Below are 60,948 nucleotides of genomic sequence, written 5' to 3'. Positions count from 1 at the left end.
ATTTTGTAACAAAAGAAAATTAGGTAAAATTCACCTTCGGTGTCCGTGAATAAAGTTGTACTGGAACACAACCACACCCATCCCTTGGTGTTCTTGTTGGTGGCTCCTTGGGCCCCTAACCATGACAGAACTGCGTAGCTGAGATTGAGACAGTAGGTCCACAAAGCTTAAGCTGGTGGCTATTTGGGACACTGACCTAGATGATCACAGCACTTGCACAATGTGTAGATTTTACCTCCAACATCTAGAAGCTTTCCTTGTTGTAAAAAAAATGAACACCTCTGGGGTCAGCCGATGAATACAGGCAGCACATCCTTTGAAGGGTTTTTGACAGGGCTTTGGGTCCACAGAAGAACACACCGATGCTGCTGCTGGAGGGGTAGGAAAAGGGAGCAGTGTTACCAGGGCAAGGCCCAGACAATCGCAGAGCTCGGAGGGGCTGTGGATGTAGGCTGCTTATTCATTTACTGACCTGCATCCATCCACCTCCTTTTTCCTTAGATTCCCTCTTCCTATTTTCAGCACCTCGCTCCCTCCCAGATTCAGGGGTTCACCCAGATGGCTGTGCAGGAGGTTTTGAGAGAGAGAGAGGGTGTCACCTGGATTTTTGATCAGGTGACCTTGATTAGCCTCTTCTTGGATCCATGGCTAGAATATAAGCTTCCTGAGAGCAGAAACCTGGTCTGGTGTGATCCCAGCCCTCAGGACAGTGCCCAGCATATAAAAGACAGTCAACACATCTTTGTTGAAGAAAAAGGTGAAGTTGATTATGATCTGTATGCACTTGGGCAAGACCTAAGATGTTATTTTCCATAGATATAAAACAAAGACGACAATTCCATGATACGTTTTATTTACATTATATGTTTTATGGAAAGCAAAATGAGATAATGCATCCAAAATGGTTTTAAAAGGGTGAGTTACTACTAACATTCTGCTCAACCCTGCCTTTTTTTTTTATAGATAATAAAATTTATACTGAAGTAGTAGCAGCTTGATTTATTTCTTCTGTTGGAATTACTTTAATTTTCTAAGAAGTCCCAAACAAAGAGATGGAAGGAAAAAAGACATTACTGAAAATGTGGTCAACAAACGCAGTCCTCTACAATTACGACATCTCGGATAGCATGGCTGAGGAGATATTTTTACATATGGCGATTATCCCAGGGCGGCTCAAATCCCTTGTGACATCACAGTGCAAGCCTTCAGCTTGTCTCTGGAAGTTGTGATGTTTCTGGGTCTAGAGGGAGTTACAGAGATGATGTCTTTTTTCCCCTTGTTTTGAATGTTATCATTCCCTGTAGCATTTTTCCAGTCTTTGGCATGAGCCAAATTAGTTACTCTAGTCCAGATCAAAAATTCTCCAACTTTACCATGCTTCAAGTCATCTAGGAAGATGGTTAGAATGCAGATTCCTTGGCTCCAAGGAATGCACGGTTAATATGGAGCCTGGGTAATATTGACACACAATGTCCTGGGAGCTCCCTTTGAGGAACTGTCTTAGGAACATTCTTCAGACCCAGGACCAGTGCACTCTCTGGATGTATTCCTTCAGATCTGGCTTTTGTTGGGGAATGCCTACATAGCCTAGTTCATCTTAGCTTACACAGAAGCGGGGTTCTCTGCCGTATCAGAGCCACCTTTTAATTAATTATGTGTTCCAGAACTGTAATGACCATGGTGGAAGTCGATGGTTTAATGATATTTTAGACTAGCTTCAAAAGAACTTATCAAATGGCTTCATTTGTAAATGACAATATGTTTAAAATGTGTAAGTACGACTCTCAAAGATATCGTTCCCCACAGCTAAATTTGACAAAGTAATTTTTCAGAAAAGATTTCCTAGCCTGAAAAATATGACTTAATGAAGCAATTTACAGGGGGTTGCAGAGCGAAAGGACAATGGGTCAGGGTGCTGTTGGTTCCACCACGTGGCTGCTGGGTGACTTGGGGCATATTAATTATCTTCTCAAAGCCCCCATCACCTCATCTATACATTGAGGAGCATAAATCTAGTTCCCAGCTCCTGGAATCTCTTCTGCTCTCGGAGCATCGCTGTGAAGTCAAGGTAGGCCATGCGGGTCCAGCTTTTGGCCTCAAGTGTGGCACGTGGTGATTTCTCAGTGACTCTTGGCTTATCTTCGTCATTATGACACACTGTGTCTGCAGGACTCTGCCTACTCCACGTAGCTGAACAGGGGAGGGAGGGAGGGAGAGGGAGGGAGGGGGGAAGGGAGGGAGGGAGGCATTAACTCGGAGGCGATGATAGACTGACTTGAATCAGCACTGTGTCTTTTGAGCTCTGGAATGAAACATGTTGAGAGATGCATGAGTCAGGTAAATCCCTTTCCCGTGAGAAGTCACAGCTCTGCTTTGTGTCTGATGCCCAGAGGGACCCTTGCATCCATTTTTCAAAGATGCTGTTATGGGTGGTGATATTTTTCCATTAGTGTAGATGTCACCAAAGAGATGGCCCACTGGCCCACTCCCAACAGGCTAAGATGTCCTTTCGTTTACAGCCACAGTTACTGTTTGCAGGAGCCAATGGTGCTCTTTGATGCTCTGCCTTTAAAACTCCATTTCAAAGGCTTCTGATTGCTGGCTGCCAGGTGTACCACTGGTGTCCCCAGCGGTTCACAGCTCCCCTGCCCCTTTGAAGTGATGGCTATTACACTGCACAGCTAAGTGCATACTTTTCTGTACTCAGGGTCCATAACTGTCATGGCTATGCGATTGCCAAAAAGTCTTACAAAGGCCATTCATTATCTATCTTTGCTTTGACCAAAAGGTCAGCCCTTCACCAGCTGGCTGCACATCACTGTCCCCAAGCAAGGCATTCTGTTGCCTGCCTGCTGTTGCCCTCTTGGCATTTACAATTCCAAGTATGAAGGTTTCTTGTCACGAATGCATACCGTGCACCGTGGGGCCGAGATTCCGTGAAAAGCGGTTAAGGCGTCGATGCGGCAGTTTTTATTTTTTTCTTTTTCTTTTATGAGGCAATAGACAAATGCAACGGAACCCTAATGGGGTTGGTAAAGAAAAAAAAAAATTCTTCTATACAATTTAATGACCCACAATTGCTCAGAATTAAAAAAAAAAAAAAAGATTCTCTGCAAAAGAAGTATAAAACCACGAGACACTATTTATTCTCGGGTTTACAGCTGCAAGCCGGGGAGTTTGCACAGGCGAGAGGAGCTGGATCAGGGACAATGTTAATGGCATTGATCAGTCTGGGCTGCTGACTTTGATGAGAAAAGGACACATTTCACATGGGCTGCAAAGATGGTTAACATTCACAGCATTATTTTTAGCTCTGATAAACAGTAAGGAAAATCCTCCTTTCTCCTTCTATATTTGCTAAATAACTACTGTGCTCTTCTCTGTGGGGTTGGTGCATTTTTCAAAACAGGGCAGCGATACCATGCATGAAAGGCATCCAAAATATCACCCGCCAGGAGATTTCAGCCAGCAGATATATGGGAGTGTGGGTGCGCCTGGGAGTAATCCCACCACCTTGCTGGATTCCCAGGTTCTGCTGCCGTGAGCTCTTCTCTCTTTAAATTGTGTGTTTGTTTTTATGTGTTGGCTTTTATGCTTGGTAAGTTATAACCCTGTAGGGGCAGACCCTAAACCCCATTTTAAAAAAATCAAATTACTTTATACCCTGAGTGCATTCTGCAAATAAAATCGATAAACAGAAGGTTCCCGTGGATTTATGGAGACTTAGAAAGAAGGCACCAAGAGCTATAGACCCTGTTTCACACAATGGACACAACTTCTGGTTAATCTTTCCTAGTGAGTGTTTTTCATTAGAAAACCCTCCAAATGATTTATCACATAATTATAGTTTATACAACACCTTCTTTTTCATAAGCACAGATGATAATTGTGCTGGCCAGCTTTTTTTTTTTTTTTTTTTAACCTATCTTCCAGTCCGTTGTAGCTGCTGGCTGCATGACTTTCCTCTGTGCGTTAATTACTGGGCTGTTCGTTACTTGCTGCAGACCCACCTAACAGTGCTCTGGTGGTGTGACTCTTCTGCCCACTTCCCACTAGCTCCATCTTTGGCAGGTCGAGCCGTCTGGCTAGGACTCTGGTCCTAGCTTTCTCCTCCATCTCTCCATCCCTCCTCTTGCTCATGCTGGCCACTGCCAGGCTCTGAGGTGTATGGATAAAACTGCTGCCCTTGAGGGACTTAGGATCTTATAAGGGAGACAAATAAAAGCAGCTAACTTGGAAGCTTTGGATTTCTGAAACTGGTAGAGCCATTTTCCCCCAATCCTATTCTCCTCCTCTACCCCAACAAAGCACTGAAATATATACACTTCATGCATAAATAACCTGCTGTCACAACTCATAATTTGATAGATAACATCATCAAAGCAGCTTTGCAAAGCAATAACGAATCCACCTTCTACTTTCTTACTCTCCTCCCTAATCCCCCCAACCACACGTAGAGTAATTCTAGTAATTTTTGTTGTATTTTCACTTGGTTCTAACCAGAGAGGCAGATGCCCTCTGGTGGGAAGGTACTATTTAAATATGCTGACAATATTCGCATCCTCAGTGTACAGTGGCTTTATTTTTCTCACAAAGCTATAATTTATCATGTGTTGGATTTTCATGTAAGTCTACTTCTTTGAGTGTTCTGAATATTTTAGTCATATAATGAATGTTTAAGATATCCTGTTAGATAAAAGACCTTGTGTGCTAGCCTCTGAATGCTAATGTCTTAAAAATATCATTGAAAAACATTTTGCACATATGCACGTACAAATGAGAATTGAAGGGTGTGCACACAAGCAAATGTGGTTCCAGATGGACACATTTACTCCATTTAGTATAAAGGTATTTTTACATATCTGAAAACAATGGGTGGTCTAAAATACATTCATGCAATATGGATCCGAAGCCCCCAATCATATGGCAAGTTGACACCTCTTTTCATTGTTGGGTTGGGTCGAACTGCTTTATAAAGGGGTGTTGTATGCTTCCACGCCTTATTCTTCCAGTCAAGATAAAAGAAACACTTCTGAAGTTTCCAAAAGTGGCCAGAGCTTTAAAGTTGTTATGGTAATTAATTACATAAAGTTTACACCTAGGAGGCACGGCCAAGTTATTAGCAGATAAGTCAAAAGCAGCAAACTATAAATATTATCTGAAGCGTAAGATCAAACGCGGAAGCCCTATGGAAAAACCTCATATTCAATTAATTAAAAACAGCTGATCCAGAAATTCAGAAGGTTGAGCACATACACAAAATGTGCGTTTGACAAAGGAGTAGCTTGATGTGACAAAGCTATATTTATTTTCATTCTGTCTACCTTCTTGGCAATGATCAGTTGACTCCTGAATACTCATCTGTAGCTTGGGAACATATTGAGGGTGTTGACCAAAACAATGAAATTTAGCTTCCCCTTGGTAAAAGACCCATTTCTATAGATTAATAAGACAGATGTCAGTGCATTATTTAATTAGCCTACTATATTTTAATTAGGAGAATGATTTTCATTGTTTTTGTTTAGAGTGCTTTTTTGTGTTTGTCTAATTGAAGCAATAAACAACAATTATCACAGGCATGTGAGTTTGGTAATAGCAATAAAAGCATTATTTTATACATATACTTACTATTTGCTGATTGCCTTTGAAAGCTATTCTTTTGTTTTTGCAAATTCAGCTGATATAATTACCAATATTAATGACAAATAAAAACAATAGATATGCTTTCCTTTTTTCTATTTCCAGCCTTTGATCTATTTTTAATTTCTCTCCCCTCTTCCTTATTTGTATTCGTTTTGATGCCATCAATTTGTTTCTCTATTACTGTTATTTTTGCAATTTTCTGTTTCCTTTAGAGCTTGCCCAACTCTCTTTGATCTGCTTCCCTTCAAGCTTTATTTTTGGTGCTGTTTTTCATGTTCTATAAAAAATCCTTTTGCCCCTCTTCCCTTTATTCTTTTGATTTAACTCCTTCTCAGAACAAGAACCAACTCTAGCTTTGAGTGAACAGGTAAATGTTTTTTCAAGAGCAAGTCCTGAGAATCCTCGGCTTTGCACTGATGAATAGACATGGTGGAGAGCCTACTTCAAAGGCCCTCGAGAACAAAGGACCTTTCTGAGACCACTAGCAAATCTACCAGTTCCTTCTGAACCGTCTTTGCCAAAAGATAGGAGCTAACACAGGACAAGCCTGTCTGCAGGAGTGGCCAAGTGGGCTTAGGAACAAACATATCCTTGACATAATAAGGGGAAAACATACTGTTTATCTCTTTAATAAGCATCCTGAGGAAAATTAATGTGACTTTGTCCTTTGTGCAGAACAGTAATTGGATTGTGTGTTTCATTTCTATCTGGACAAAGGCCAGGATATTGAAATACTTTTCAATATTAGATTTTCTTGTTTAAAAATTAGATTTTATTGGCATTCTCTTTCCGAGATTTCTTCATTAAAAGCTTCATTAAACATAAATCTCCTTTTACACAGCAGAAAACAAAAATTATTGCAACGAGGTCATTTTGAACGTCTTCTAGAAGGGCGGGGACAGCTTCCTTGCTGGAGACTCCTCTCTCCCAGGGACAAAGTGACAACTGACTTTGTGGGCAAGAGTCTGATATTTGTCATATTGAGGCTTGAAACTATACAACAAGTTGCTGTGTTCTAGAGTTTTAAGCTATTCCAAATATGGTATTTTTAAAAAATCTGGTTGGATGTGGTGGAGCATACCTGTAATCCCAGTGGCTCAGGAAACTGAGGCAGGAAGACTGCAAGTTCAAAGCCAGCCTCAACAACTTAGTGAGGTCTTAAACAACTCAGTGAGACCCTGTCCCTAAATAAAATATAAAAAAAAGGTGTGTGTGTGTGTGGGGGGGTGCAGTGGTTAAGGGCCCCAAAATTCAATCCCAGTACCAAAAAAAAAAAAAAAAAAAAAAAAAAAAATTGGGCTAGGAAGTAGGCTGTAGAGGCTTGATTCAAAGACATGCAAACCTGGGGGCCTCTTCTCTCCTGAAAGATGCAAAGTCATCCGTGGGGGAGAGAGAGTTTGCAAAGCTAATGTGCTGAAAAATGCAACTGGACATCAAATACATTTCTGCCCTTCTATTCCAGCCTCTAGAAAGAAATGAACACACTCCTGACAAGGCAAGTGGGGAGAGTGACAGCCACAGTTTTCCCAGCTCAAAACTGTTTTTGCTGCTCACTCCCTGCAAAAATTGGACAGGCTCACTTCTCAGCCCTGCAAAGCATAATTTTCTGGGCAGAGTTTGTGCAAACCCAGTCTTACCCTTGGTCTCCTGACGCACCGTGTTTCTGGCTCACACTTTCTGAGGGGAGAGAGATAATGAAATGGTTTGTTTGAAAGGCCTTCCCCACTGGGCTGCAGACTAAGTGTGTAACAGAAATAAACAAATGCGCTGTGAGATGTCAGTAAGAGATGAGCCTAATAAAGAGCCGGACTCTCTGTAAGAGCTTACAAGATATATAGATCCCTGTTTAACGCCTGCAAAGTGGGAAAATTCCTTTTGTGATCATTGAAAACTGAGTACAAAACATTGGTCAAAAGTAAACTTTCACCAAAAGGTGAAAGTAGGAATAACCCACTCCCCCAACCCCCAAAACCCTAGTGATCATATATGAGCTTTGGACCTCTTAATTTCTACCTCTAAGTATTTTAAGGAAACTGTAGATGAAATTAACTTGTTTCTGCACTGGACAAGAACTGGATGGGGGTAAGGTGACACAGGTGGTGACTCTCAGGGCTCAAAGAGACTTGGGCTCCAGGATCCAGGACCAGGTGTTGAGAAAGGAGCCCAGGGGAACTGGATTCAGAGGGTCTAGAAGCTAGGATGGGTTGGCAGACCCTGCTGGAGAGAAAGTGGCGCTCCAGCCCTGGAGTCTAGGCCAGGTGTCCACAAAAGCTAAGGCTAGAGGCAAAGGGGAACAAGTGGACTCCTGGATGTGGGGCTGGAAAGAGCCTCCAAGGCCACTTGCCATAGGTTGGCCGCTCTTCTGGGGCATCTGAGGCTGAGCCCCTGGAGTAAAAGTGAGACTTTGCAATTGATTGTGCAGCTGGTCCACTTCCACCCCAACCTTGAAGCTAAAAGTTGTTGTTTTTTGTTTTTAACTTTCTTGTTGGAAATTTGTTGCTCTCAGATGACTCAAGGTCAGGAGGAAATTTCCACAGACATTCCTTCAGCCTGTTTTTTTTTACCCAGGGCTGTGGGCTCAGGAGCCTCCTCAATGAGTACTCTTGTCTTGGGTGCAAGCTTTCCCAGGCAGGCCGTCCAGGAAGCAGGGCTCAGAGAGAGCTGGGGCAGCTGAAGTCAGAGTGACTTCACACAGAAGGAGGGCACTGGAACTGTATGCCTACGAACCCTGAGGGCCTCCGGTTACTTCTTCCACGCTTCTCTCTTCACAAAGCTCCTTCAATAATGATCCAAAAAGTCTCACAATGTAGTGACAACTAATAAAGAGTAAAATGGATAGTTCTGGCACAAACTGACTACATGCAAAAAAATAAAAATGTAAGAAGGAGCTGAACTGACATCAATAATATTCACCAAAAAAATATTCTATTGAGCAGAAATAAACACTAGGAAGCTACAAAAAGGTTAATAAAGCATAACTCCTATGAAAGAAGAGCAGAGAGCAGAGATGTAAGGAAGCTGCATGGAGAAGTCACAGGTGATAGAGGTGTGGTCAGAAGAACCCTAGGATGTTTTACTTCTGATAAAGTGGACAGAAAGAAGGTTGGGCTATGGAAGACCTAAGTAGCATGGTTAATAAGGCAGATAAGAGTAAGATTTATTTAACTTTGGGACCTGCACAGGAGAAGGCTTTTCCCTACCCTCCAAATGTTGTGGGTTTTGGAACTCTTGTTGATCTCTCTCTGCTCCATTGGTCATTTCATTTGGTGTTATGGCCTCCAACCCAGCTTCTGCCCTGAAATCATGATGCGGACTCACTGCCTACTTGACGCCAGTATGTGTAACCGGAATCTTCAGCTGAACATGTCACTCCTGAGAGCCTCAGACTGACAACCAGAATGCTTACAGTGCCATCCAGGTGGAAATGGGGACTTCATCCTGGTTTGGCTCATGCGTCATATCCAACCCATCAGCAAATCAGGTCAGCTCCCTTTGCAACCTGCCCAAAATGTAAGGGCCTCTCAACACCTCCACTGCCGCGCCCCGCCTCCACCAAGCTACCTCCAGCACCCACTGCCTGCCTCTCCACTTCTGTCCAAGGCCCCACTATTCCTTAAAGTGGCCAGAGGGATCTCATGTCACTCTTGGGTTCAAACCTCTAAATGGATTCTCCTCTGTGAATAAAATTCAAAGTCTATGATGATCTGCAGCTGTCCGTTCTCCTAAATGCAACCCCCTGCTACTCTCCCTCTCATGTCCTCTGTCCCAAACTACTGGCCTCCTGGATCATGGCGTCTCCTGCCTCGGGACTTTGCTTGTTCCCAGATGCCCACTTGTTACACTCCCTCACTTCCTTCAGCTTTGCCTCAGATAGGGAAAATGTTCTGTCTTGATGACAATATTAGAAAATACTGACGTTCAAGAGCCATAGATGATGAGGGTTCACTTAGGGAGTTAGAAGAGCTACGATCACTGTTTGTATTACTGCCTTATACTTAACTGAGCTCTTTAACATACTGTATCATTTTTAAAAATATGAAGACAACACCATGAATATTATCATCTATATTTTACAGTGGGACACAAAACCTCAACCAAGCTGACTTGTCCAAGCTCATCTACCTGGAAACTTCTAGAACCAGGAAATATAGGTTTCACTCAAGTCTATACCACCAGAGCAAGTGCTCTTTCTTCTTTACATTAAAATTTATTATATAATGATAATAATAACATTAATCCTTGAATCGATAATAGTAATATCAGCAGCAGCAGCTAACTTCATGGAGCACTGTGTAGTGAGCACGATTTTAGGCACCTTACATTCATTCATTCACTCCACACCCATGTGCTTGGGCTCCAGTTCCTGAGTCCTTAACCACTACCTTAACTCCCTGCTCAGTCTTAGAACATGTTCTCTCTGCTTTTGCTAGACATGCTAGATACGCTGTACAGTTGGACATAAGTGAATTCTCCAGTTGGGTAATTAGAGATAACTGTGCTCACCAAAGTTTTCTTGAAGGCATATGTTGTTTAAGAAATATCATCTTTAAATTGAGGTTAAGTGTGAAAATTTTCAACATAATCAATAATTGTCAGAGGCTGTAAGCCAGTTAAGCAGAAGTTTGTGGTTCTCTAGGAGATGTGCAGTACCGACTTCAGATTCACTTCCCGAGTCAGCAGTAACTTGCATTTCTCCGGGGGAGGCTCCCAGCAGGCAGAGGAAAGAGAGCTCGCCTTACTCACCTGGGGTGGTTGTAGGCTATCTGCTTGAACTCGTTGTTCCAGTTGGGTCTCCCGTAGAAGGTTTTCTGCTTTAAGCCCGTAATCACATCGGTGTTCTTATCCCAATGTAAAGCTATGTGAATAGCCTAAAATAAGAATTGTGGTATCAGATGACATTTAGAACAAAAGTAGGAGCCTCCTATAAATAAAGGATGAAATCATTAAGCTCATGTGTAAATTTGATACAAAAAGCCTTTTTTACAGGACTGGAAATGTTTATCATTATTAGCAGATACCATTGCTGTTGCATTTTAGGACAGGTATCATATTTCATGTATCTTTGCATTGAACCTACTGAGACGGTACATAGTAGGTATGCAATAATATTAGCCTAAGAAGGATATTTTTCTTTGAAAGGATGAGAGCCATACAGCAAATGTGGCTAAGGGAAAGCAACACTGAATGATTTCCCTTTTTTTCTGCCAGACTTCTTAAAAATTAATCTCCACCTGCTGTCCCTTTTTGCTTCATATTAAATCCTGAGGATTTGAGAAGGGCATTGCCAGATTAACGTGCCATGAAATGTCCAGGAAGGAGATGGGTCTCACGGTCAGATCTGCCTACTGGGTTGAAATAGTTTGATGTACAGTCGTTCCTTGAAATCCATGGGGGACTGGTTCCAGGACTGCCTCTTCCCTGCAGATACCAAAGACTGAGGATGCTGAAGCCCTTTATAGAAAAAGGCACAGTATTTGCATATAACCTATGCAGATTCTCTAGTATTCTTTGCATCATCTCTTGATTACTTATATATAGTACCTACTAGGTTGAAATTTGCACTTACAGGTGTGGAACCTATGAATAGGGGAAGCTGATCTTATACTGAGAGCCTTCAAATACTGGGAGGCTGTTGAGGCTGGCAGACAGGACATGGAGGCCAGAGCACAGCAAGGGGCATGGTGGGAGCTCTGTGCCCAAGCACTTGCCTTCGAATTCAGCGAATTCACTACTGCCTCATGTCAGCCAATGAATAAGCAAGCGAATGAGCTGTATCGTTCCCTCGTGATAGTGTTTTCAGTTGCTGTCATTGTTTTAGCTCCTGCTGAATTCTGGTAGCTACCCCGTTCTTTCCTCATGGGTGTGTGACCTGCGCTACCCTTAGACCCATCACAAACCTTTGCGCTCACTTGTCTACACTTTGGTGCTTGATTTGGCTTCACCTTCTGACTCTTCCTAATCCTGAAAGTCTGGGTAACAGACAACTCATGCCCAAGTTCCCGCAGCACAGCCTTTTTCCTTGTCTGAGAAAGAGACCCGGGCCAGGGAGGTCCTGCTGGGAATAACGGAAGTGGCCCCAACAGGCCAGCAGATAATGGCAAACTGGAATCTCAGAACTCCAGGCTTCAGGAGGTTTCCATCAGGCAAGTTTGACTCCAGGTAGCAAGACTACTCATGGAGAAGAGTTTGGGGTTAGCATTCCAGGCAAACAGAGAATGGGGAACAAAATGGCAGAGGTTTCCGAGTGACCTGTCAGGGAGGGGGACCAGTAAGAACAAAAACATGGTTGTTTTGAAGCATCCGTGGCAGGATGTGCAACCACATGTTCTGCAGCCCTGGCACCGGAGGAAACGGATGGGGCTTGATGGAGCTAGGTCAGGTTGGGAAGGGCCTTCAGCACTTGCTAAGAAGTTTGGACATTATTTCATGAAGGCCTTACTAACTTCTCTTTGTAGTGCCGCCAATCACTGATGTTCAAACATTTGGAATTATATTTGTTCCATATTTCTCAGCCCAATGTTCAATTAATCTCCAAACTCTTTTGATTTGCCCTTCATAATACTTCTTCCATCTGTCCCTTCTGTTCTTGTCATTTTGCCACTTTGAGGTTGTTGAATTCAGTCTAACAATTGGCTATTTCTATAACAGCCTCTTGATGCTTGATTTACTGACAGAATGCACCAATTATTTTTTCCTTAAATGTTGAGATTAGTGATTTCTTGCCTGAAACTTGGGAGTCTAAAGGATGTCCAACATGTCATGGGAAAAATTTAAGAAAAATATCTATTTTAATTTACTTTTATTTAGGAAAAAATATATACTCTCCTCTACTCTTGGAAGTGGCAGAGATAGGAAGGAGACTGCAGGGTTGCATTGGCACCAAATTGACTTCAGATCTCAGCTGGGAGAACCCAAGTCTCATAACTCCCAAATGACAGGAGATGCCTAAGCAGACACTGGGGATCAATTTTCTTTAGAAGTAGAAGATAAGGCATGGTTTTGGAAAAGAAAAGTCAAAATCTGTCTCTATACTTCACCAAATGGATCATCAGTCAAAAATCCCACTTGAATAAGGGAAATGTTTGTTTAGAAAACATAATTAACACTATATAATTCATTAAGATGTTTTAATCTTAGTTTCCAAGAAACCCGCATTTCAAATTATCCCAGAGGATTAAATATTTAAGAAGGACTGTAAATAAGACCATAAAAATTCATAAAGCTACTGAAATCCAAGGAAAGTCTATTCATTTGCAGGACAAAGCCAAATTATAGCAATGTTCTACAAGTGTGTGTGTGTGTTTGTGAGTGTGTGTGCATGCTTGTACTGACACATACAGAGCATTCATTTATAAATTTAGTGATTAATCAAAAACTCATTGGCTCAGACTCACTTCTTTGGAGGTAAACATCAATGATAGTTGCAACTGAGATGCTGATTAGAATATACATTTTATAGCCTAGTAATCACTTTATAGTTAACTCTAATATTTGAGGAGTTGAACTGGATTCATATGTACTTGCCAACACTCAATATTATAACATTGACCTATTACTGGTGGTTCCTGTTTTGATATACGTTGTTTTTGGTAAACTCAGATTCAGTATTTCATTAATACCATGGATTGCAGAACATCTGCCTAAGCAAGATCATCTTGATATCAGGTAAACAGACACATACATACACCCACAATTTCTAAGAACACCTTAAAGAAAAGAAATCTCCAGACAAACCATGCATCCCTTGTTATTTTCTGTAGTTACTCAGATACTTTTCAATGAAAAAGGTTCAATATAAATACCTGGGAATCTTTTCTGTTTAATTCTGAACAGCTCAAAGAATGGAATTAAAGTCAATTACGAACTCAACAGATGATATAACCAATCAATACTTGCTTGATGTCACTCTTAAAGTGACAAATGCAAACTTCTTTGGGATTTCCAATCTGGATTGTCCTCTGCTGTCCAACCTGTTTATCTTCTTTTCTATTCCACGGTAAGATAACTATAGGACCTTTTATTGCTACGATTTATAGTTCTTTATAATCTGGTTTTATTTTACTCTCCTTTCCTTTTTAGGAACATAAAGATAATTCTTTCATGCTGCCAGATAACTAGATAGCTCATTACTGAAACTGTTCCTTTTGTGTTAAGCAAGCCAGGTAATGATGCTCATTCTCAAAATCTTATCGATACCTGATTTTCATCCCAGCCAGTAAGAAATATATGGTAACTCAGAAAGTGAGCTCTCCCCTGCTCGCTCATCCGTGTTTCCAGTGAGAGTAAGAGATCAGCAAACCATTCAAATGCCCTTGCATCCCGGCAAATCCAGTAGAAATACACCTGTCAGGAGAGAAGGCAGGAGAACTGAGCCATCTCTTTTTTCATAATGTGCTGATAATCACAGACTACTTTATCTCCATTAAATTATTTGAGCCCAAATGGGCACTTCTGCAAAAATAACATGCTTTTCTTTGCCAGTGAACAAACTGTCACACTGTGATTTCTTTTGAAAAAATTCACATTGTGTTTGAAAAGGCCCAGAGTGAATTCAGAGTCAGGAGCCCGTGGGCTGAGCCAGTTCCTCTGGATGAGGATCAACTCACCACATTTCTGGCTGTGTTTCTTCTGAACAAGATTAATAATCATAACTAGCTGTGCCTTTCACTGCTCCCCAAAGGGGATAAGCCGTTAGACCAACCCCCTTCATCTTTACTTATGACCTAAGCTCGGGATTTCAACTCTCTTCTCCAGAGACCCCGAAGGCTTGGGCACTAATCCACTTCACCAGCCGAGGCCTCTGGAGAATGGAGATTATGGTAATTGTGGAATCAAGCCACACAGGCCAGAAATCTCTGCTCAGTGAGACATATCAGTGTCCAGAAAGGCTGGTGCGTGGGGGCTGTGCCCGCATGTCAACTGCTGTAGTGAAATTATGTCCAGGGAGAAGACTTAAAAAAAAAAAAAAATCAACAGCTTACTGGGTTGAGCGAATGGCAAGTGACAAGAAGAGGTTTCTAAAACAAAGGCTTGGTTTTTGGGGCTGTGAGTTTCAGATAAATGCATCTAGAAGAAACCATGGGAGAGAAATCTGTTAATTCTCTGCATTTTCCTCATACTCGTACCCATTGCTGATACTACTCTTTCCTGTACCATGAGATATCCCAGGAGGTATCTCCAGGCCTTAACAACATCTGTGGGGCTGGACTCGACCCCAGGCACTGCCAGGTGTGTCTCCAAAGGCCAGTGCTCTCCCTCTGTGCCAGCCTGCCTGCAAGCTCACGATCATGCCATCAGATTTATAGATGAGATTTAACTAAGAGATCAAATACACGAGGAAAAGGAAATGGCGGAACGTGTTCAAGGCTAGACATCTCACCAATCCTCTTCAGATTTTTACAGAAATCTACAATATTAATAGGAAGAGCAAAAGCGGGCGGAGTAAGACCCTTCCTCTCAAGAATTAGAGACATGATTGTTGGACCGCTCCTGCTCAGAAGACACTTAAAATATTAATCCCAGGACAAATGATTCCTCAGTCCCTAAACACAAAGGATCCTCCTCCCTGCATCTTGCTGGGGTTAAAAAAAAGGATTGCCTCTCTCTTCCTGGCTCCCACCACTTCCTGGAGATTGAAATACACAGTTCTGCAGAACCCAGCCAATGACTCCCTCTGCGGAATGCCCTGAGAATCCCTACTAACGAGGTGTCTGTCATCCACTCGGTCACGGACTCAACAGATACATACTGAATGCTCACTAGTGTCCAGGCCATTCTATGTTCTGGAACAATCAAGATGAGCAAGAGAGAGACACACAAAATCCCTGACCTCATGGGGGAGTCTGCATGTTAGAGGGAGAAGAAAGATGACAGGTAAATATGCAAAACAGAATATGTCAGATGGTGACAAGCCCTGTGGGGACACACAGGAAGACCAGGAAGGGTTGTGACATCAAGCCCCATGGCCAAGGGAGGTCTCGCTGGAAGGGGGGCTTTGAGCAAAGATCGGAGGAGGTAAGGGAGTCAAATGGGTGATCTGAGGATGGTGGGGCAGAAGTGTAGAGGCCCTGAGACCTCTCAAGGAAGAGCCAGGGGGCTGCAGCGGAGGGCAAGCAGCAGGGGAGGAGAGAGAACAGAGGCTGTTCCATGGTTCTGGGGCCATGTTGACTTGAGTGGGCCAGGAAGGTCCTGCAGGGCCTAGCAGAGGAATGCCACCATCCCCGGCCTGTGGAAGGGTCTCCCTGGCTGCTGGGTTGAGAGCAGACTGGGGACTATGGGAAGCAGTGGGGGCAGAATGGAGGCTGTTTGGGAGTCTGATTTGATGTCCTGTTGGTGATGAAATCTGCGACCTTCATCTTCCCTCCATGAGACAGTTCATCTAAACTATTCTTGAGTACCTTTGCCCCTACTTTAACTTGCTTTGCTCTCAGGGGAAATGGAAAACCTGTTGACTGAATTGGACACCTGCTCCACCGTGCACCCCCACCCCTTCCTGATGGGTCGGTTGTCTTATCTCAGAATGAAGGGGGCATTTGGCACAGGCGAAACACCATTGATTTCTTTCCTATTATTTCCCACCCGTGAAGGGGCGTACGTAAAATGCATTCACACCTGGACAATAAGCCATTCCAACGGTCCTTACTTGAAACATTCCCACATCTTCACTTCCCCCAAACTCTAATCTTTGCCTTTTCAAATAGAAATTATTTCTGTCCTTGCTCTCTGTGGCACAGCTGTGTGTCTGTGTTCTTAGGTTTTGCCGAGCCTTTTATTCTTTTTTGCTTCCTTCTAATGGCTTTGTGTCTTTCCCCTCCATAATTGACTTATAGGTGACACTGGCAGCTTTGGTACAAGAGACTTATGAAGGAAAAATGGATAGGCCCAGAAGAAGTGCTTCGGGCACAAAGAGGGGAAAAAAAAGAGACTTTGAACGGAAGAAAAGGGGTATTTGCTTTGACTCTTTTTCATCCTTCTAATGGTAGGTGACACTTGCTGTGAAGGGACATAAGAGTTCCACCTCTGCATTTTGCCCACTAGAAAGGACCTGGTCAATAGTAGAACAAGTGTCCAAACAATGGGCTACAACTCTGTGATCTGTGCTTTCCGACCCTCACCCCACCTTAGTCTCCAAAAATAAAACTAACCCTAACATCAGTTCACTGTGTAAAGCAGGGCTTTCAGAACTCTGTCTCTGATATCGGAGACCAAAAATACGAAGATTCCTTTAAAAGATGCTACTAAACCAAAAGGCATTCTCAGTGAAGTAATGAAAGTTCTAAACTTTCAAGGTAGCCCAAGTTTCCCTCATTTCTATGGACATAGTGCTTGCCTAGGTGTTTTAGGTGGCCCCTCTGGGACTCTGCAAGGGCTCTCTGTGCATATGGCCCTGCACAGTCCTTCACTGTCGCATTATTCCCATGGACTGTTGACCTGAACCAACTCCCCCGTGTCCATCACATGTGAGCTACACCCCAAAGTGCTGAGCTCTCTCCTTCTATGTCAGTTCCGTAGCTCCCAAGCCTGGGCTTCTTTTAAAGAATTCCTTAGGAAGGTATGTGGACAAATTCCAAGTGATCTGGAGCTGGTAGGAAATGGACCTGTGCTAATTTTTGATAATCAACATCAAAAAATGAAAACAGAAGAGCTACCAATTTATCTTTGCCAGTGGAGCTCATAGATTCTCCAATCAAAGGTTGAATCTTTCAAGCTATTTCATGTCAAAAGTCCCTGCCCAAACCTGGATAGGCACCTGCAATCACAGGCAGAGCACAGCTCTGCAAATATAACTTGTAGTTCTTTAGATCCAAAATTGATTTTCTGAGGATGAATGGGAAAAAGAAGTATTTATCTATTCATTTATTTATGGCTCAGAACCACTGCAAAAAAGTAAAGTGTCCATAAGGAATGAAATAAGAATGAAATACAACACATGTCCTTAAACACTGTGAGCCCTTGGGTTCTATAACCTGTCCTGGACCCCTGGGAGGTGGAACTGGGACAGGCTATTTAACTCGAGACTCAGCTACCATGTGTGTAAGATGTCCATACACCGAGGAGAGCTCATGAGGTCATTGGGAGGACCAAGGACATGGCCCATGGAAGCAGGTAGCAACGTCTGATGAATGAAGTGCTCAGAAGATGTTCACTGCTACTGCTGCCCCTGTCATTCAGAAAAGTAAACAGAATGAGGATGGTGTGTTTATGTCATAGAGTTAAGAGGGACATTTGCCTTACATGGAACTGCATTCTCCTGGGTCACTGCTGAATTACAGAGTTAGTGATTACTGAGAGCAGATAAAGCTAGACTTTTTTTTTTTTTTTTTTTTTTTGGATGGTACTGGGGAACCTCTTCTTTTGAGCTACATCCCTAGTCCCTTTTTGTTATTTTTTTAAAAATTTTTTTTTAATATTTATTTTTCAGTTTTCAGTGGACACAACATTTTAATTTTATTATTATTATTTATCTTGACAAAGGGTCTTACTAAGTTGCCAAGGCTAACCTTGAACTTGCCATCTTCCTATTTGAATACCCCCCACCCCGCCCCCATTGGAGTTGCCAAACTTTATTTCTAGCAGCAGTCTTGGAATTGGAATTTCCGCATTGATCATGATGACTTAGCTCTTAAAGAGGAGCCCTCCTCTAGGGGAAGTGCACCCACCCCTGGCTCCGGGTGTGCTAAACACACGTTGGAGGTGTTTATAGGTCCACAGAGTGCCTGCCAGCGGGGAACAGTGTGGGCCCACCTCCTGCAGGGCAGCACACACCTCTGTCTCCCACTCTGGACAACTAATCTACACTAAAGCCCAAGCTAGGACGCTGACAGAGACTCTGCATAGACCACGGTCCAAAAAAATCATGACCATGGTCCGAAAAAAAAAAAAAAAAAGAAGAGCTTCTCTTTCTGAAATGGTTCAGATTGCAAATGGTATTTAGAAAATATATACTATCTCCTCAATAAGTGATGCTATTATGTTCTGGTTTCTATTTTGTTGTTACTGTCAAAGTAATCCTGGATGAATACAATAGCATACAAGAAAAAAAATACACGACGAATATATTTCTTCTTACTGATAAGTTTTCCTAATATGTAAGATTTCTAATTTTAAAGCAATAAAATCATAATCTTTTTTTTCCCTAAAAAATCACTGTGAGACTGAGACCAGGCTTGGTCAGGAGTTTTTTCATGCTTAAGATGTTTTTCTTAAAACCATTACCCTAAATGTTAACTATTTCATGACTATGTTACCGCTTTGCCCTGTGGTCCAGGGCTGAACATTTGTTCTTTAGTCCTTGTTGGACAACAGAATCTCTCATGAATAGCAAAGTGATTAAACAGATCGTGGGCTTGCCATAAGGTGGAATATTCTGAAGGCACCACATAAAATGAAATAGATCATCGGGCTTTGACATTGACGTTGCTTCTGGCCACGTTCTAGTGGAAACTCGGAACTAAACAAATGGTATGTATCCCCTCTCTCTACAGAGCACACACACACCTTTATGTGACAATGACCACTCTGCATATAGGTGTAGGGCTGTGTACTTGCCCGGGACCAAGAAGAATAGAATGAAACCCACTCACTCGGTGCTCAGTGGGGAGCTGAGTGGGCATGGTTAACGTGGGCAGGGAGGTGAAGGAAGGGAGATTTTTGAGAGACTTTTACGTGAATCTTTTACAAGGAGACTGTAGTCGGGTACAGCTTGTGTGGTTAATAAACCAAGGTGCTGAAAATATTAACACCGGACACCTCCCACGGGGCGATGGTAAGGCCCGATGGGATGCTGAGGTCTTCTGGGGTTGCCTGACCAAAGAGGGGAGCCCACGCGTCTTCAGGGAGAGCGATCGGGGCCTACTCCACCCTGCTCAATTGATCGCAGCCCTCAGTGGTTAGGAGAGATGATCAATTCCAGGAGTAGCCGAGCTCCAGTGTGAGAGAAAGCGAAAGTAAATAATTTCTCAAACTAAACAGACTAAATTAAATGCATTTTTCATTCATTAGAAAAGAGAGCAGGTCCTCCTTTGTTTTATTAATATCTTTAAGCAGAGTATGGATTTTTGTCTTTCTTGGCCTCTTTCTCTTGTTCCCAGTGGCCCATGCTGTCTTTTTATTTGAATTATCTGTTTATTATATTAGGTTAAGAACCCAAAGGCCATTTTGCCTGGGACACACTATAAATACCCATTATCACCGTTATCTATTATTGAACTGATGAAGAGAGACAATTTATGGAGAAATTAGATTATCTCAGTTTTTTTTTTTATAATCTATTTTACTATAGTCTAAAGATTACATATACAGTTAAGAAAATGAACCAAATCTTCCAGTTGGTAGTTCCTGCAGTTCCATCTACCCGGCTGTGATATTAGGGGGAACCAAAATGTGTAAGCCAATATATTTATGTCAGCATGCTTCTCCCCCCCCCCCCCGTCCCCATTCACACACACCTATTTCATTCATCATCTTGACAGTTTGCACAAGCAAACTGTCCTAATTTTTTTCAAGAGCTCTTTTCACAAATTGAGTGTGATGTAGAATTAATCATACCCGTTAGGCAGGATTGGAGGACCTTCATCCCTGCAGGGCATTCCTACCCCTCAGCCCTGGGAGGGCTTCCTTCCACTTCTGCTGCCAGCCCTCCTCCCACAGGGCCCAGGGTTCTCATCTGCTTTCAATCCGGAGAAGTTTGCTCTTACTTCTGGGTTGAAAATACCCCTTTTATGTGCTGCAACGTTCCCTGCTTTCTTCCCAGCAAAATCTCCTATACTTAACTGTTCTTTTGTCTTCTTAGGAAGCCTCTCCTTGACCATGTCTCTCCCTTCCTGTACTGCCCTCATATCTCTAAGAAGAAAAGATGGAAACAAAGAAAGGTTAAAACATCAGCTTCAAATAGAAAGTGCTGCTTGTGACCCCAAAGGAGCCGCTGGTGCCTCACAGTTAAGTGCCTGCATTTCACTCAGTTTTGTAGAACTGTAGGGTGAGAAGGGTACAGGAGAGGGGTCCAATAGAGAAAACCGGTACCATTTATTTATTTATTTATTTTGCTGTAGGCTTAGGACTTGGGACTTTTGTATATGAATGTATGCATTTATGCCAACTAGTATTTTACACACACAGAAGAGAAAAATTCTTTTTAATTGCCGTTAAGCACTTACGCTTAAAATTCCATCTCTGAACCCCTATTCTGTTTTTTTTTTTTCTTCTTTCTTGTTACAAGAGAACAATGTGAAAACTGTAGCCCAGACCTGAAATGGTGAAGATGCTGTTAGATAAATATGTACTTCTTTGCTTAGCTGCACTTTGAAAATTATATAGCGGCTGACAGTTCAGTGGAAAGAGTAGTATTTATATCTCGAAAGCGCACAGCAGCCCTGACAAATATGAGTTACATAACCCTAATGATAGCTGTTCTCACACACACCAAGTTGCTTCAAAGGAGAGAAAGTTCCGAACTTGTTCTCATGCACACCAGCTCTCAGGAATTGCATCTTAAGTGTAATTCTCAGCCTCGACTTTCAAGAGCATGAAACCCTCACTTCTTTCATGCAGGAGCTTTGAAGTGGAAATCAGAAACCCGTGCTCTGGTCCTGACTCAGTGGCCCACCAGCTCCTATATAACCACAAATAAGAATGTCCAGAGAGGTCACGTTCAAGGAGCTCACAGCCTGCTGGGGAGATAAAATATTTTGTGGATCTTAACGCAGGAAAGAAAGATAGGTGATGGAACAGGAGGAGAGCAAGGAGGGCAATGGAGGAGGGGAGAAGGGAGAGGCTATTGTAGCTCAGGTGTGAGTTAGGTTGTTGTAAGTTGTGCGTGACAGACATCTTGTGTCAGTCTGAGAGAGACCGGCACATAGTAGGTGTTGAATAACTTCTGATTAAGTGAAAGTGAGACATATGATCAACACCATCTCTGTGTGACCCCCCAAGTGTGACAGAAACTGAATAATGGGCCACCCCTCTCAGTGGTTGTTACTTGGCAGACAGCAGGAGGAAAGGAAGCACTTGAGAGGCCTGACAAGTTGTCACAAACCATAACAAAGCTCTGCCCTGAATTCCAAATGTATTCCACAGTAGCTGTTCTGCTCTCTTGGTGAAGTTCCTGGGGTGGGAAGTGGGGAATGGGCTTTGGCACAAGATGGACCTAGATTCAGATGTGAGTTCTGATACTTGTTAGTGCTCTGTGCTTTAGACTCTTCTTGGGTAAACTGAGAAAATTACTTATCTGAACAAATTATATAACAACTCACTAAGATGATTCTATCATTATTATTAGCTTTGTGATTAGCTTCCATTTTTCTCATCTGCAAAATGGGAATTACAGTGGCAGGTACCTTGAAGAGATGGTGTGAGAAACCGTATGCAAAATGCTCTGTTAGGTAGTAAATGCCTGATCCATCTGGGCTGGTAGAGGTAGCATACCAACAATCAGTTTATATCTTGGCAGGTATGAATAATGTTTATATAATTTTATACACATCTACTCAGCAATTCTGTAGTCCACATTACTTATTTGTCTTAAGTGTTATTAAAACTCCTGGTTGGATATGGACTCTCCCTTGTGTGGAGGAGAAAATCCATTTCGGAGAGGTGGATGATAAACTGAAGGCGATACTTCAGTGACAGCAGAGTCAGGCAGATTCCCGGATCCAAGTCCGGAAGCAGATTCTCTAAGAGCCCCGCAGCCTTCCTACCTCAGTGCCCTAGGGCTTCAGGGGGTGTCACGTCCACCATGTGTTGGCCATGTCATGGAAAGAATCAGATGGAATCCTGACTCTGCCTTTTGTTACCTGTGTGTTTCCAGGAAAGTCACTTTAAATATTTCTAAGCATTGGTTTGCTTATCTAGAAAACAGGATTTGTATTATTTATCTCATATATAAGATCAAGTGAGATCAAACCAAATGAAAAAACAAATGTCAAGCACTTGTCATTAGAAACATCATGAAAGAACTCTTATCCTGTGTCTTACGTGGTAAAGCCCTGGCCCGAGAGATCTTTGAGTCTGGTATTGCCCTCAGGGCTCACAGGATGCTGTTCTAACAGGTGTCCGGTGGACAAAGGCATTAGGTGGACAAAGGTATTGTGGGCCAATCCACTTGGGAATATCAGGTGAAACAAGACTGAATAAGGTTCTTTTCTGCGGAACTGAAGTTCTGTAGAACTTCCATAGGGTAGTCGATGACAGGAATCCCCTAGAGTGGGATGAACTAGGAGCATTTCTTAGGTTTATCTAACCACGGAATCCTCCTTAGCAGACCAAGTCATGGGACTGGTGTTCCACAGAAGCACCTAGGACGGGCTGGTTGAGTCCAGCATCTTCCTTTGATGGATACAGGAGCTACAGCCAAAGGCTCACTCAGAGGATCAGCAGCAGGACCAGGACCCGCCCAGCTCGTCTGATGTCCCGGTTTGCCCTGTCTTCACACCCCTGGGTGTAAAACAGTTTCTTTTTGCAGCTGCTCCAGTGCCGGCTGCTGGTCCTAAGGGGGTGATCGAGGCTCAGAGGATGGCTTTGGCATGCTCAGTGCTTTGAACTCAAGGAGAGCCAAGGTCTCTGGCCTCCTCCTGCTCCCCGCTCCTGTCTCTCATCCCTCTTTCCTTCAGTTCCCTTGGACCCTCTGGAATACTAAGCTACAGGAAGAAAAACTGAAGTCGACACCACACTCACAGCCCATGTGAACCTTGTTCCAGGCACTTGTCTTTGGGCCCATTCCTCTCCCCTAAAAAGTCATTTATTCTTCCTCTGAAACTGCCTACAGTGCCCACTCCCCTCTCCACTATAAAGCAAGTAGTTAAGCTGTAACCATCTGGTCCCTCTTTGAATTTCGTGCTTTGTGCGACTCCTACGGGCCTGCACGAGAATGAACTTGCACCTTTTCTCCTGTTAATCTGTCTCTTGTCAGTTGGTTTTTATGGATTCAGATTCTCAAAACTTCGGGACCTGGAAAGGAAGCTCCTTTTGCCTCTGCAGGATCAAGGTATGGAATGAGGTCTCTAGACAGGACAGGGGAAGAAAGAAATCCCGAAGAAATCTGGTCATAGCACGTATAAGAATTGATAGGATCAGGGGACTGGGTAGCAACAGCAGTGGAACAGGCCAACGGATCCCAAGAGTGGCCGTGAGAATAAGAGACAACAGTACGTCTGCAAACAGTATTCATCTAAAGGGGCAAAGGGGAAGGCTGCCCACTAATGTCACCAACGGCAGCCCAGTCACATAGCCAGTTGCAGCCTGTCCATATTTTATTGAGATGAGCAATTACATGTCCTGTAATGGCAATAAAGCAATAAAATTTATGTCTTGTCATCTTTAACAAGATTAGACATTACCCTTCTCATAAACGCAATACCGAATGGAGATTTTTAAGAACATAAGTATAGTTAAGGATCCTTGAGTTTATCCCTCATAGTTAATTAAAATCCTCCCCAAGAATTGGCAGATGATAGATAGGACGTTGAACCTTTGAATCCAGGGAAGGGTGAACTCAGGATTCTTCCATACCTTGCTCAGCTTCGGCTGGCTCCGTGACTCACAACATTTGTACCATATGGATTTCAGAAGAGAGGCGAAGGGAGTGACTCCGATTCCTGCCGCAATGCACATGCTCACAGGGTAGTGAAACACGTCCGTCAGAGCGGCTCCAAATGGCCCGTCCACTGCCAGCCTGGAATCACAGAGTGCAGTGCATTTGACCTTGAGAACACCTTGTTCTTGACACAAAACCAGCCAAGCCAGTGCTTTTCAAAGGTCCTATTTTGTGCTCAAAATCGCCCCATTCAGAGAGCACAGGTTCAGCATGAGGATTTGGGGGCTTGCCCAGGTGCCATCTTTGGAAGGAAAAACTCTGCCATCTCCTGCATTAGCGCACACCTCTTCCACCTGGTGAGCTCTGTTTATAGTTCCGAGATGTTTGCTTTGACTCGGAGCATCATGGAGCCCCATGGAAGAAAGAGACGGATGGAGGTGGTTTATAAGGCTTTTCTTTACTTTTCCTAAGGTAATTCTCTCTGCTTACATTGATTTGGTTACATTGCTTTGTCTGTTTGTATCATCTAGTCTAATGGAAGTCTTTCATTTGGAATAAATTTACTTTTCAAATAATTTGTCTGTTAGGGAGAACTTCTGAAAATCACTATCTTGGGTAATGCTAACTCAAAATCTGTGATAATCAGGCCAGGGGCAGCAAAGATGCTTTGTCTTTGCTTAGCAAATTTTTCTTTATAAGCATAAAGTGTATCCATGGAATAAGTAAGATGGTCTTTAACACTGTCCTACATGGACTGGCTCCTTGGGTTTATCTCACGGCTCATCACTAGTTCCCCCCCCCGCCCTTGGCTTTTCTTCTATTTCCCTAAATAGACAGGGCTGCCTTCTGCCTTCTGCATGTGTTATCTTTTCACCTGGGATACTCTGCCCAGTTCTCCCCATCCCTTTACTTGGTTAAGAGTTACCTTTTCATGAGGTCCTATCCCCAATCATTGTTCACCTGGGGAGTCTCTGTTGGTGTCCTAGACTAGATTAACCCCTTTCATATAGTTTAAGCACCATGTACCCTTGCTTCTCAGAGTTATGATTTTTCCGTGTGTGTGTGTGTGTGTGTGTGTGTGTGTGTGTGTACTTGCGTGCATGTGTGACTTAATTCCATCTTGAATTCTGGACCCTCAGTCTATGGAGGTAGGAACCAGGTCTCTCTTTGTTCAGGCATCTCTTTGGGATAGAGGTGCTATATCTCAGCACCTCTCATGCTATCTGGCATGGAGCCGTTTAATAACATTTGCTGAATCAATTGTACAGGGAATGCTTAAAATATTTCAGTCAGCAGAATGTATTAAATGACCCCAACTATTCCAAAAGTACACATTTACATATGAACAAAGATATGCTAATTAAAAGGTTTCTAAGTTATTCCTAACCAGTCCCTAAGGAGAGTCTGTGGAAGGCACCCCGGGTTGGCCCGTTTGGGCTTTGTTATGTGTTCATGAAAGTTCAATTGGATTTATTTAAAAATTTTCCATATTCTAGACTTCCTAATAATTCAAATTAAGTCTCTTCAAGTTAATCTTAATTAATAAGGCTTTATTACATATTGATATATGGAAATGGAAGAATAAAAATAAAATGTCATTAGCGGGAAAATGTTAGTATCTTAGCCCACGGTAGATTATTTTACAAATAATTAAAGAAAATTATTTTATAAATAATTAAAAACTGCCTACAAATTACATTGTCTTATTGTTATTATTTTTATAATTAGTAATACTTGGGATTTATTTGATACCGATTTAAAAAAGATATCAATTATACCCAAAGAAGAATTATGTCCTAAACTCCACAGAAACACAGGATAAATTTCTGCATATTTAAAATTGAGAATCCTCCCTCCTGTCTCTGAATGTAACATCACATTCGGATGTTACAGTCCCGGATACCTTGATGCCTTTGGGGAGACTTCTAAGTTTGGGGCAATTTTTCTCCTGTCTTACTGAGATCTGTCTTTCTCCTTTCCTGTACCTCAGGCCTTTCAGTAGTTGATCACATCTGTCATGACAACCATTATTTTTTTAGAGGTTCAAATCTCCTCGTTGCTCAAGACCCGTTGCAATTTCAGAACTGGCTTCCTTTGCCCTAATTCTTGTTTTCAAGTTTACTCCGATATCCCTCCTTGATTCCAAATCCTGGTTTCGAATAATGCACAACAGGAAAAGAGTCATCTTCCCGGCCTCTGTGTCCTGCTGGGTCCTTGCTGTGTATGGTCTGCAGCAAGCCCCCTGCCCTGCCATCAGCCTCCATCTCCTGCCTTCGAAGTCTTCTCACCCAACCATTACTTTCATTGTCGTCTCTGTGGTGCGCTTGCTTCCTACTTTGCAAATATTAATCATAGCTAATTTTTTTGAGCACTTACCATGTGCTGCCATGAATTATGACAAAGCTTTTATAAAGAACCCCACGGCTAATTCTAAACCAAGCCTTAAGTACTGCTTTTATCATCTTCTCGGTAAGATGAGGAAACCGAGGCAGGGAGTTCCACACATTCTCCAAGATCACGCACAAAGTTGGACTTGAACCCAGGCCCTCTGAGGCTGGAGCCCTGGTTCTGGGGAACAGGTGAAACCGCTGGGAACTCCAGCATCAACTCTGAGGAATCCTCCCTTTTACTTCGGGAGGCGTGGCCTCCTCGGCCCCACCTTGTCCCCCTTTCCTGGGCTGAGGGGAAGGAGCACTCTTCTCTTGTTAGCCTTGATTCTCCTCCTGCGTCCTCACTCACCTTTTCCTCTCGCATTCGGGGGCCGGGTTAAGACCTTTCAGGGTCCAAGCAGTGAACAGACGGGTGCTTTCCCCAATATGGTGCAAAATTAAAACAAGGTTAAACTGTAACCTGGGCCAAGGTCGTCCAATAAGATTTGGATTCTTTGTGTCTTGAAGATCTGAACAAATTCTAGTTTGGGGGAGCACTTTATTGCTCATACATATACCTGCACCTATGTAAAAGCAGAGGGCAAACCAGTTTAACAAATGACAGGAGGCTGCACTGTTCACGAGCACTCATTTAGTTATTGGATAAACACTCATTGAGTTCTTACTTAATAGAGCTAGTTTTAGGAACCAGCAATGTTAAAGGGAACCAAACATATAACTCCCTCTCTCCACGGAGCCTACGCTGCAGAATGGGGAGAGTCAGCAAACCAGCAAACCAGCCCCTGTTTAGTGTGCCATGTGGTGGTAAGTACTGTGGAGAAAATGAAAGGGCTGTTTTATATGGGGAGGCAAAGAAGGGCCTCCTTGGAAGGAGATCTGAGTGGAGACATGGAGGGAGCACCAAGCAGAGATCTGGGAACAGTGTGCCCATGGAGGGAACAGCTGGGGCCAAGGCCCTGAAAGCAAGTAAAAATCAAGAGGACTAGCCCTCCACAAATGGGTACATCCAGAGAACGTGGAAAACAGACACAGTGGAATACTATTCAGTCTTAAAAAATGAAATTTCCTTATTTGTGACAACATGGATGAGACTGGAGGACATTCTATTAAATTAAATATTTAATCCATTTCAATATGTTTTGTAATATATGTGCATTACACATATGTCATTACAGTTAGGGGGGTATGTTCACAAGGTCTGTATTGTATAACAAGGTGACTGTAGTTGATACAGATGATATGCTGAAATCTTGAGAACTGCAGAAGAGTGGATGTTAGGTGCTTTAATCACAAACATGTTAACTCTGTGAAGCAATACAACTGACAATTAGCTAGATTTAACATATATGTAGGTCTCTCTCTTCCTCTAGATCTATCTGCACACATAATGAATATGTACTTAAAATTGTGTTGTATGTAATAGATATATATGTATGTAAGTAATTTTATCCATCAATTGAAACACAATCATAAAAAAGAAAGAAGATTGGAAGGGCTAAATCAATGAAGGGATGGGAGGTGGAGCAGAGAGCTCAGGAGACCCCCAGGGGACCAGATCATGTGGGGCCTGGTTTTGGACCATGCACTCCATAGACAGAAAGCACATTCAGACAGAAAAGATATTGAGAAGTACACACTGAGTGCTTTCTGGAGGATTGGCTTAATGGCTAGCTGGTTGGCAAAAGGAAGGGTGGCCGACAGACCCAGAGTTGCTGCACACAGTGCAGAAGCCAGGCAACGAAGGTACCATCTTGAGGGTGTCCGTCCTGGCAATGTAGGAGAGGCGGGGACTAGGAAGCTGTCAGACACCTCTGCATGTGTTTTTATTCCTGATTTTAGGCATTTGCACTGCATCCTGAACCCTATAATTCTGTTGCCAAGTTTCCATCCTATAAAAGCAGTCTTAGCTGAAGAGTGAGGCGATGTCACCTGATTTGTGGCTCTGGCCTGAGCAGGTGGTGATCATGCCAGGCTTGATGTTATAGCTTCTTGAGTACCGATATTTGAAATGGAGGGATGCAACTTTTCCTACCAATTGGACAGAAACAAACCCAATGGGATACACTTGGTTCTCTATACCTTGGGAAGGAGACCGAAAACTAATTAGATTCCGTGCCTTAAGTTATAATGGCACTTAGTCTGTCACCAAGAAATATGTAAATTAAATAATCTAAAGAACTCATTGCATCAGAATTCATTTTTTAAAAAAAGTTCTTTTATCTTTCCTCTGTTCCCTCTGTGGGTCAGATGCTGTTCTAGGCAGCAGAGAAGCAAAGAGGAAAGACAGTGTGCTGCCCTCACAGACTTCATTCTAAGCGTTGTAGATATTTTCTACCCAGGTTCCTAGGTAGCAGTTGCTGTTCCCCGAGGATGGCAGAATTAGGAATATCCTTTGAAGTACCAAATTCTTTCAAAATATTTTTATCATCTTTTTTTTGGTGTGTGTGTATCCCTGTTTTTCTAGGGCCTAAACATGGACTTCACAGGATTTGGGTGCAGCAGAACTAGGCCTTCTGCTGTTGTTTACTACAAAGAACTAAGGAGCTGTAACTTACAGTGGGACTTCTGTCATGTGCTTGGGACTTTTTGAGTAGGGTGTTATTGTGGATTGAATTGTGTCCCCTTGTTGATATACTGAATATTAGAATGTGTCTTTATTTGGAAATAGGACTGCAGAGGTAAAGAGCAGTGTAGGCCCTGAAATCCAATAGACTGGAACACAGCATCCTTCTTCCAAAGACCAACCTTCACAATATCTGAAAAGCTCAAACTGTGATAAAAAAAAAAAAAAAAAATAGTTCACAGAGTTGTCTCACCCATGGCAGGTTGTATATAATTAGCCAAGAGATGCTTTTGGAACTGGGAAAGCAAATTGTTCCTTCTTCCTGGATCATTGCCTACTTTTGTTGAACATTTGTTTTTTTTACAGAAATCTGCTTGCTTCTCTTGGAAATCTTCTAAATGACAATTTTTAATGTAGATTCTCAAATATTAAAAAATGGACTCAAACTTACAACCTGGCTTAAAGATACTGCTGAATTTGGTAGCATGTGGATGCTTTAAAATTCTTTACTGTGCAATATTATGACTTAGACGTAAAAGAGACATTGGCTCTAACCTTGGCAGGCTGTGGGGCTCCTTGAGGGCCTGTCCTTCTGCACCAAAGGCCTTAAATAAAGCTCCCGTCCAGTCTCCGGCTACCCGGATATGCACACTGAAGAAGTCCTCCTGGGGGGCAGAGGTGAGGGTGAAGGGGTGCCATTCCAGAGGGGATATGGACGGGCACTGGATCAAGATGTACTGCCCTGGTGCCATTTTAAAGCCACGTTTTTTCATGTGAAGTTCTAGGACTGCAGACGGGTGACTTACCACCTAAAATAGAGCAAGACAGTAGACAGTTGTTAGCTGTTTTATTCAGGTGAAGTCAATAAGAAAAGGGCTTTCATTTCATGAAAGGTTTTCAAAATTTTAAATCGGCCTTTTAAAAGATATAAATTTCAATGACACCACTGCTTTCTGGGTTGGAACTTGAGCAAGAATGAAGTGTGTTCTTCACAGTGCTGTGCTGACATTTGGGTAGCTGCATCCAGGCGCAACTTCATGCCCAGCACATGACTCTGTGTCTCAAGTGACCAGGCATCCTCCAGCACAGTTGTCCAGTTTGAAGAAATATCAGCAAGTATAATCTGCATATCATTTAACTGTGCTTCAAGTTATTCAAATGCTCACAGCATTGTTTCCATGCTTTTAAAAATCTAGGAAGAGTTTATTACCTGTGTCAATGACCTATATGAATAAAACTGGATCTTTCTTCATGCTGAATGAGAAACAACCTTCCAGCTCTGAAATATTTATTTGTTAGGTCTTCTTTTGTTTCGACTAAACATTGACCAGCATCCTACCAGTATCCTGAGTTTTAGATGCCAAAAAGCATTGCACAAGGACTTAGGACCTTCAGTGAGAATCTATAACTCATTGCTTATTCAAGGAAAGAGCACATTTTCTACTTTGGATTTCCATCTTGTGTTTTGAAAAATCTCTCTAGGTCTTTTTTTTTTTTTTTTTTTCTGGCAAGAGGCATAAAGGAACAAAACCTAGTATCTAGACCCTGGGACAGTACTTTTCCATTAAGAAGAACATCTCAGTCTTTTACTCATTAGTTCTAGTTCTCTCCCTTCCAATGTTTGTTCTGATGCTGCGGTTAAATGGTCTCCCTAGTAACGGCTCTAGGTTTCCACCAGTTTTACAGCCTGGCTTTTGATGCAGCCTGACATCCTTTGGTGCTTTAACATAATAACAGCAACATTGAAACAGCTTAAAGCAGGAACAGGAGGCAATTTCTATATCTCTGCTTTCTTGAAGACTGTGAAGGGGATGTAGTATTCTGTTAAAGTTATACTAGCAGAGTGCTATAAGTTCTGTTAGCAGAGAATTTTTTAAGGCATTTAAAAAACTAGGGATGGTAAAGATATTTATAAAGCAAAATCAAGGTGAAGGCTTTCTCTCTAGGCTTTACCTAGCACTATCATTAATTCGGTGGTTCCTATTTTATCCTAAACTCATTCTATACTTAAAAGCTCAAGTACATCAACTAATTGATGTACTTGAAAGTCTGAACTTAGAGATAATATTAAGATGGCCAATGCATGCATATGTAAATAAATATTATTTATATATTCAGAAGAACTGGTAAATTAAAAAAGAAGAAGAGGATTAATATTTGTGAATGGTATTGCATTCAGAGATTCCTATACTTTTTCCTAATCAAAATGAAAACAAAAGTTTTTATTTTACTAATTATAAAAGAAATATATTCTGGTATTAAAAATTAAGCAATCTAAAATTAATACAAAGAGCCCTCACTTAAAAATCTACTATCCCAAAGTAAGCACTATTGACATTTTGTTGATATTTGTATATTTAGATTTATCACTTTTTTTTTGGCAAGAAAAGGCATGGAAAACTTACCATATAAAATCAAATGTATACATAATCAGTTTTATGATTATTATATGGTAAATTAATCAGTTCTCCATTGAAATTTTGTATATTACTTACACATTTCACTATGATAAAGAATGTTGCAGTGTGGGAAAAAAAACACACTTAGGGTTGGGGTAGAGTGTTTGATACTTTGTCTCCTGGACAAGATTATTGGTCTCTTTCTATCTTGCTCTGCATAAAGAGTTGTGAGCCAGGATACTAAGACTGGGAACACTACCAAGGTGCACTCCACTCACCGGGGCAGAGCACTGTATAGGTCCTTCTTCTTTATTTTGAACCACCTGGTGCCCCTTCTTACCCTGAAGCTTCTATTTCCCTGTCCTCTGCTCAGCAGTCCCAGGTGGGAGTGTGCAGGCTTGAAAATATTTATATGTTATTTGTATGTTTGCAAAATCTGTGTCTTTATATGGTGCATGAAGTTACTCTAGTGGAATACATACTCAACCCTTCTGTCTTCCCCACCTAGAGAGGGTCTAGAATGAGGAGAAATAAGACAATTCCAGTGCTGTACTCTAAACCTTTATTGGAATTCTGCATACCAGTCTGGAGCCCTGATCCCTGTCTTCAGTAAAATTAGTCACACTAAAAGATGCTCAGGATATAAGCAATTATTAGAACAGAAGATGAGCCTCTAAATTACAGATAGTTCTGCAATAAAAATGGCAAATTAAAAACTTGGGCTAATAAAAAATTTTCATCTACACTCAGGCCTTTATTCAGACATAAAGCTCCACGCATACCTTGGTAACGACAACTTCTTGTTGAGATCTCCAGAACCTAATTATTCTTTCACATGCATACAAGACAACAGGGCCCAAAACCCATTTCCAAGCCTGCAGAGAGCAGAGAGAAAGAGAAAGGAAATGAAAACAGAATCCAAATATTTTCAATTTGAACCAAATCAATATATAATATGATGGGGTTAGACATTTTCCTTTAACTTTGGCCCAGTTATCAACAACAAAGATGTCTCCCTGTATTAAATACTATAGCATTCAATTATTCCTTGAGGTCTACAAGCTCATTTAAGAGATTAAACTCTCCTATATTGGTTTTTATGCTTACTTGATCAATGATGTCTTTATGTAATTAGAAATAATTGAATTTGCAAAGAAATAAGGAAGCAGATTGATGTTTATGTTACATATGATAGGGTCATAAATGCTCCCAAACTCAGCCAAAGTCAAAGGCTTACAAAGCAGCATTACTCAGCCAACACAGGACATGAAAAATTAAATGAAAAATCTCAAATAGTAATTTGAACATTGCATTACTACTATGGGGTCTGTCTGAATATAACACACACACACACACACACACACACACACATGCACACACACACACACCACACACAAACCAATATCCTCTGGAATAAAATATGAAGCTAGTTTCTTAAATCTTAGTTATATAAGATATATAGAATCAGAACAAAAGAGTCATCAGTTTCTGGAGACCCAGGACAGTGAACGTTCTGAATAATCAGATACTCTGTTAACCTTTCATGAGCATAGTCTGCATTATGGATGATTGATTTACCAGCAGGCTATTCGGGTACTAGGTGTCGTGCTCAACACAGTGTCTTCACCTAAGAAAGGGGTAGGAATGGGATCTTAAAATTGATGAAGGCTTGTATTAGGTTGGAAATGGAGTCATCCCATGAGACATATGATATTATCTTTTACAGTAGAGAAATTAAAGCTCCATAAGACCAAACAACCATCCAAGGTCATCAGGCAATAAGGTGTCCATTCAAAATGTGAACTCAGATGTGCCTAACCATCCAGTCTCGGTTCTTGCTGGGACCCTGGGCTGCCTCTTCCAGCATCTACCATGTAATGAAGATGAAAACAGGCTTCTTTCTATCCAACACTACAAATGGTCCTGAGGCTTGCTCTACAAAACATTAGAAACCAACCCATGAACTCATTGAATTTCAAGATGTCAAGATTCTTATAAATCTAGCCCAATTCTTTTGTAAAAGAAGAAAATTCAGGGTCCCTGGGAATGGGAAGGAGTCACCTAAGGAGGCAGAGCCAGACCTCAAGCCTTGGAAAATGACCCCACATTTCCTCTTTGGTACTCTAAATCCGCACCCCTACATGTGATAGGGTTATAAATGCTCCCAAACTCAGCCAAAGTCAAGAAAAGCAGCATTACTCAGCATTACTCTCTTGGGAGCAGGAAGGGCCTTGCTTTCTTTTGAACTCAAGTGTTCTCTAAATCCTTACCAATGCACTCATTAATGACTCACTATTTACTTATCAGTTATTCTGCTCTGTCTCTTGGGTTGACATATCACAAACCCTTTAGCATTATTTTATTTCTTTTGAGTTATCTTTCTTTCTTTTTTGGTTATTTCTGGCTCTGTCTGCATGGTGTCTCTTCTCTCCTGCACCAGCCCTATTGGCTGCTTTCCTGGTGACCTCTTGTGTGCCTCATAAAGGATGCATGTATGCAGGTAACAGAGCAATTTGACCCACTTATTCTTTTCTGCCCCTGTGGGGTTCAGCAACATGTTCAGATTAGCAGAGAGAACAAAACTCCTGGACTGGGGGGAGGTGGGAAAGATGATCAGGACAAGGCAAGAGATAGGAAGTGGCAGAAGGACAGGTTTGAATGGAGGAAATACAACCTTGGGTTCCTTATGCTTGAATGAACCAGGAAGTGCTGAGGATAGGAAAGGTAGCAGAATACAATAGTTACTAATAGGGCATTATGTAAAAATGTGGATGTGTAACTGATGTGATTCTGCAATCTGTATTTGGGGTAAAAATGGGAGTTCATAATCCACTTGAATCTAATATATGTAATATGAGATGTCAAGAGCTTTGTAATATTTTGAACAACCAATAAAAAAATTTAAAAAAAATTAAAAAAAAAAGAAATCACAAGAATGCAATTCTCTCTATGTGGGGTTAGAAAGGTATTTGGAAAATACATATTCTTTATGTATTTGTACAAATAATCTTCCATACACGTTTTAGAATGTTTAGACTCACATCCATCACTTGGGTAGTGTCAAATTAACCACAGTCTCTGATATTTCCAAGGTGATGAAATGGAATGGGTTATTTTTCCTTTAATGATTAGTCAGGAAGGAGAATGCAAGCTATCAATCCATCTCATTACTAGTAAAGACACTGCTCTGGTGGGGGGGATAGCCCAGTTTCCTTCCCAGTGAGACTCCTGGAACCCCTGGAAGTGAAAGAGCCAGGATGAGATGCAGCCAGAGAAGAGCCTTAGGGAACTGGCTGGCCTTGGTGACCAGGACAGGCAAAGCAGAGTGAAGACACTCCTGAGCCAGAGGGATGGATGGTGAGGTGGCGCCTGCTCTGAGCTTGGAAATACACCTCCCCATCCTGTGCCTCAGGCTTTATGATGCTCAAATTTTCTGTTTCATAAAACAGGGAATGGTTGGAGAATTTTTTTTAATCTAAGCTCCCTCAAAGCTTTGACTTTATTCACAGAGATAAATATGATGCTGAGGTTATGTACTTGTATACAGCATCAGAGACCTGACCAATAGATCTTGGGGAAAGGTCGGAGATCCAAGCAATCATTGTGGGGTGCAGAGAGGAAAAGTCACAGCCACAGGATCAGGAGCTCCCATTCCATGATGTAGCTTTGCTGGGAATGTCCTTTGTGACCAGAGGGGAGACCAGAGGGGAGAAAAGGAAACTCCTTGGATCCCCATTTTTCCCATCTATGAAATAAAGGAGCAGAATTATGCATCATCTGAGTTTCTTTAATGTTAAAATACTGTGTGGATTCTCAGTATTATTTTTTCCTTCCTCGGAAATACTCAGAAAGTCATGGTACAGTGAGTATTTTATGATAGAAATAAAACTATGTTGATTTAAAAGCAGCAGTAATGAAACTTGTTTCCTCCGCTTTCACTCCTGGTTTTTCATTCCTACCAGAAAATAAGAACATGCTGGCTTTGATTTTATTTTATGTGTGTGTTTATGAATAGCCTCTTTTTCTAGACAATAAGATCTCCCGGGGCAGGAACCACAGCTCTGATTCCTGTGTCTGGTGAAATGCAAGCACTCAAGAGCCACGTGTAAGAGTTCCCTGAATTAACTCCCCCTCACCACTAATATCATTCCCTCGTAATTAAAAAAGTCAACCTGAAGATTATTACTGGTTGATATTGTGGTTAAATGAAGTGAGGTGCTTCCTGGGCTAAGGAGGACCCGGCATTTTTTGATATGGGCTTGCATGAGCCGTCCTGGAATCTGGAGTCCCCTTGTGCGGGTAGTTTGGGGTAGAAAGGAGGAGTCAGACACATGGGAGGGGAGTGCCAGGTGTAACTGAGGGAATGAAGGGAATGTACAAAGCATTCTTTGTCCCCACGTAGGGATCGGTGTACCACAGAAGGTGAACTGGCAAATACTCTACTGATAAAAACACTGTGAGAACCCACTGAAATAAGAGAGGAAAAAGAAAGAAATGGAGTCTTGCAAAGACTGGGTAAGGCGTGGTGCAGTGAAGCACAGGAGCCCTTCCTTGTCCTTGGGATGACTTTCGGATTCAGTCTATGAGACATCAGAGAGAATATTGTACAGTTCAGCCAAGCGGTAATTGCACAGCCCACACACACTTTGAATCAGGATCCATTAAAAGTAATGGGAAAGAGTGACACCCTGAGTTTGGGTGTGCAAGGAGGTGTAGCAGGGGAGAGTCAACGGAGAGATGGTAAGTTCCCCCCTCTTAATGATAATTAATGTCAGCATACACTGCTGGGAGCAGGCCCTGGTCTGCATTCATGAGGTGTGGGAGAGTATTGATTTTTTTATGGAGATGCTGTAGCTGAAAATTTTAGAGAGGCATTCATGTTCCCTCATTAATATGCAGGCTGAATCGTGGCTACTGAGAGTTGAGTTTAAGACAGAGACAATCTATACTGGCCATTAAAAGAACCACAGTCTAATGGGCACATCTATTTCAGTTGTCTCAGTTTTAAACATTCCTCCCAGTAGTTTTACCCTTAAAACCTGATGCTTAATTTAATATTTTGAGGGTTTAACAAAAAGCTATTATTTATATTCTTCTGATGTTGATGACTTAATTTCCTAAATCCCCATCATTCGAATATTAGTATATTCTGTTTATGCTACCTATTTTTGGACACTTGTTTCCTCCTTGTTTTAATCTACTGGCTTTAATTATTTTCCCCCATGCATCACCCAGCTGTCCCAAAGGTTTGCACTATTTTAAGACCCTGGATGCGACCAAATAGGATTATTATTTCTATTTACTTATGCTACCAACTATAATGACTGCAACATACTCAGGAATCTTACTTTTGAGATCTATGGACATTATCATCTACTCAAATTAATTAAGTCTATTCTTGGATAACAGTGCTATCATTTCATCCATGAGAGCCTAATTAGAAAAAGAAGGAAATGCATTGGACGCCCCAATTTTTCAATCCCAAAAGCTGTAGGAAGGAAGAAATAAAGGAAGGGAGCAAGGAAGAAAGCAAGCAGGCAACATTATAAAGAGGGTTTGGTTCTCACTTGGCCATAGCAATCCGAGGTTGAGAAGTGATGCTGTTAATTCTCAGAGTGGAGAAGGCAGCTATGCAGGGATACAGGCAGCCGAGGAAGCAGGAGAGCAGAAGGTAGTTAGGCACACACTCACTCCTCCAGAGCCGTTGCTGTGCTATTATGGATCCCCACAATGTCTGACATCCATATTTAAATATAAGTAGAAGAACACATTTCAAAGCCGAACAGAGTGCTTTTGGCAGTAAACCTCTTTTAAAATTATCCTTAACTGGATTTCTCCATTAGTACACTTAATAAAGAGCGGGCTTTCCTCTAGTGGTGACATGGGCTGTTCTTTTTTTCAGGCATATAAAAGCTCTAGTTATCTTAACTGTGGGGACAGTTATTTTTAAAAGCTCCTGGGTTCATTCTTACCGAAGGTTCCTTGCCAGAAAATTGAGGCACAGGGCACAGGGCAGTCGCCCGCCATTCAGCGTAGCGGTCTCTACAGAAGGTGACATTGTGCAGCAAGAGACTCTCCGGAGTTTGACCTCGAATAATTTGACTTATTAAAAAAAAAAAAAAAGCACACACACAAATGTCAAACTGATTTTGTGCAGTTTTGTTATACCACAAGATTTATGTATTTTACAGCAGGCTCTGGAACAACAATTCTATTGCTTAAAATTTGGGCTGTCACTCATTTTCCTCAGCATCTTTAAAAATAGGCATTTAAAAAGCTTTGGATAACTTTGAAGATCCCAGAAAAGAAGTGCCCCTCTGTGGTATCCTGTGCTAAATTGAAAGTGTCTATATTAGAGAATTCATAATGAAGGAAATTGTTTGAACACATCCTTTTGTAGACTGTTGAATTTAATTAGGTTTCATCTCGTCCTGATTGCTGATTTGGGCTAATTGACTAACTTTGTACTATTTGGTTCTTTTGCAGATTGATTTAACTTCTACCCTTCTTAGTTTGTTTCTGAGAGCTTAGAACTTTTCAAGTAAAGAAGTCAAAAGAAGTGCCCTGAATAATGGTTATTTTTCCCCCCAGTGACCACTAGCAGGCTTAGGGTTTGACAGGGTCAAAATAGGTCACTATGAAGTATGTCTTTGAGACTGTATTGATAAATTTAAGAGTGCAAAGTGAAGGCAGCCTTCATGAATGAAGTGCTGGATGAAGAGTCCTGTAATTCCGGTCTATTATATTTGTCACAAATGTACTACCAAGTGACCTTCGACAAACTGCTTTGGTTCTAGCTCCTGGGGTCACACACTGGCGTACTGACAGTGAAAAGCACCAGACTTTGAGGTCACATAATTGGGGAGTTGTGTTGTGCCTCAGTGTTTATGAATAAGATGCACCGATTTATTTTGCCAATAAAAAATAGACTCTTGGACTGAGAGATTTTAGTATGTCACACAAATCCATGTCCTGGACAGCCTTTCGCATTACAAGGCATGGGGGGAGGAAGCAATAATGCCTTTGGAAAGAGCTTGGGGTCAGTTAGAACTGATGTGTTGGTCTCTGTCTGGGTCTGTTTTATGGAAGTCATCCAAACCTGATAGCACACCTTCGAGTTGATGAGCAAAGCTTTGAACTCCAGGTGCAAATAATGTCCAGACATAGCAAGGGTGAACACTGAATGGGAGCCAGAGGAGGGGCACTGTGACTGTCACGGCATCCATTGCCAGGTTAGACAATGTTTCCTAGACTAGGCCCCAGAGGGTTCAACAAATGAAGTATCTTTAACATTTAAAAAATGTTTTTGAACGTCTCCATCTATGCCATCCCATAATAGGTAGATTAGTGGGCTTTAACACATTCCAGTAATCCTACTTTTACTTGGCATTTTGTATAGAATTTGCAAATTACTTTTGCTGTAAACAGTAGCTGTAGAACACTTCAAGCTGAGAAGATTAAATGAAGCCCTTATCCCCAAATAAGCCTTTCAACTAGGTAAAAATTGACTAAAAAATTTCATCTTGAAATGTTATTTGGATATCAAAAAAGTATCTCCAATGAAACACTGCCCACTGAAGTCCACCGCTTCTACAGTGCACCAGGGTGTGGACCAGGGAACACGGATTAGAGGGGTGACTTCCGGGAAGAGGATTTCTGCACACCCATGGATATGGATAGAAAGCCTCCCAGGGTGCCACCAGGGAAGAGACCGGTATAGGAAGAAGTCAGAATTGACATCTCTGGATGGAACACTGGGCCACACCCTCCACTCTGTCTGCCCCAAGTACAAATAAATAGGAAGGTTGAGATGTGCACACTCCCAGGAGCCAACTGCAGACACTTTAAAGCTGAAACAAAATAGAAAGTCTTTAACCTGTTACCAGCATAAAAAGGAAGGTTGACCAGGACATAAGGATCAGCAGTGGGAGGAGCACTCTGTTAGTGTAAAACACACCCCCAGGGGTACCCCTCCTTGAACAATGTGTGCACAGTGTGTGCACAATGTGTGCATGTCAGACAAGCTTCCGGACCACGGCAGCTTGCAATGAGGCAGAGGCAGAGGCAGAGGCAGCGTGAACGTGTCCCCCCTTCGAGAAGTGGGGCCTGGGCCGGAAGGAGCATCTCCTGTAAGGAGGGAGTTTGGAGGGGACAGCTCACTTGCTTAGGTCCGAATCTTAAAGAGCTGTCTAGGGCACCCAAGGGGACCACCGAGTCGCCAAGGTGCTGCCCTCCCAGGCCAGGCGGGTGGGGTTGCGCACCTGCCCTTCTGCGTCTGCGCAGAAGCTGAGCCATTGGTGTCCAGGCCCCTGGTGTGCGCGCTCTGCAGGGGCACAGGCGGGAGAAACGGGAGTGAAAGAAGGTGTTCAGCTATCAGGGACCCCAGGAAGAGCCAAGAGGTGTTTGCACCACCACCCGCCGCGTGTTTCTGGAGGACGAAGGTATGCCTTAAAAAAATGGAGGGTCCATTCGTTCTTCAAGGGCTTCTTAAAAGTAGAGGGTTGTGGCCTCGGGGTAGAGCACTTGCCTACCATGTGTGAGGCACCGAGTTCGATTCTCAGCACCATATATGAATAAATAAATTAAATAAAGGCCCATCAACAGCTAAAAAATATTTTAAAAATAGAGGTTTAATTCCCTAGGGATTGGTGCCCTAGGTCTGACTCTGCCATTCATTCACCTGGGACCTTGAGTGCCATTGGACTCCTCCTTATTAAAGGGGACACCCTCACCTTTTCTACTTTCAAGATTGTCGTCAGGGTCAAATTGATCCTGCAAATGGATATCCAATGGGGGAAAAACACCAGTCGATGAAATGAATAAAAAGGGCAAGCTCATTTGTAGACAGCAATTAGTGAATTCAGGTCCTTAAGGAACTGACACATACAGGTGGGTACATTGTGCACCCTTGAATACTTCAGGTGCTGGTCCAGCTTCTCTCTGAGGGTCAGCAGTCTGCAGGTGCTGAATGCCAGAATAAATCTCATAGGATGTCTGTGCAAAGAGGTATCTGAGAGGTCACATGGGGAAACTAAGACTCAGAAAACTCAAAACACTTGTGCCCAGTCACTCTGCTAAATAGGGGTAGAGTTGATCTCTGGAGCCCAGGTCTGGCTGGTCATCTCAAATGCTTTGTGCTCTCCTGCCTACCGGTCTGCCTAGTTGATGGATTTGGCTAAGCAGAAGTGAAATCCAGATGTCAAAAAATATATCCCCTGACTAATCCCACATAAATTGGATTGCAGAAACAGGTACAGAATGAAACATAGATCTGCTGTCATCCAGCATTCATTAGAATTTCTGAATCTTATAAACATGTCAAGACTCACTAACCGAGTGAGCTTGGAAAAATAAATAAAATGCTTCTCTACCTAGGTGACTGATTTTCAGTATCACAAAGAGAAGTTTGCCACAGGGGGCATGCATTTTCACACTTACTAGGCGTCCTGTTGTCACCGCACATTGGGTTCCTTTATTAGAAGGACTTTCAAAGATTTTGACATTCATGGAGATAATAATCTGAACATGCTGAACATAATCTGGACTTACCCTGCCCCGTGGACAGCCAGGCTGATGAAGAAGATGGTGAAAAGATGGTGCGTGTACCAGAACAGCTCGTAGGAGAACTGCCTGATGGACTCTGTTGAAGAGGTCATGATCAAGACCAAAGCCAGAGAGAGCACCAGGCCCGTAACGCCTGCTGTTGTCGACAGCAGCTCAATGGTTGTGTTCTAACGGAAACGGATGCCACGACATTGATATCTCATACACTTTGTAGGTTTTAGAATCAACACTTGAAGGTCCAAGCAAAGAGCCATTCACAATGTTTTGCTTAGAATCATATTAGCTGGATAAGATCTGGGAACAACTCAAGAAATGAGTTCCCTCACCCTTCCTTCTTCCCCTGTGCTTAGATGGAATTTTATGAAGTGCCATGTCATTAACTACATTTTTCCCCTCATTTATATAAATTAATTTTTATGTCCAACTTACTGTATTGGATAGACATTAGCATTAAATATAAAGAGAGCATTTTAAGATATAATATAGCAAGTCAATCCATGTTGTTAAGTTTTTAATTTTTAAAATAAAAAACGTGGATCACCATGCTTAATTGCATTTTAACATTAATAAACACATTTTTTTTTTTTGAGAAGTCCCTTAGGGGCATTCCTAATACAGCAGCTGCACACTCTGTTCCCCTGGTAGTTCTTCCTAGCTCTTGCTTTTTAATTGGAAAGACCATGACTTGCATTTCTTTCACGCCACCTTAGGGGGCCTGAAATAAGGCTTGGTAAATCCTAGGTGATCAATAACGGTACAGCTATTCTTTTCTGGTGGATACTCCCAAAAGGCCTGAATTCTGACCCAAGAGTGCAAGGGACAGTTAAATAGCCTTTTAGAATATGAAGCAGAAGGCGTTTGGTTTTCATTGCGAGTTTCCCATATTCCTGCCCAGTCATTAGTATGCATACATTGTGCTACTATCGCTGAGCCGACCATGAGCTCAATAAACTCACACTATATCTTTTGTCAGTAAAACCTCATTAATTTGGGCTGCTTTGAGATCCGAAGGTAATTTGGACAGGGACTTCTCCATTGTTTATTTTTTCCTCACAAGGCAAGGAGTGAAAATAAAATTGAAAGGGGTCTGTCTAAAACATTTAAAGGGGGTTTTTGCAGGTATACTTGAAATCCATTTCCAGCATATGCTGTGCTAATTTCAAATCATCCTTCTTTGACTATTAAGGCAAATTTCCTCTTTTCCCGCAACACGTTTACAGACTGGTTTGAGTTGCAATGAATCCTCTAAAGCAGTCCCACTCCTTTTCTTCCCAATTGCTGGGTAATACACTTTGTGTAATTGATATCATCTCTCTCCAAACACCCCAACTTAGAGGGCTTTCTGAGTTTAGTTAGTGCCTACATAGTATATTGCTTAAAAAACGCGAAAGTAATTGTGTTAATTATTTTGTTCAATTGCTTTAAAAGTTACTTATCATGTGTTCTATTTATTATATGATCTCTTTAAAATGTTGATAATTATTCTTATATTTGTGTAGCACTGGATTTTCTGGAGCTTTAGTGGGGAAATGGGTTAGCATCCGTGGGCGCACAGTGATGGGAGAGGTCTGCCCACGTGCTTAGGACATCTAGTTTTGATTTGTCACTGTGAAATGTGTGCTTCTAATTGCTGTCAAGTGAGCAAAGGAACTCAACCCGATCAATGGCTTGATATTGAATTATCATCTTAGGGTAATTAGGAGTTTAACGTGGGAGAATCACACCCTCAAAACAGATTTTGAATTTTCCTCCCTTCAGTAAAGCTGTATGAGTGAAATGGTCACTTATGGAGATGGCCCAGATAACAACAGAGAGATTTCTGCTGCTGCGTTGTGTTGCCTTCAAAGCCTTTTCTTGGAAAATATAGATCTTTTAACGCGGTCACCACGTTGGACACATATTGCAGCATGGGAGTACGTGGAAAAGAGTTGGGGTCAACCACAAAGGAAGAGGGTCTGGAGGAAGAAGATTGTCCTTTTCTCTAAGGATAATGGTTGTGTCTACATTTGGGGTTTCCTTTTTTGCTCCCCACAGGTGCTGCCACTCTGTGCCTATGGGTCATTAGCATCAGTGGGGTCACTAGCCATGGAGGGCTCATTAGGAAATTAGCTTCTTTACCTAGTGCCTGTTTTCACGTGGGCCAAAATATGAGGTGTGGGAGAAGGGATCCAGAAAACAATTTGCAAATTGGAAATGAAGACACCCAATTTATAATCTCTGCATTTAGATGGGACTCACATTCTTTATGAGTCTAACATCAGTGGGGAAAAAAAAAAAACTGATCCTGAGCTGCTTTTGAATTTTAAAATATTAGGTTTTTACATTAGGTGACTCCATTCTTAAGTACCACCTATATATTTTCACTACAAATTAATTAATTGGCATGGTTTTCGATTTGCTCATAACCTCCCAGGAACATTAATGGTTGAAAAAATAAGTTTAAAAAGGTGAAAATGATAATAACATTTGGCATAAACGTCTTCTCTCCAGCTCTTGTATTAAAAGCTATTGAAATACATTTTTTCCTGATAAAGGAATGAGATAAGGAAGGATTTTTCAAATGGGAAACTGGAACTCACTGTGTGGAAGGTCCGAACAGGATTGAGGTAGCTCTCATTTGGGGTGTTTCCAAGCTTGGAAAGTGCTGCCAGGAGTCCCTCCGCATCCTCTGACTGGCTCAAGTGGTAGCGCTCGAGGTTGAACCAATGGGCCACAATGTGGATGGCTGAGGATGAGGAGATGACATAGGACATGCCACATATGGATTTTGTCCTTTGTAGTTACTCAGAAATGTGATGCCACTGTGATCAAGTTTCTCTGTTCTGGTTTTCACACTCCCCAAGGAAAATTGATTTACTTAGGCATCTTTCCCAGTGTCTTGAATAGAGTGGATCAAATGCTTCTGAAAATGGTGTGTGATTCACCACATTCGTTTCAATTATGTTGAGAAAGAAAGCAATTCTCAATTCAACATAACAATTTTAAACATACAGTCTCTAGAAGTGGAATAGGTCTTACGATATCACAACATAATTATATATAAGATATAATTCTTAAAGAAGACGTGCATGTAGATAAAAGTATGAAATTTCTTAAGAAGGCAGAAAGCGTTCCTCTAGAATTCCTCATACACTCTGATATGTTTAATGATATACATGATTGATACCAGGATATATTGATTTTGTTCTCTTTCAGACATTATACTGTCCACTCCTTCCTGTATACATTTTAGCACTTACTTATAGGTGTACATATCCACATGTCTCGTGTATTTGAATGTGTTAGTCCAACTGTATTGAAATATACCAGTATTTATGGAACTAAAATACCCTCTCCATATTCTTGACAAGTAAATTCTGTGCTTTCTAATTTTGAGAATGGGTGGATAAGATCAGGGACACAGAAGTATCTAGATGGCTGAGGATTCTGGGTCTGATGTTCCTCCACTGTCTTGTGAAATCTTCTGGGCAGCCAGCAATCACAGTGTCTAGACAACTGCATGCTTTTGCTCTGGAACCCCAGCTGGGGAGCTGGTTGGTACCTGCCTTTGTGATCAGACTCAATGGAGGACTCATTTCCTGGGACTGGGATATAGGCAATTCCCTAGTTGATATCTCCTCTCTCTCTCTTCTATTATAGTCTATGCCAGTTGTGGGTGAATTATGAGATTCTCCAAGGTTGTCCGTTGTAGGTGGAGGTGCGTAAGAGAAGGGGCAAATGCGACCAGCAGAAACTTCTGGAATATTGGTGTCATTTTGGTCCCTGTGGTCCTAATCACATATTTATTATAAATGCCATTTTCTATTTAGAAGAGATTTTCTGTTACCCTCGTCCTTTTTATCAGAACGATTGCCTTTTCTGCCTTGCAAAGTTTTACTCATGCTTTAAGACCTAATTCAGAAAGTTGTGTTCTGTTATAAATTCTCCACTTCCATAGGCACAGCTGATATTTTGATTACACGATTTCTCAGAAATGATTGTTGTGTTTATTTATGTTTGTGTCCCCAAGGGACTTTGACTCTTCGAGACTTAGTCCTCCTTAAAACTTTTGTGTGTGGCCCACTGCTTAGCACCAGCAAGTACTTAATAAGTATTTTCTAAGTGGCTGTGATATTATAGAAAGGTAGAAGGGATAAAGAAAGGGTCAGGAAATCAATGGGTTCAGCGTTGACTAGAGTCGTATATCTGCTGGCCTATATTTCTAGCACATTTTTCTTCAGGCTTTAGTAAGTTTGAAATCAAATCAAACATACTTTTAGTTGAGACCCACCAAGGAAAGCAAGGCGTATGATAGTGTTTCTGCATCTACGATGTTTGTTGCCTGTTTGTGAATTCAGTGAGGTTTGCACTGAAGAGAGTATATTTTCTCCTAGGTGCTGCTATGGTTTGGGGGTAGTTTGTCCCCAAAGGTGTGTGTATTAGAAGCGTGGTCTCCAGTGTGACAATGTGGAGAGGGCCCTTTAAGAGGTGGGGCCTAGTGGAGGTCTCACTGGTGGCTCCCGGTGTCTGGCTTGGGGTCTCCCCATTGCTCTTCTCTGTGTGCTCCAGCCCTGGTGCCTCTGCCACGAGGTGATGCAGCAACAGGGCTCTTGCCAGAGCTAGCACCATGTTGTTTGGAATTTACACCTCCAAAATGGTGAGCCAAAGTGTCTCTTTTCTTTAAAAAGCACCCAGCCTTACTGTTTCTTTACAGTAATGGATAATGGACTAATACATGAGCTTTGTTGACATGTGGCCATGGCTAGGAGAGAGCTGCGTTGTTCAGCCTCAACAGCCACAAAGCCAGAAAAGCTCCCCCAGCAGCCATCTCTTCCAAAATGGTGTACATACACTGGGACCTGTTTGCCAATTTGAACACACTCACTGTCCAGCACTTCTAATTACTGTTTTCTGATAATAACCTCAGAGTTGTTAAAAACAGGTGGTATTTCTCATATTTGAATGTCTACTCTACACCAGGTGTTGTTAGAAATGCATAGGCATATCATCCGATTAACCCTCAGGGATTAGTCTTAGTCCTGTTGTATAGACCAGTGTTCAGAAAGTTCATGGCAAAGGGGAGATAAAACCCTGTTTATGTGACTTCAGGATCCCATCTTTTGACATATAGGCTTTACTGCTTTTTGGACTAAAAATATATTGCTCTGCCTTACTGTTTTCTCAGAACGGGGCTCTCCCACAAGTTTAGGTAAAGCTCTGTGAACGGCTTACTTGATGCCCCTAATCTACCATTCTTAATTAAGGCTGATGACCGATGGTGACATTTGGTGTCCTTATTGTGAGCTGGTGTAACTGCCCCTTTGCCTACCACTTGAGATACCCGTGTGCTCCTCCTATTTCTGATTTTCCCTCCTCCTCCTATTTCTGATTTTCCTCCCAGACACTAAGGCACTGCAGAGAGACTAGAGCTGTTCCCATTTTATAGAAATAGAAACCAAACTTCAGATTAAAATAAAATAAGTGACCAGTGTACTATTGCATAATCCATAGGGGACAGTCAGAAAGAGAATATGCAATAAATTCTCTTATATTCTTCTGTTTTTATAGTATTCCTCCCCCATGTAATGAGCTGTTGATCACAATCTGTTTTCTATTAGATTGATTTCCACATGAGGATTTGACACTGTTAAACTAAATTTAAGTGTGTGGATTGAATGAACAAAGATATTGAACTATTTATTTATTCTTATTGCCAGGTCTCTCCTAACAGAGCTGAAGAATCTAATGAAGTAGGATAAGAGAGCCCAGGACACTTTTCAAGAGGTAGCTTCTGAGGGAATAGGCTGAAAACCACTTTCCTCGGTATTTTTCACGTATTTGAAATTCGTATCTTCAGTGTTTCTTTGCTTCGGCGCCTCCATTTTGTTTTTGCTTTACAAGGCAGAAGATAAAAGGTGGAATATTTTATTTATCTCAGGAACTCTCAGAGTGAAAACTGCGTATGCCCATTTTTGTTTATCTAAACATTTTATTTTCCTTTTAGATCAGATCCTAATGTTATTGTGATCTTGGCTCAGAAATGAAGATAGGCCAGGAACTCAATCCGGGGCTGCTGGGACTTCAGAGATGCCAGGGGAAGCGTTGTTCTTGTTCTTTTTTCAGACATTGTATTTTCTGTTCTCTCTTTTATACATTTCACTCTTTTAAAATACGAATAACCATGCTACCTATGTCATGGTGGCAGTTGCTCAAAAGATGTGATGAAATGCTGGTATGGCTTGACTTTTCTCTCTCAGGATCATTTCACATATTAGATTTGTTGTTCGCATACAGCACAAAGAACATGGAGGTGTTATCTAATTTCATTAAGCCCCGTTTTTTTTTTTTTTAATCTGTAAAGTGGGTGGATTGGAGGAAACTACAGTATATCTTAACTTCCTTCCAGCTATGTAGCTCTGAATCTTTCTCTGAAGTTAATCAGGGATGTTTAAGATCCAAAAAGGATCTTCAGACTAATATTAGAGTAATAATGCAAATGTGAGATTCATGTTTTATATAGTTTTCAAAGTCAGCGCTGGTTTAGATGGGACTCTTCAGTCTTGCAGTAAATCCAGTGGAATCAACTGCACAGGGGAGTCTTTCTGTTGTCCCTGTGGACTTTCCATCGTACACACTGCTCTACCCTCCTTGGAAGAGCCAAGAGGCAGAGGCCAAGACTGTAGCTCAGTAATGGAACACCTGGCCTGGCATGGGACAGGCCCTGGGTTTGATCCCCAGTGTAAAAAACAAAAACAAAACAAAACCAAAAAAATCCCCAAAAACAAAAGCAAAACACTGAGATGCACAACCCACCCAAATGCTCCAGGCTAAAAGGTGCTATAACTGGGTCTTTCTACAATTTTATTTTCTCACCAAAGTACTTTTAAAAGAGAGTAGCAATCTTGGACATAGTACACATGCACATTTAATTGGTGTGTGAACTTCTGAGTTCAAATAAGGAGCTTTTACTGAACAGTAAACAAAAAAAAAAAAAAAAAAAATCATAAAGGCTACAATTAGAGCCAGCTGCCCTGAGATAGTTCTTCTTCCTTCTTTCTTTCCTTCTTATTTTTCTGAAGATCAAAGGACACGTAATAGAGGGGAATTTTGGAAGTGTGGTCAGTTCTAGCTGTCTCTCTGCCTGCCCGTCAGTGATAACAGTCATTTTGGAGTTAGTCACTTCCTAATTAAGCAGCCTTTGGAAACAGGGACCAGGACAAATCCTGAACGCACTTCTGCAGCCAGAATTTGGCCGAGACTTTGGAATTTGTGGTCTGATTTCTGCAGGAAGACCCATTGATTCTGGCACCCTGTGCCTGCTGTGTTTGTGAATTGAATTAGATCCTGTTGGGCAGGACTGGAGGTGGAGCGTCTTTGGGGCTCCCAGTCCCTCCAGCAGAACTGGTTTAGTAGCAATTCTTTGGGGGGTCGGGCCCTGAAGAGCTTGGGCTGTTGGTGCTCTTCTCTTCCTCGGGGGCCTCCAAATCTTTGCTTTTTCCAGAACCTTTATTCTGAGCTCTCTGCTCTCAAGTTGCCCCTGTTCTGTTTATTGATGTTTGTAAACTAATTTTAGCAACTCATCAGAAACTGCACTCAGGGTAATTGTGCACCCCTGAAACCTGGCAGACACAAGCCGTGGAATTTGCTGGAAAGAGCTGCCTAGGTCACTATTTACAGCCTCCTTTGATGGAAGCTCAGGCTCAAAGTACTGCTTTTCAATTGGAGGGGTCTTCAAGGTCTGCCGTGGACCAGGGAATCCAGAAAGATCCACATTAATAAGAACGGAGAGGCTGTGAAAGTACGATTTTTATACCGGTGGGGTTATAGGTGCCTGAGCATGATTTATTAGCGTTTGAAGAATGCTCTGGCAGCTCTTATCATAGGCAGGCAAGCAGGGAGGCAGGAAGCCAGAAGAAGAAGGGCTCCTGTCACTGCATTTTCGGTGATGCCCTTGATTATAGAGACCATTGTTTCTCCTCTTCCCTCCTCCTCCCTAGCCCACTTCCACCAGTCTCTAATTACATCCTTTAATGATCTGACCAATTAAAGCCTGCAGTTCAACTTCGAGGGGAACGGATGAGAAATTAGAGTCTGGCACGCAAACTTCAATGTGGATGCACTTCTCCCAAGGTTACACACCTCTATTAAGCTAGTCGACTATTTGAAAAGCAGCATAATGGGCGAGGCTAATAAAATAAGCGCAGGGACATTGCAGCTGCTCTCCTGTGAATGCACCAGAAGGACAAAACGTGGAAAGCAAGGTGTGGCTATGAAACCAGGGTTTAGCTTGTTTTTTTTTTTTTTTTTTTCCCCTAAAAGCACAGTTGCCAGCGGCGTTGCTTAGTTGATGTGAAATGTAATAATTGCTTTGTCAGGCTTTGGGAGAAGCGGAGAGCTTTCTTTCCACCTTCCTGCCTTTGCCTGGGAAGCAAACCTCGGCAGCGCGCTGGTTGCCATGGAGGTATGGACGAGGGGGCGCGTGGCTCTCAGATGCAGCTTTGACTCTGCTGGGAGAGCCTGGGGGATGTTTAGGAGCCTGGCAGAGCACTGGTGGTTCAAGAGGAAGTGGGCTGGGAAGGATGCTTGATGCTCTCCAGGGATTTGTGAGGGAAGAGGGAGAAAGAACGTCATGCTGTCCATAGTTGCAGCAGAATGTGAACTTCTTATCTTGAACAATGGGTGTCATTTTGAGCCACTTCATACCCCCTTCTCTGTGTTTCATCCACCCAAAGCTGCTCCTGGCTCTCTGAGCAACTCTTGTACTTGGGTCTTATACCTTTCCCAGAAGTTCCTTCAACCTCATGTCTATTGCCAAATCCCACTTATCCTCAGTTTGATCACATCTGTTGAGGATGTGCTATGTGACAGGGACCGGGGAAGTCAACATGCATGAGGTACATCAGAGCCTGAGGATTGTCGCTCTGAGGTAGGAAGTGTGACCTCAGTCTAGAGGGCAGTGGGCCGGCCCTGGGTAAGTAGACCAGGATATGGTGAAATGTGGATGCACTTCTCCCAGGGTTACACACATCCTCCAGTGAGGATGATGAAGGAGAGGTAAAGGGAACACCATGAGCAGAGGTCCAGAATGCTCTGAAGGGCAAAGTCCAGTGGAGTAAGGTTAAAGACTTGGATGAGGCCGTGGAATCCGACTGGCAGGCTGCTGAGCTGGGGTTTGATCTTATCTGCAGTAGCAGCAAGTGCCTGTCCTGGCAATAATCTGCACATCTCATTGAGATGCATGAATTGTATTACTGTTCTTTTAATTCCATAGAAGACATAAAAAGTTTAATCTGAGATCATACAACCAACCATTAGCCCGGGCTTTCAATAGCTTGATCATGGGGTTCTAGTGACTGCTGCTGGTTCTGGTGACTAAAGGATGTTCCATGGTAAAAGAGCCCTGGCCACCCTTGTTTCAGAAGGCTGCAACTGCTGTCAGGGTGTCCTGCACACGGGAGACATTCAGTGTACATTCAGTGTACAAAAATGAGGACTCCTAAGGTTTTAAAGGAAGCCTAGAGATTCTTTGAATTCCTTTTCTGATGAGCCTACCAAGCTTTCTGGCCTCTGCTTGGACACTGACCACAACAGAGAACTCAATGCCCCGAGGGGGCTCTAAATATCATTTAGATAAGTTTCAAGGTGTGGAAAAGACTTGCTTTCTAAGCTGAAATTTACTTCCCTGACCCCCATTCCTCACGCATTCACTTATCCATCAAAAGTTGCAGGCTCTGGGTCAACAGGTGAATAAGCCTTGCTCTTTGCCCCCCATCCCTCAGTTGATTTTCTCTAGGACATGATGTCTGTGTACCCTTATCTCTTAATAAACCACAAAGACCCTCTGCAAAGCATTTCTCGGGTTGGTTTAATCTGGCGTTGAAGACAATCAATGGGGAGAATCTTCCCCTGATGTCTCACTGCACACCCAAAGTTGTGTTAATTGGCACTCGGGCACCGTCTGTCATGTCTTGTTGCTTAATTAAATTCACATTTGTTTTGAGTGTTCCTTTTACTCTGCTATTTTTTATGCATGAGAGGATAAAAACAAATGAGGAAAACATTTTATAGTTAAATTAGTTTGAGGGAAACGGTCCTGAATCATAACTCTTTATTGTTCTGATGGCCTTTTATTCCAGTGTCTGTTTTCCAACAAAACCACAATGCGGTTGATGATTTCCCTGCTTTCTCTCTTCCTGACCAGTGTCTAACCTTGGCCTGGGATGCTAATTTGTACCGGCCAGCCGCCTTGCCTTCTTGAATTAGAAGTATAATAATAACAATAGGACTTTATATGCCAATAAAGATTCCCATCTCTTCAAGATATTTCTCAAATCCACTGGCTCAGTACTCTTCAGACTGAGCTCAGTACTCTCCTTCACATGACCTTCCTTTCTTTTTTTCTGTCTCTGATACCATTTGGTAGTCATTTTCCTATAACTCTGAGAGCTTGAGCACAGGTCAATTTTATTTCTGATGTAAATTACATTGAATAACAAGTGTTCATTTGTAAAGTAGGTATTTGTCTCTGAATCATCAACAAGAGAAGCTATTTACAAATGAACAGGAAATCTCACCAACTTCCATAAATTTAAAGTTGTTGTATGGAATAATCTATATAAGAGTATAATTCAGAAATAAAAAAAAAAACTTATTTGAGTAGGTTTATCTATCAGATGGATGGTAAAGATTTCTTTTACTGAAGGGTGAGACTTGATGGAGGGATTAAAATCAGGTTTGACATTAGGTATTATAGAATCCATTTTGCAGTTAATAAGTACTTACTTGCATTAACAGCTATCCCATAGGCAACCAGTTTGTGGAATTTGAGGTTTTTGTCTAATTGCCTCCTCCAGCGTCCTTTGCAGCACTAGATAAAACAAACAAGTAAAAGCCCAATTCAGGGGAAGGTCCCAGTGACAACCTTGTCTTAAGAGTTAAGAGAGCAGGACTCAGCTCTGCTGCTAAATTTCTCAGGGTGAGACTACAGGTCATGAAAGTTAGCAGAAGTTAGTCATACAGCAAAACAAAAGATTTTTATTTGCTTTCTTGAAATTTCAACTCAATAAAAATTATTGAATTGGTAGTTTTCTGGCTATCATTAACAACTCTCGAATAAGGGTTCTCTATGCATGCTTGAATGCAGTTTCTTTATTTAGAAACTGGAGGTGATGGCCTTCATCCTCATCCATGGGGTTTAAGTAATCTATAAGTTATTCCTCACTATGCAGAAAGGCACTATATGCATGTATATCCAATATTCATAAAATGATTACAAAAATAAATTGATCATGATGTAAAGGTTATCAAAGGCCTCATTTTCCGTATGTTATTCTGTTTCAGAGGGAACACAGTTAAGGTACTCAGTGCAATGACGCTACTGTAATTAGGAAATATCCCGATATGCCAGGGAGATGTTAAAATCTACGTTCTGAGATTCATGTATCATGATTGTGTTTGGGTGAGAACTCAGATGTCTCCTGGGTGGCTCATCTCAATTGTATATTTGTCCTCTTTCAATTAGAAACTGTATATTTGTCCTCTTTCAATTAGAAACGGTACCGGGCCAAGCTGTTGTAATGCTTCCATCTCCACGAGCAAATGTACCCAGAAAAGGTGGAGCTGCGAAGGAGGACAATGGCAAAAGCCAAAGCCACATGAAACTGGTTTTCAGCTTTAGCTCTTCTTTTCTCTGGTGCAGAGAAACAAACCTAAGCTTAAGGAGGGTTCCTGGGTATGGCTAAGTACACGTTTGTTTTAGGAGCCCTACGTTAGTTAAGTTGTAACAACTTAGATGATTTCAAATATTTTAGTACTCACGGTGCTTGCTCCTCTCATGAATGAAATCAGGTTCCGACTGACAGGTAACAGAATTAGCATGCAGTTAAAATTCAGGCACAGTGCCGATGCTCGTGCCCACGCCAGAGTCGACTGTCCATAGGTGAAGACACAAAAGAAAAGATACCGTGAAGACGAGGGAGACTGGGACAACAGGATGCTCTCTGGAACAGTAATGCCTAGGGCCAACTCTACTTACGCCCAGCATTGCTCGGGTGTAGTGGAAAGACTCCTCCTCTTCATACCAAAGGAAAGTATCGATAAACAGATATAAATTCACTCCCAGCCATAAGACCTAGAGTAGAACGAAAAGAGAACCCATCAGTGCTATCTTCAACCTTTCCTCCACTTAGAATCACTCATTCTTTTGAAATGAAACAAAGAGCATCTCCATATTAATCAGAATTGCTCCACGTATTTATTTCTCACAGGTCAGTTTTTTGCAGAGATCACCATGATAAAGAATGATGAACTTGGGTTTTAGACACCTAGGTCAACCTCCAGTAATTTAATGAAAACTACAAAACCTTCTTAGTCCACACGGCTTGGCAGACAACAAGGAGGAAATCTTTTAAGGTGCTCTAGAAACATTCCAATTTCATAGACTAATTCAAAGACTTCACTCGATTTAGAGAAACCCTCATATATTATGCGAAAACAAACCACTTGACTTTAAAAATAATTAAAAATGAACTCAGTCGGAAAACAACTTTGCACGATTCTATAAGGATAAATTAAATACATCTGCTGATTTTTTTTCTTAGCAAGTTCTAGTCTTTTTAACTGAAGTAATGTTTCAAGACTTCTAAGGTCTCTATCCAAGTCCTCCCAACAATCAGTCTCTTGAGTATGTACATTTAAGGCAAACTGACAAAAAATGACACTTACTACTATGGTGATGGACAGACTCTCATTCAAAATCCAGCAGCCCCTCATGGCCATTTTCCTCTTTGCCATTAACCGGTGACTCCTGGCGGTCACCTGAGCCTGGACGTGTGCGCTGAAGAGGGTCACCCTACTCAATCACTTTGCCTTTTTGTCTTGGGAAGCACCTACTGGATTCAAGGAATTTCTAATTAAGGACTGCCTGCCACAGGCAATCAGCTCGCTGACATGCCTCCTGACCTGGGTAAATACAAGGCGGGTCTCTGTCTAGTGATTCCTTTCTTCAAAGATTTCATAAGAAAAGAAAGCTTGTTTTATTAAATTGTCCTCTTGTACTTTATACCCCATTCATTTTCTACATGATTGCAGTCTCGATGGCAATAAGTCTACATGTAAAACTGGGAAGTAGTGCGGGGGCTGCAGGCGGCATGCAGGGGAACGCTTTGACATAGCTTCCTCTACTTTGTTTTTACTTCTTTGCTTCTTCCCGCCTCTTTCCAAAAAGGTCTCCAGAGAAGATATAGAGTGGGGGCTAAATATGATTAAATGGTGGAATATGGTGGGGAAAAAAGATTCTAAGAAAAATCACAGATAGGAAAAGTCTTACAAATCTAAAAGTGTGATTATTATTAAAAAATGAGCTTTTTTGGGGGGGTGGGGGGGGTAATTGATGGAATAGAACCCATTCCCTGCCTCCCCCCAACCCCCAAGCCTACTTAGTGCACCAGGGAGGCAAGTGAGACTATCTTCTCATACTTGGGCAATACCTGAAGTCGCTACATTTGAGCCTGATCATTCTCTGATTTTGTGTTGTCAAAATTATTATAATATAATGATTATGTGTCTATTCTGGTAGGCAGAGTTATCCCAATTGAAGCAATTCTCTGGCTAGTTCTGGCTCAAGTATTTCATTTAAAAATTTCAGATAATTAAGATGAAAATAGGAGATTTGTATCATTGCCAAAGCTTTCTGTGTTTTTCTAGGGTAGATCAATTTCATTGTCCTAAAATAATTTTTTTTTTAAATTGTAAATCTTGTAAGAACAGTCACTGTGAATAATTTTGACCCGTATGTATACTAGCACTTAGTTAAGAACTTTTCAAGTTTTGTCTAATTAAATCATCCATTGCCTCTAGCAGGTAGACAGTATGAGCCCCATTACACTAATGTAGAAAGAAACTCAAATGAAACCACTTGCTGAAGGAGTGATGCACTTGAATTCAGTTCTCTCTGATTCTAGCTTCTTTAATTTTGTCCATTACCTTTTAATGCTTTATTTATAAACCCCTAGTGTATGGATCTGCGCATAAAAGCTACCTAATAGATACACATTGCAGTCCTATAAATCAGACACATTTAAGTTGGAGGAATTGATTTAATTTACAAATTTTGAATATGTTGTTATGTGTGATGAAGTTATTTCTATATAATGCAGTGAATGATTGAATGGTAAACATAAGTCATCCTATTAATCATGTATTTTTTATTCTACATTCTTTGAGGCTTTGATATCTTGGAGCCTGCAGTGGTTGGAATGTGTCCCCAAACTTGTTGCCAACTTAATCCAGTGGGACGGTGTTGGGAGGTGGGGCCTAATGCAAGGTGATGAGGTCAGGATCCGTTAATGGACTGATGCCATTATTATGAAGGTGGGTTCTGCGTGAAAGGAAAAGTCAGGCCCTCATTTTGTACTTTCTGTTTCTCTCTCACCCTCTCTTTGCCCTTCCACCATGGCTGGAAGTTAACAATTAGTAATTCCAAGCTACTTGCCTAGGAACACTCCTTTAAAATCCAAAGTAACCAGTACAATGCAGTGTTCATACCTCCCAGCCACCTCCTTTATCAAATGCTCGCACACCAAGCCAACTTTTTCTCTCTCCTGAGTCATCCCAGGTCAGGTACTGGTGACAGCTAGCTGGTGGCCAGGTCAGGTACTGGTGACAGCTAGCTGGTGGCCACCTATTGCTCAGAGCCTCCTGCAGTTATTCAAACTATCCAGTCCTAGGCCCACTCCAATGCTGATACACCTTGCCCCTTCTTCCTGTGGAATTCACAATGAAACTTTGGGTCCAGAATTTCCCTGATTCTTCTAATTCCTGATCAGTCTGGTGCTTCCCTACATGGCCTGAGTGACATGGGGTGGCCCTACTCTTGGGATTAATAAGTAATTAACACTTCTTTCAAGGTAGATGTCTTTATGTCTGTTGTCTTACCACACCTGGTAAGTACAAGTCCTAGATACATTTGCGGGGGTTAGGGATTGAACTCAGGGGCACTCGACCACTGAGCCACATCCCCTGCCCTATTTTGTATTTTATTTAGAGACAGGGTCTCACTGAGTTGCTTAGGGCCTCGCAATTGCTGAGGCTGGCTTTGCACTCATGATCCTCCGGCCTTAGCCTCCAGAGTCACTGGGATTACAGGCATGCACCACTGTGTGGCCAGCTGGATACATTTTAAAACATCTTTGTCTCTAAACATCTAGAGATTTGGAATCACAGTTTGAACATTTTGATGAAGAAGTGAACTTTCTACTTGCCATCCAGCCCTGACTATGAGTTACAATTTTGAGCCTCAGTTTATGCATTATATAATGGTATTAATTATAATGCCTACCTCCTATAGTCAATGTTACTGCTTTTTTACCTGTGCGCGCGCGCACACACACACACACACACGTACACATAAACATACCAAAACCACAGGTAAGCAAGATGGTGCTTCTTTTGGAGAAGTCATAGGTTTCATAGTAAAAAATTTTATAGATTTATTTCTCCTTAGAAAAAAGGCATTATGTTTTAAGAATTTTCCCCTCTAGAAATATATAAAAGCACAGGTATTTTGGCAGCATTCACTTGAGATAAGAGTGCAGTTAGTGAAATATCTTCAGTAGTTTCTTTAACAACAAGCAATATGAAATATAGTCTTCATATTGAATTCTTTAAGCCAATAATCTTCTATGATGAAATGATTTGTTATTTCTGAAGTGTTTAGGATTTACATATCTTAGAAGCCTTCTTCAATTGAGTTACAAAAGTCAATTCAGAGAGAACACATCCAGAATTTTATAATATCTTCTGTTTTCGATTTAATGAGTGTGAAGAAGAGTTAAAATTTCCCAGCCTTCTGTACACTATTATAAATGAGAGACATATATTGACCTTCTTGGTTTGGATCCCTAATGTCCCCCAAAAGCTATGTGATAAAGGCTTGTTTGCCAGACTATGACACTAGGAGGTGGGGATCTAGTGGAAAGAAGTTAGATCACTGGGGCCAGGCCCTTGAAGGGGATATCGGGACTCCAGCCTCTTCCTCTCTTTTTACTTCCTGGTCGGTGCAGGTGAACAGACCTCTGTGCATGCTCCCCGCCATGATGTTCTGCCTCACCACTGGCTCAAAGACATGGTGCTAAGAGATCATGGACGAAAACCTCTGAAATCATAGGCTAAAAGAAGCATTTCTTGGTTCTAAGTTGTTTATTGTAGGTATTTTGTCATAGCCACAGTAAGTTAACTAACACATGCTGAGGAATAATGTATAATCACTGTTTTGTTAGTTGCTTAAAATATTTCTAGTACTACAGCAAAAATACTACTTAAAAGTTTTTGTTTAAAATTTGATCTTTATATGCTTCATCCTTATTCCTAAAATGTGATTTGTTGATTCCTCATGTTGAATATGTAAAGAACATCATGTTTTAGTGTAACTACTATTCACTTATAGAATACAACATTTCTTAATGGTTGTATTATGAAAATATGACTCATGATTTAGCTTGAATATTTTCTTCAAGCTAAATTTTATTTTTGTAGAACTTGGAATGATTTTTAGCTGACTCATATCAAAGAATCATAAGTAAATTTTAAATTATGTTCAAATTCATTCAGGGCTCAGTAATTTTGCATACCAAAGTCCAATTCAGTCTAACCTTCAGGGTCCTTTATAAAAGCACTCAATTTTCACAAATGTGACATTGGGTTACTCTTATTATTTGTTAACCTACCTGGTAAAAGTTTGAGGGGTGCGTATCATGCCTGAAAGGGCTGCCTCCGTTTTTACTTTGTTGAAGGAATCTATATAGATGCAGGTTACAAGTTAAATAAAGACTGAACATTTTCAAAGAACCAGGGACAGATTAAAGGGGATGCTTTAAGCAAGAAGAAAATTGTGCAAAATGTCTGAAATGATATAAACGTTTAGCATTTGATCTATTTTTATCTAATTATTTTCATCACTAATAGGCGGTGCCTCTCCCATGTTTCAGAATTGTCTCAGAAGAAGTGAAATTTGCTTTGTTTGTTTGCAAGGTGGTGCTTTCTCTGATTGAATGGGTTTACTGGTTGGCTCTCCCAGCCCACCACAAAAGAGTATGGGGGATTTTGTTCTCCTAAAGCTCACCAATAGCAATTCTTCATAGTGGAGGGAGTCAAGGGGGATAGAGCAAATGTTTGCAAAGGCAGGTTAATTGCTCTTATGTTTGAATGCAGACTGTCCTAACCTTGCTGGATTCCTGGACTGGATTCATTCTATTACATTTTTAGTTCTTTTTAGTTTCTTAGTTGATCAGTTGACCCAACAAAGAAACACTTTGATCTTCAAGGGCAAGATTGATCACCTCGTAGCTTCTGCTGCTGCATACTAAAATCTAGGTTCCCTGTAGATGCAGCAGCGTTCATAGAGTATAAAAATAGCATTGCCAAATGAGCCTCTTCTAAGCATTAAACATGTTCTTGCCTTTTCCTAAAAGCATATATAAACATTTAAGCATTAAGGTGAAAAGAAATGAAAAAAATAAAGAAAAAAATTGCTAACACATATAATTCCCAATCCTTACATGATGATTTTGAGAAGCATTTATTGTGACAATTATGTAATTATGTTGAATAAATCATGTTGCATGAATTCCATCTTAAAGGAAAAGCAGAATAAAAGAAAAAAGTGAAGAAAGCATACATATGAAAATAACTGAGTTTAAAATAAATCTAATTAAATCTATCACCAATAACCTAACTTTGTCAATTTAAGTGTACTGTGTATTTATTTTAACAAGTATGTTTTTTATAATACCACTTTTAAATGGCTTGTATCACAAACATACTTGATTCTCCTGAGTTTGAGCTTTCTCCCCTCCCCTGTCCCATGATTCTTAGGTTTATCCAACGCACTAGCAATTTCAAATGAATACCCGCCGAGATCACGCTTATGTGCATCACACAATCTTAGGCACAGGGGGGTTTTGAGGTCTTTCTTCTGCTATTGAGAACCTGTGACAGTGGCGGAGGTGACGGGGACATAGGCAAGGACTGAAGAATCATGTAAAAGTGAGGGCATCCTGAGTGGTAAAGATCGAACACTTGGGGACTCCCGAGCACGGAGGGAGTGACAATCTTCTTTTTCTGGTCCTCTGAGCCCAGAACTTCAGTGATTTCTTGGCTTCCCGTATCCCTGCCTTCATCTTCCTCAATGCTCACAGACATTTGCAGCACATTTCTTCTTCCCGTGTGGCAAGTCACTAAACCCTTCTTGAAATCGTTGGGAGAATCGTTCTTATGAACCTGAAGACTCATAAGAAACCAGAGTGACTAATTCAACATCTCTTACCCTTCACTGAAAGGCACCATTCAAACTCTCCTATTTTGTTGGTTTTAATTTCTTGGTTTAAAAATCCAACAAAGCCAGGATTATCCTGCTCTTTAAATATTATACATCGGGCTGGGGATGTGGCTCAAGTGGTAGCGCGCTCGCCTGGCATGCGTGCAGCCCGGGTTCCATCCTCAGCACCATGTACAAAGAAAGATGTTGTGTCCGCCAATAACTAAAAAATAAATATTAAAAAATTCTCTCTCTCTCTCTCTCTCTCTCTCTCTCTCTCTCTGTCTCTGTCTCTCTCTCTCTCTCTCCTCACTCTCTCTTTAAAAAAAAATTAAAAAAATATCATATATTGTGTCTAGCACACATCCGAATTTAATTAATGTTAAATAAGAAATACAGAACCACATCCATTTCTGCGCTTCTCAGCACAGGACAGTTCTATACAAACCCCCACACAGAGTGGCGGGGATTCTAAAGCAGTCAGTGGCTTTCATTAAAGTTTGAAAGCATGAGGAAAGTTTTCCTTCCCGGGTAGTGAATCATTTCAACCTCTGAGTTCAGGAAAATTGAAAGTTTAAGAAGTCTAGTGGAGAAATCCCTTCTTTGCATATCCAAGCTGTTCATCTCTCAAAAGTCAAAGTGGATGCCAGAATTCCATAGATTTCATTTTTCAAGATGAACATTCATATTTGAACATATTTCAAGCCAGATGGTTTACAGTTCATGTATTTGTTGGCATTTTCCTGCCACAACAACTAAATATTGAAGACACATATTTGTGATGAGAAGAGCACTTCCCGCCATCCTTTTCCCGCTGCTCTTCACGCTGCGTGCACCGCGGCCCCCCAGCCTCCCCCTGTGCCTGCTGCTGCCCAGGCTCTGCGGAGGCAGACCGTGAATCACACCCATTTGATTTAATAGACACGGGATGGGTGAAATAACGTAAGACAACCCTCCTGCAAATAAATACTTCTTGCAACACTCATCAATTTTCCGGTAGCAAATAAGAAGGCAAATGAACATGTATTGAAATTCTCTGTTTTCACCCTCCGTTTGGACAAGGCGGAAAGTTTACTTTCCATCTTTTTGGAAATTCACAAGCAAGTCTGCCAAACGGTGGGATTGTTTGACCAGAGTTCAGAACAGAACAGGAAGCCACAAAGGTTTTATTTATTTTTATTTCTTATTTTTTTAATAAAACCATCAGACATGAAATTCTGAGCTGGGGAAGCGCTCACATCTGTCTTCAAGGACGCCAACGTCAGTCATCGCGTGCGCTGGTGTCCCTCTTCCAGGATGAAGTCGGTTTTTGTTCATTTGTCATCTCGTGCAATTTAGTATTTTTTTTTTCTACCCAACTGTTAATGTGCGTATTGTTAGTATTTTAAAGATTCATTTTGTTGACCAAAGGCCATTAGGAAGCTAAATCAAGACAATACATTTTTTTTTTTTTTTTTTTAAATGAAAAAGAAGCGCACGGTCATCATCCAGTGACCCAGGACGGGCACACACAAACAGACGCAGCAATTATTTTTAGTGATGGTTTGCAGAGTCCCATGTTTTGAATA

The 60,948-nt window shown here is 41.6% G+C and overlaps 1 protein-coding gene across 1 annotated transcript; it reads right to left on the bottom strand.

The window, feature by feature from the left end:
• Window positions 1-244: 244 nt before the first annotated feature.
• On the bottom strand, window positions 245-53,838 carry Nox3 (NADPH oxidase 3). Its single transcript, XM_076859410.2, has 13 exons — window positions 53,791-53,838; window positions 53,102-53,197; window positions 52,885-52,995; window positions 51,850-51,934; window positions 43,668-43,813; window positions 41,074-41,255; window positions 37,497-37,626; window positions 32,307-32,399; window positions 29,681-29,934; window positions 24,148-24,310; window positions 13,840-13,986; window positions 10,387-10,511; window positions 245-371 (listed from the first exon to the last, which is right to left on the bottom strand). Exons 1-13 carry the CDS (start codon window positions 53,836-53,838, stop codon window positions 245-247), a joined length of 1,707 nt encoding a protein of 568 aa, XP_076715525.2.
• Window positions 53,839-60,948: the final 7,110 nt, after the last annotated feature.

The sequence above is a fragment of the Callospermophilus lateralis genome, chromosome 6 (genome assembly GCF_048772815.1).
Source record: "Callospermophilus lateralis isolate mCalLat2 chromosome 6, mCalLat2.hap1, whole genome shotgun sequence".
NCBI classification, from domain to species: Eukaryota; Metazoa; Chordata; class Mammalia; order Rodentia; family Sciuridae; genus Callospermophilus; species Callospermophilus lateralis.
The sequence above is the reverse complement of the archived record's forward strand: the minus strand, read 5'-3'. Positions and strand labels throughout refer to the sequence as shown.

Coding starts and splice junctions, on each gene's coding strand:
- Nox3 (XM_076859410.2), bottom strand. CDS start 53,838: ATGAGGGGCTGCTGGATTTTGAATGAGAGTCTGTCCATCACCATAGTA. Junction 53,198..53,790: donor GTCTGTCCATCACCATAGTA/GTAAGTGTCATT, acceptor GTTCTACTCTAG/GTCTTATGGCTGGGAGTGAA. Junction 29,935..32,306: donor AAGAAGTTGTCGTTACCAAG/GTATGCGTGGAG, acceptor GCTCTATTTTAG/GTGGTAAGTCACCCGTCTGC.